Source organism: Quercus robur, chromosome 4, assembly GCF_932294415.1.
Source record: "Quercus robur chromosome 4, dhQueRobu3.1, whole genome shotgun sequence".
Classification (NCBI taxonomy): Eukaryota; Viridiplantae; Streptophyta; class Magnoliopsida; order Fagales; family Fagaceae; genus Quercus; species Quercus robur.
In genome coordinates this window covers 41,415,401-41,487,489 of record NC_065537.1, presented here as the reverse complement: position 1 = coordinate 41,487,489, position 72,089 = coordinate 41,415,401, and the positions used below count along the sequence as shown (strand labels likewise).

The 72,089-nt window shown below is 33.8% G+C and overlaps 4 protein-coding genes across 9 annotated transcripts in view; 1 reads left to right on the top strand and 3 right to left on the bottom strand.

The window, feature by feature from the left end:
- LOC126721806 (non-specific phospholipase C4-like) overlaps positions 1–4,900 on the bottom strand; it is a 7,087-nt gene extending 2,187 nt beyond the window's left edge. Inside the window, exons 1-2 of the mRNA XM_050424872.1 lie at positions 4,047–4,900; positions 1–96 (exon numbers count right to left, since the gene is read on the bottom strand). The exon at positions 1–96 is cut by the window's left edge and continues 314 nt beyond it. Of these exons, the coding sequence (XP_050280829.1) occupies positions 1–96; positions 4,047–4,687 (737 nt within the window). The 5' untranslated portion in view covers positions 4,688–4,900. The remainder of the gene's footprint in view (positions 97–4,046) is intronic.
- Positions 4,901–27,196: 22,296 nt separating this feature from the next.
- Positions 27,197–28,651, bottom strand: LOC126721804 (RING-H2 finger protein ATL52-like). The gene has a single exon (XM_050424870.1). The coding sequence runs from the start codon at positions 28,437–28,439 to the stop codon at positions 27,351–27,353; it is 1,089 nt and encodes a 362-aa protein (XP_050280827.1). The 5' UTR covers positions 28,440–28,651; the 3' UTR covers positions 27,197–27,350.
- Positions 28,652–32,496: 3,845 nt separating this feature from the next.
- Positions 32,497–55,881, bottom strand: LOC126721803 (uncharacterized). 6 transcript variants are annotated; one of them, XM_050424865.1, is made up of 20 exons: positions 55,644–55,881; positions 52,188–52,460; positions 51,098–51,149; positions 50,925–51,002; positions 50,758–50,817; positions 50,545–50,649; positions 48,927–49,037; positions 48,014–48,055; positions 44,495–44,617; positions 44,252–44,328; positions 40,657–40,766; positions 40,478–40,584; positions 40,333–40,375; positions 40,111–40,202; positions 39,549–39,597; positions 38,091–38,161; positions 36,169–36,288; positions 35,505–35,590; positions 33,275–33,320; positions 32,497–32,776 (listed from the first exon to the last, which is right to left on the bottom strand). In XM_050424865.1, the coding sequence occupies exons 2-20, from the start codon at positions 52,262–52,264 to the stop codon at positions 32,744–32,746; spliced, it is 1,482 nt and encodes a 493-aa protein (XP_050280822.1). In that variant the 5' UTR covers positions 52,265–52,460; positions 55,644–55,881; the 3' UTR covers positions 32,497–32,743. The 6 variants fall into 6 exon arrangements, with proteins under 6 accessions (XP_050280822.1, XP_050280825.1, XP_050280820.1 ...); XM_050424868.1 differs by having other exon boundaries at positions 50,925–51,005; positions 52,188–52,447; XM_050424863.1 differs by having other exon boundaries at positions 52,188–52,447.
- Positions 55,882–65,016: 9,135 nt separating this feature from the next.
- LOC126721801 (COP9 signalosome complex subunit 8-like) lies at positions 65,017–70,694 on the top strand. Its single transcript, XM_050424860.1, has 5 exons — positions 65,017–65,177; positions 65,251–65,330; positions 65,787–65,968; positions 69,419–69,526; positions 70,388–70,694. Exons 1-5 carry the CDS (start codon positions 65,094–65,096, stop codon positions 70,525–70,527), a joined length of 594 nt encoding a protein of 197 aa, XP_050280817.1. The 5' UTR covers positions 65,017–65,093; the 3' UTR covers positions 70,528–70,694.
- The last annotated feature ends 1,395 nt before the right edge of the window (positions 70,695–72,089 follow it).

The window sequence follows — 72,089 nt, the reverse complement described above, 5'->3', positions numbered from 1 at the left end:
ACAACGTAGTTTGGTAACTTCCCTTCCTCACAATGCTTCTTGAAATGTAGATCAAAGTCGTGGAAGTGTAATAAGTATTTCAATTTTCTAAGGTTCCTGTTGACAATTGAATTGACCCATCAGATCACATGAAAATAGTAAAGCGTCCTAAGTGCAAAGAAAGAAAAGAGAAAAAAGAAAGGTAATAACTGAATAAATAATTTGATTATTGAATATCTTTAAGTTTTCCTTTCTATAGTCCGAAAATTGAATTAAAAAAGAAAACCATCTAGAATTTTTATTCTATACAAGTTCTAAGCTACAACCTGAACATCATGCGCAATTTCACACTTGTATAAAAGGCTTATTGCCAAACAAAAATTGTTTTACTTGTAAATTTACAATAGAATTTAGGGAAATTGCCTCATGCATGCACATTTTTTTTTTTTTTTACTTGCTTACATCTTCTTTTTTTCTTTTTTGAGTAAAACCAGCGCATTTCATGAGCATGAAGACCTAGTACATCATTCAAGTTTATGAGTTAGTTCTACTAATATAAGGAAAGCTTATATATTCTCTTTAAAAAATAAAAGGAGATAATGTTTAATATTTCTCGTAAAAAAATTAAGTTTGTATTCCTTGTCTGCCACCAAAGAAATGCAGTGGAGCCTCACGCACATGTATGTTTTTACTTTTTGTTTTTTTCTTTTTATTTAGAGAAACAAACACACACAACACAAAAATGTTTTTATTTGGTTACTTATTTGGATTTTTCATTATAGAAAGAAAGTTTATTCTTTCCAAAATGTTATTTGATATTTTTTTTCCGTTGAAAAAGTAGTTTTGTATTCCCTGTAAGCTTAAAAAAAATAAATAAATAAAAAAAATAAATAAAAATAAAAAAAAAAGAGTGATTTTGAGCTAGATAATAGTTAGTTTGATGTATTTAGCAAGTCGTCCGAGAGAGAGAGAGAGACTCACGCTTGTGACTTAAAAATTTGCCTATATTTGAGTAGTAAAATACAATTACGTATATATGAATTAGTAGTATTAATAGTTTGTTTTAAGTTTAACGGGATTTTCTCTGAAAACAAAGTAATGGGATTAATTTGTGTTAGTAAAATTTAATTGAATATGGTTATAATTCATATACTAATTGACAGTAAATTTGGGTTAGTATCATCAACATAGATCATAGCTGTAGACATGAATTTGATAGAACTTTGCATCTTACATAGATATCATTAATTTCTTATTTGTACGAATGCAATAATTACAACAATCTAAGAGTTTTGTAATTTAAACATTTAGCCTCCGTTTGGGTATTGCGTTTTGCGTCCATGTGCAAAACGCGTTTCACCCTTTTTTTTTTTTTTTCTCTGTGCCGTGATTGTTGATTAGAAAGGTGTGAACAGTGCACACCTCAGCAACTTTTCAGTCATGAGACCCACAAACCTTATTTTTCAGCAACTTTTTTATTAAAAATAAGTTTCACGATACTATTCACATATTTAAAAATTATTTTGTTATAGTGTTTTTCAGTTTTCAATTTTCAATTATATCCAAATTGACCCTTAATGGTATTGCCTCCTTTCCTTTGAAAGAAAGAAAAATTAGAATTTAAATTCTGCCGCTCATTGTTATATGGATCGAAAAAAATTATTACAACTATAAATATAACAGATTAATTGTGATAATTGAAGTGCCAGAAAAATATTTCATGCTAGACTTTGACTAGAAAGTATAATGGGGCAGTGGAGCAGAGTAATCAATTAATTATTGTAAAAGGCATGCATATAATATGATTGGTATGTAGGTGAACATAGCAAAGTACTGTATAAAAAAACAGAAGCTCCATAATGTGCCTCTTTTTCTTTTAACTTTTTTTTTGTGGAGAATATTCTATGCCATATGCTAAATTTCTCATATGATTAGCATCGATATCGCAATCACATGGAACTGCAACGACGTATACAATATGTATATTATAAGAGTTTTTAAATGGACAAGTACCCTTATAAAATTTTGGTATTCTCAAATCTTTGATTATTTATATTATTACTCCGTAATTTGATTGACTTTGGGGAGCTCACCAACCCACCCTAGCTAATTCAACTTTGCAAAAGAACATCATCATTGTAGGCTCCAACTACTGCTTAATAAGGTTAAAACTAGTGGGGAAAGGAAAAAAGAAAGGTAGGACTTATGAGAGAAAAAAGAGAATATATTGAAATCTAGAAAGAACAATGACATGGGCACATATATAGCTGTCAAAACTATTATAATTTATAATCATCTTGGTCATGATGCCCTACCACACGACACCATGTATATATGATAATGATCATGAGTATTTACTTTGTTAGTTGGAATTTCACGTGCCATGTGCATCTTATGCAATGAATACCTGACCGTACAATTTTTTTTTTTTTTTATAAATATTAAGTATTTTAACACACACACATAAAAGGAGATGAAAGAATGTTTTAAAGAAACTAATAGTGGTATATATCCAAAAGAATTTAACTCTTAGATACACAGCACAGACTTAATTTAAACCTCTAATAACAGTATATTCGTGACCATACAACTAATAACATAACTTGAAACTTAATTTCATGTGAAACAATATATAGAATATGTGTAATATCGAGGGGAAAAAAAAAAAAGAGACAGAATATATTTTATGATTCATGCAAATGGCTTTTCTTTGTTTAGTCCAATTTTTTATTTAAAAGGAAACAATTGAATGAAAGATGAATTAGTTCTAATGCCAAAACTAGCGTCCAGCTGGGAGAATCCCGAGAATGTATTAACAGTTAACAGACATTCCTTAATCTTTTCTAATTTAATGTATTTTTATTAATTCTTTTGTTTATAGAAAACTTAAATATATACTTGATTTTGTGCATTGTAAATTATGTAAAAGTAAAACACCTTCACCAGTAGATAGAAAGCTTTGTAAATGTAGACGTTTGTTTTGGACCAAACGCGAATCCACACTTCAATTCCTAATATTTTTTTACTTCATCATCTTATATGATACTAGCCTCATTGCATGCGCTTTGCACATGTGATGAGATTTTTTTTTTTTTTTTTCTAATGTCATAATTTTTTTATATATAAAAAAATTAGATAAATTTTTTTTTTTAAGAATAAAAAAATTGGATAAATTTGTTATGAAAATATGGATGAGTAGGAGAATGTCCTATTTTATAGGTATTTTAAGTGAAATTGGAGATATATATATTTTTACCAAGTTGTCTTCAAGTTTTTTTCCTATTAAACATAAGGTTTAAGGATATTTTTAAACCACATAAAAATTTAATCCAAAGAAAAAAATCTTCTTATAAATAGTATAGATGATATACCCTAAACACCATTCCTCATCAACTTTCCGTTGATTTTAAGAAGCAAATGAAACTGACCTAAACCCCAACCAAAAAAAAAAATGACCTACCGCTCAAAAAATATCAACCTATTATAAAATACTAGCTCTTTATTAGTTCTTAGAAAAATTATTTACGACAAGAAAAACTTATTAGCTAATATGATATAATGAAGATTATGAATATTATATCAACAACATAACAAATAATTTTTTTAAATATTTTTATTTTATATTTAAAAGTTCACACATAAACTTATCCAATAAAGTTTATAATAACTTCAACGTCACTTTTGTTTACAAAAGCGAGGAGTAACCTTTAAGACATTTTGATTCTCAAAAAAAAAAAAAAAACAAAACAAAACAAAACAAAACCTTTAAGACATTTGGGTTGGAAAAAACCCCTCATGTTGTTCGGCCATAAAATCAAAAAGGAAGCTAACTATAGTTTCAACAACATCTAAGTTAATAAAACAAGGCACTAAGTAAGAGTCTTACACTTTTTTATTATTTTTAAACAAACATGTCAATATATATATATAGCTAAAAATCTTATAATTCAACCGATACTTTTTTTTTTATTTTTTAACAAAAATATCGATCTAAAAAAAAATAAAAATAAAACCATTAAACCATTCATAAGAAATAAAGAGAGGTCTTTTTTTTTTTTTTTTTTTACCTGTAGTATAAGGTGGCCGGAGGGTACTGATAGTAAATCCCAAAACTGTGACCAGCTTCATCCAAAGATTCAAATATGGTTTTCTGAGGCATCCCTTCAATAAGCAACTTAGTATCATTGCCGGAAAGCCCATGCGAAGTAGCCGAATGCACGTACTGCCGATTCGGCTGAGTAGAAGCCGGCATAGAAGCAAACCAGTTATCACACAACGCAAACTCCTGCACCAACTCCTTAAAAACAGCCACTTTATCAGGTAGAAACCCATTCATGACTGCCTCAGACATACCACTTTGATTTCTCTCTGCGTTTTGGGCAAATCCATTCATTTTCGGAGGGAGGTTTTGGGCGGCGGTTTGCTCGGTCCATGGTTCGCCGAATATTTGCTCGTAGATGTCTTGGATTGAGTGACCAGGGTCCGAGACTACGTACACAGACTTGTCACCAAAGTAGAGCTGGTTTGAGTTTGAGTCTGATGTGGAAATGGGGTTGGAGAATTGGTTTGGAGAGACTCCATTGATTTCAGGGTTTAGGGACTTCATCCAACCCATTATGTGATCGAAGGAGCGGTTTTCTTGGACCAAAACCACCACTGTTTTGATGGGGTAAGGTGTGTTGGAACTTGATGATGATTCGGAAGCCATTTTTGGGTTTAAACTTTTGATGGGTTTGATTTCAAAATTTGCGTCTATGCTTTGGTCTTATTAAGTTGTACAATTAAAGTTGGGTCTCTTACTATTTTTATAGAGAGAGAGTAAGGATGATTAGGGAGGTAATTATGAAATTTTAGATTAGAAATTATGGTAGTTTTGGTGTGGGACAAGAAAGATTGATGTTTCGTTTGGGGCATGTCTTGTGTATAAGCCATATAGGATATGTCATATGCATATGCCTATATTCCTTTTTCGAAGCGCGTGGCCTTGTGATATGTTGAACATGTACGTGGGAATCAAATTCTTCTAGGCTTCTTTCTCAAGTAATAAAAAAACTCTTCTTGGCTTATGATATTTGTCACAATCTTGATTCTAAGCGGTGGATTACCAATTTCATATGAATTTATTATATTTTTTCTATCATTGATAGTTTTTTTTTTTTTTTTTTAGAAAGTTCTATCATTGATAGTTGATCACATTAAAATTATGATAAAAATTGTCTCTATATTTTGTTTATTTTGATGGCAATATTTCACTCGTTCTATTTCATAACGTGACCATGTTTTCTATTTTTTATTTTTCTTTTTTTTTTTTTTTTTTCCTAAACTATCATCGTTCTTTTCCAAATTGTGTATGTTCAACATAAATTAATGAAATCAAATACGAGTTATAATAGATCCTACTTAAGCAATGAAAATGTCGAAAAGTAATTGATGAACTTTTTAATTAGAAGAGTTTTATGTTAAAGAAAAAATTAAACAAATCACTATAGCTAAGATGAAATTCTCCACAGTTTTTTAATTCCTCCTTAAAAAAGGAAGAAATTTTTAATAATAGCATAGAAGTTTTTTTTTTTTGGGAGAAACAAATACATGCAGGGGAGAGAAGATGGAATTCTAATACAAAGGCATATTTCAAACACCACTTAAAAATCATTGTAAATTTTAAAGGAAAGTGAGATAAGTTATACTACAAATAACATATTCTCTTACGCAATATAAGAAAAATACCCCCTTTAAAAAAAAAAAAAAAACAAATACACACCCAAGGCAAGGGAGAGGTTAATTAAAAATCATTTAATCCAATTACCAAAACTTTTATAAACTTTATATATATATATATATATATATATGTGGGGTCAGAGAATTTGTGACCCCGGCCCACTTTACATTAAAACCCAAGGCCCGAGCTAAGGAGAGACATTGCTGAGGACATACAGCGAAAGTCCAAATGGTCTAGAGATATAGCCGAGGACGATTCTGTCATCGGCATCCCAAAGCGCTCCTAGAAGAAAGGGGGAGTACGGTATAGGAGCGGTTCATAAAAAAGCTAAACCCCTCCACATTGATGGGAAAAGGACCCCTGAACAGTGTGGCGACAAAGGACAAGGGAAAGGCTACCATTGCTACAATTAAGTACTCTGCGCCTGACAGAGCAATACTTTTCAGTTTTTACAACCACTCCCAACCACTTTGGGTATGGGCTGATAGGACAAGTATCAGCCCTAGAAAGCTGATCTACACGTGGACGTTGGTGGGAGGGTAAAGGCTAGTATAAAAAGGAAAATGAAGGAATTCAGAAAAAAGGGGGGGGGGGGGGGAAGAGGGTCAAGAACTAGAGCCTCCCAGGCCGTGCCGAGGAGAAAATCTTCTTGGGCAAGCACGATTCACCCTTGTGCGATTACCATGAACATCATGACTAACCACTGTCCGGTGACTAAGGCCTAGCCTTTTAGCCCACTCTCTATAAATTTATTGTTTGGACCTTTAACGTTCGAACCCAATAAACCAATTTGGGGTCGCTACAAATTGAGTCCTTACAATTGGCGCCATCTGTGGGAAGGCTTGTGCGTTGGCACAGGCGAGGGTTAGTCATGGTAGGATTAAGCTCCTATCAAACAAGGGCCTACGGAAGCTCCTCCATCATTTCCAGCAGCACGCAGTTGTCGTCCTAACTCAGCTCCCACTCAAGGCTGCACTTCGAAGTGCCAGTGGCACGGGCAGTTCTAGGGGCTTCCAACATCAAGTTTATGCCCCACACGCCTTTGACAAGGGGCTAATCCTCGCGAGTCCAGTAGTCCAATTCACCGAATTCTTATAAGTTTTGGACAAAACCAAGGTCTTGCATGGTCCTCGGACTCAAACCTATGGGGAAACCAACTACTTTAAGAAAAAATCTAAGTTTTGGACAAAACCAAGGTCTTGCATGGTTTTCGGATTCAAACCTATGGGGAAACCAACTACTTTAAGAAAAAATCTAAGTTTTGGACAGAACTAAGGTCTTGCATGGTCCTCGAACTCAAACCTATGGGGAAATCAACTACTTTAGGAAAAAATCTAAGTTTTGGACAGAACCAAGGTCTTGCATGATCCTCGGACTCAAACCTATGGGGAAACCAACTACTTTAAGAAAAAATCTAAGTTTTGGACAGAACCAAGGTCTTGCATGGTCCTCAGATTCAAACCTATGGGGAAATTAGTCACTAGAAAATGGCTTAAGTGCTAGATAGAATGGAAATCCTGCGCTGTCCTCGGATCCCCAACTCTAAGGAAACTAGCGCAACCGAGTGTTTAGACCCGATACAGTCATATCTTAGTCCTCGAACCGGATGCCAAGAAAGGTTAGGGCTATGAATGTTGTCAGGAACATGGCAAAGCACCCTAGTGCTCGGCGACCCTCTCGGATAGTTCATTTTAGGTTACCCATTCTCGGATGATCACCCCATATGCAATACAGAGCATTCAGCTGTTATCTCGGTTAGTCTTATATGGTTAACCTACTTCAGGTCGGCATTATTGTGTCCGTTAATTTTAAAAAGTTCAAAGTGATAGCTCTTTGTTAACAAGGGTTTCGGCCCTAAGTATTGTTTAAAAGAAAATGACACCAGCACATCCACTCACAAATAATTATTGCAAAAAAGAAAGAACACATAAAATGGGATAAAGTCATCTTTTATTAGACAAAGAAATAGTACAGCGTACAATAAGAGGCTTAAACAAGCCTATACCAGAAGTTAACTACAGAAGCAAAAAGAAAAAAAATACAGGGGAATGATAAATCCTTCAAATTCTGCTCTAGCAGCGACTAAGCATGTCAAGATGGCCCCAATGATGGAAGAGAAGAAGAAGCAGAAGCACCTGGGTGGCACCAGTGATGGAAGAGAAGAAGAAGCGGAGGCACCTAGGTGGCACCAGTGATGGAAGAGAAGAAGAAGCGGGGATGCCTAATCCCCATACCAGCTCTAACTCCCATCAAGCAAGTGTCATATTAACAGTACTCAAGAGAGAGCGGATGGTACCGACGATGAGAAACCTCAGTGCTGTCACACCAAAAATCTGATGCGACCTCCACCTACTTCGGATTTTGGCTGAAGGAAGAAGAGGCTCATTTCCTACCTTATCAGGGGGAAGAAATGTCTTGAGTCTTTGTCTCCCTTATCTTGACCGAGCCATCTTGAGTCTCTGGGAAACCTAATACTTCTGGAGAGGGTGTGGTCCCTTCGTCCCCATCCTAGCCAAGACCATATCACCCCCGAAGGCTCAGTCACACTAGTAATGGGGACTATGGGCACAACTGGAGGGTTAGGGATTTGAAAGGCGTAAAGGGGCTACAGATAAAGAAAATGACCCCCCACCGTGCTTTTTATATGGGGGGCAAGCCTGGTGGCATTTAATCTGTACAAATCTCCAAGAAAAGCTACAAATGAGATAAGTCCCGCTCAACTCCCAACGACGTCTTCAACCGTTGGATTTGTGTCGCCTCGTAAAGAGAACTTATTAAAAACGCGCCTCGTGTACCGAAACGGCAGGAACGCAGCGTGAGTAAAACTAAAGGAATGTCCCATAACCAGGAGCATGTCCCAAGCAAATGAAGAAGCACCGGCATTGATGAAGGACAAGGCTTGGCAAGCCATGACATAGGCCCGATGTCACCAAAACCCTCCTCTCCGTCCGAGGGGCCAAACAGCAGGATTTTGAGGGGCTATTGTGGGGTTAGAGAATTTGTGACCCCAGCCCACTTTACATTAGGGCCCAAAACCCGAGCTGAGGAGAGACATTGCCGAGGACATACAGCAAAAGTCCAAATGGCCTAGAGATATAGCTGAGGACGATTCTGTCCTCGACATCCCAAAACGCTCCTAGAAGAAAGGGGGAGTACGGTATAGGAGCGGTTCATGAAAAAGCTAAACACCTCCGCATTGATAGGAAAAGGACCCCTGAACAGTGTGGCAACAAAGGACAAGGGAAAGGCTACCATTGCTGCAATTAAGTACTCTGCGTTTGACAAAGCAATACTTTTTAGTTTTTACAACCACTCTCAACTACTTTGGATATGGGCTGATAGGACAAGTATCAGTCCTAGAAAGCTGATCTACACGTGGACGTTGGTGGGAGGGTAAAGGCTAGTATAAAAAGGAGAAGAAAGGAATTCAGAAAAAGGGGGGGAAGAGGGTCAAGAACTAGAGCCTCCCAGGCCGTGCCGAGGAGAAAATCTTCTTGGGCAAGCACGGTTCACCCTTGTGCGATTACCATGAACATCATGACTAACCACTGTCCGGTGACCAAGGTCTAGCCTTTTAGCCCACTCTCTACAAATTTATTATTTGGGCCTTTAATGTTCAAACTCAATAAACCAATTTGTGGTCGCTACAAATTGAGTTCTTACAATATATAAGATAGAAATTCAACTCTAACATAATTTAAATGTATATGTGTGTGAAACTCCCTCTTGGAAACTTAAACCCCGGTTCTTACCTTCCACACCCTACAAACACTTATACTTGTGGAGTGACCATCGCACCAAGAATGTACAGTGGCCTTTTATAAACCTTAAAACCCATTATTATTATTATTATTATTATTATTTTATGGTTCTAATAACGTGGGCTAAGTCTAAGAGGCAAAGAAACTAGGTGCTCCTTTACTGGTGGTAAATGTAATCCAAGCATGCCACGCGCTGCTGTGCCAAAGGGATTGTGTTTTTTGTTTGCTAAAAGGGATGTCTTGGTCTACAACCTCAATAACTGGTAGTTAGATCGATCATCCGTAACTAATGTCCAATTAATAGATGTGAAACTTCGTCGAGATGACTATCTAAATCTTAGCTGCCTACTTTCTTATTTTTTTAATCTTACTTGCAAGAAACATATTTGCAATTAATCGTGGTTCACTGTCCCCCCACTACGTGTTAAGGCCTATATGTGTACACAGTACAAACTCTCCAATATTTATTATCAAAGTGATCGATCGATAATCGTAGTATTAATTTCCAAAATTCTATATAAACAAGTTACTATTATATATGCAAACGAATATATAAAGCATATGCTATGCGTGTACAGTGAGTTAATGGTTTTTGTATACGTTGCGTTGGTGTTATTTAGAGCTCAAAAGTCAAACAACAAAGACCATCCAATATAATAATTCACAATGCAAAGAGTAGTGAACAAAATAGACTTCCTTATTTTGATTCTTTGAATGACATACCGTCTGGGTGGAAAATTTATTAGTTTTTGATGAAATCAAGTTTTTATTTTTTTTTTAATAAACTTGTTACTCATTAATATTAATATTATGAGCATGTTTAACCTAAAAATAGCCAGAGTTAGTAGTCACTTGTGATGGTGGTTTAGTAGTAGGAAGTTCATGTGGCTCATCATACTTGGAAGTTCAGAAATTGTGAGTTTAAGTAATGACAAGCTCCACTATTACGTGGATGGTTCCACACCATGCATTATAGAGTTTAAGTGGATCGAAAACAATAACCACACCTACAAGTCCCTTTTTTATTCATTAAAAAATAAAAACCAAATAGTTTACTTCATTGATTAGGCATCATGACTCGGCATTATTTTTCTCATCCTGCAAATAGGATTTACAAATTATAAGTTTCTACTGCGCAGTTTGGGCTCACGGCCTATACTACTCTACCGCATTATAAGAATTGAGCTCATGGCCAATGTTCTCTCTCTTTTCACAAGTTAGGCTCCACGACCAAAATCCCTTATTTACATAAATGGCCCAACAAATGAAAAATACTCAAACCCATAGTTTTAGATGTTATGGATTGACTTGTTAAGAAAAAACCAAAGCCCATGATTCTTTCTTAGCAAACAGGCCATTGGGTCCTTAAAAATGAAATCTTTAAGTTTTAGTCATTTATGAAGCAAAAGAAGTTAAAATTTATTGAAAATAAAAAAACGTTAAAGCCCACGACGCACATAAGTGAGCTCATGGGTAAACAAGTGCACTGATGCCTAGAGCTAGATTATCAACTAACTCTCAACTAGACATGGTAAAATGGGTCAAAATTTTTTGACCCGACCTGACCTAATCCGAAAAATACACTACTCGAATCCGATTTTTTTTACCCAAAGTAAAAACAGGTTGACCCGTGACCTGACCCGTATTTTTTGCGAGTCAACCCGACCCCAACCCGAACCAAAACCCTTTTTTTAAAACATTTTTTTGGGTAAAAAAATAGAAAAATTAAAACAATATTGGTTTAATTGTTTATTGTGAGTTTTAAGAAAACAATTGATATATTTACATAACTGTATGCAAATTAATTGAAAGATAAATGGTGGATCATTCTGTAATAAGTAAATTTTTTAGATATCAAATAGCAAAGTACATGCCAAGATAATCTGGTTACAATGGAGTTAAAAATATAGATTTAAAATTGTAGACATGTGTGAGAAACATTTACAAGTGTGAAATAGTAAAGCCAAAGTATCAAATTAGCATAAATTATAAATGCTTAGACCTATTTTTTAACAATTTATGTTCAAAATAAATAATGATATTTCATAGAGTGTGTGTTGCTTAACAATGATATAATATTCATAAAAGAAACCATGTATAAATAAGTAAGCAATCAAACTTTAATGTATATCTCAAATTGAAATAGAGTGTCAACCACAATTGATAATAGATTATAAAATTAATTTTCAAAATTGTAAATTTCTTATATGTTTTTATTCTTTATCAAATGAGTTATCCAATAAGTCATTTGTAATTTTGTTTCATATTTTGGAATGTTGATATTGTGTAGAAATAAAACTTGTGTATTTGTTTTACTTATCTTTGTGTTATTTTGTTTTAGATGGCAATGCTAGGATTCGCATAATTTTAAAATTATTGAATACATATTAATAAGTTTAACTGAGTTCATTCTTGATATAAGTGGTAAATTGAAAATAATGATTTTACATTAAGTAATTTGTTGCATAACTTTCCAAATGGTAAATACATGTTGTTTTATTCATAAAATTAAAAAATTTTAAAAAAATTCATGTGAAAAATATGGATCAACCCGACCCGACCCACAATCTGATTGACCCAAACCCCTTTTTAACCCATGACCCTTTGATCCGCAACTCAATTGACCCGACCCGCCCGTTTTGCCATGTCTCCTATCAACAATCAAAAAAGTTGGCCAGTTCATCTTCTTCTCTCCTTCCTTCAACAAGAAAACACAAGACAAGAATTGAATGATCTTTCGGTCAAATCAAGGAACACCATGGCCAAGACACTTAAAGCAAGTTGACTTTTCACAAAACTCATCACCCATGACAAAAGAACATGATGCGTCTCTACAAACATGAACGAAGCTTATCTATGCATTTTCATGAAGCTAGTTGGGTTTTGTCATTTTGATGACCTAAGACCATCTCCAATAGTGTAGGTAAAAGCAAAATAATCTCTACAATTAAGAATGAGACCCAAAAAATGATCTCCAATGGATTCTCTAAATCTTTTTTTTTTTTTTTTTTTTTTTGTCTCATGAACAGTAGCTCATCAAATCTGATGGGCTACTGTACATTAGCAAAAGAATAAAACTAAATAAAAAATTAGCAAAGAAAGGAGTGGGAGTGGGGGTATGGGAATATATGTGTTAAAAAATGAATGAATAAATAATATTTAAATGAGATAGAAAAATGATAGAGAATCTGTTGGAAGATGTATTTGAAAAAGTAGGTAGGTAAAAGGTAAATGTCACTGTTCACTATCCAAATAGTAAAAAAATATAAAGAAGTTGCTGGAGATGCTCTAAGTACCTATCTACAGTACAGAAGCCTCTCAGCATTGTCAAGGGAGGAGAGGAGGGAGTAAAACATAAAATGGTTTTTTTTTTTTTTTTTTTTTTTGTTGTATGTACAACTTCCATATTATATGTAATAATCTAAAATAGTATTTTAAATATAATTTAGTATACAATACAACTATATTGTACAATAGTTTAAAAAAATTATAATATTTTAAAGATCGGTAAAACAGCAACCTTTAAATGCATAAACGAATATAACTAAATAACATCTAGGAGTAGAACAAAAAGTAAACGTGAAACTAAGAAAAAAAAATAGTAACTGATATAGGTTTTTGCTTTTGAAGTATATGGCTTTTTAACTATACATGTGGTCATTCTCTTGGAATTGGAGTAAACACTAGAAGACTTCTTAGATTTGGAAATCTGTAAAGCACTTGTCAAACTATTTGATCGGACAGGGAGAAAACTAAAAAAACATAGAAAGGAGAAAGAGAGATAGAGAGAATGAGGAAATAATCATAGACGTAGATACAAATTTGTTGATTGTACTAGTAGTGTAATTTTTATTTTGTGGATGAAGAAGAAAAGTGCAGAAAAAAATAGCTTTATTCCATTGTCAAAGCCTAAGTAAGCCAAAGTCTTGGAATTTTTTTTTTTTTTTTTTTTTTAATGAATGAGCAAAAATTTGAAACATTTTTTTCTTTCCTATAAAATTAAATATTGTAAAAGTAGGGATACTGACACAACACTTTCCCAAATTTTCACAACAAAATCTAGGTGGCAAGTTGTTAAAGGTTAGTAAAAAAGTGATGCTAGTTGTGTGTCCAAATAAAAACTAGTTACAACTTATCATTTAACTTTTATTGTGAAATTATTGTGAAAGTAACACTAAGATGATCATATTCAAGTTATTTCAAAAGGGTTTAAAAAAATAGGGTGAAAGTGTTCAAATTTTCATTTTAGAAGGTCAAAATAAAAAAGAAAATTAGTTTAGCAAAAAAAAAATTATAAATTTTATATATATATATATATATATATATTTTTGCTAGGTCTGGGAGTTCATTCAAACCCCCTAGGCTAGGTAGTATGTAACACCTCTCTCTCTCTCTCTCTCTCTCTCTCTCTCTCTCTCTCTCTCTCTCTCTCTCTCTCTCTCTCTCTCTATATATATATATATAAAATAAAAAGGGAGTTCACGCATGTAGTCACTGTCCTCGCTTATTTAAACCCTATCACGTGTGGTGTGGAACCTCTCGAGTAAGAATAAAACTTCGTCGAGATGACTATCTAAATCTTAGCTGCCTACTTTCTTATTTTTTTAATCTTACTTGCAAGAAACATATTTGCAATTAATCGTGGTTCACTGTCCCCCCACTACGTGTTAAGGCATATATGTGTACACAGTACAAACTCTCCAATATTTATTATCAAAGTGATCGATCGATAATCGTAGTATTAATTTCCAAAATTCTATATAAACAAGTTACTATTATATATGCAAACGAATATATAAAGCATATGCTATGCGTGTACAGTGAGTTAATGGTTTTTGTATACGTTGCGTTGGTGTTATTTAGAGCTCAAAAGTCAAACAACAAAGACCATCCAATATAATAATTCACAATGCAAAGAGTAGTGAACAAAATAGACTTCCTTATTTTGATTCTTTGAATGACATACCGTCTGGGTGGAAAATTTATTAGTTTTTGATGAAATCAAGTTTTTATTCTTTTTTAATAAACTTGTTACTCATTAATATTATGAGCATGTTTAACCTAAAAATAGCCAGAGTTAGTAGTCACTTGTGATGGTGGTTTAGTAGTAGGAAGTTCTTATGGCTCATCATACTTGGAAGTTCAGAAATTGTGAGTTCAAGTAATGACAAACTCCACTATTGCGTGGATGGTTCCACACCATGCATTATAGAGTTTAAGTGAATCGAAAACAATAACCACACCTACAAGTCCCTTTTTTATTCATTAAAAAATAAAAACCAAATAGTTCACTTCATTGATTAGGCATCATGACTCGGCATTATTTTTCTCATCCTGCAAATAGTTTTTTTAGATTTACAAATTATAAGTTTCTACTGCGCAGTTTGGGCTCAAGGCCTATACTACTCTACCGCATTATAAGAATTGAGCTCATGGCCAATGTTCTCTCTCTTTTCACAAGTTAGGCTCCACAACCAAAATCCCTTATTTACATAAATGGGCCAACAAATGAAAAATACTCAAACCCATATTTTTAGATGCTAAATGGATTGACTTGTTAAAAAAAACCCAAAGCCCATGATTCTTTCATAGCAAACAGACCATTGGGTCCTTAAAAACGGAATCTTTAAGTTTAAGTCATTTATGAAGCAAAACAAGTTAAAACTTATTGAAAATAAAAAAACGTCAAAGCCCACGACGCACATAAGTGAGCTCATGGGTAAACAAGTGCACTTATGCCTAGAGCTAGATTATCATCTAACCATCAACTAAACATGGTAAAACCGGGTCAAAATTTTCCGACTTGACCCGAACATGATTTTTTTGACCTGAAGCAAAACAAGTTGACCCATGACCCAACCTATGTTTTTTACGGGTCAGCCCGACCCCAACCCGAACCAAAACCATTTTTTTAAAACTTTTTTTTTTTTTAGTAAAAAAAATATTAAAATTAAGACAATATTGGTTTAATTGTTTATCGTGAGTTTTAAGAAAACAAGTGATACATTTACATAACTACATGCAAATTAATTAAAAGATAAATAGTTGAACATTCTGTAATAAGTAAAGATTTTTAGATATCAAATAACAAAATACATGCCAAGATAATCTGATTACAGTGGAGTTAAAAGCATAGATTTAAAATTATAGACATGTATGAGAAACATTCAAAAGTGTGAAATAGTGAAGTCAAAGTATCAAATTAGCATAATTTATGAATGCTTAGATCTATTTTTTAACAATTTATGTTCAAAATAAACGGCTTTCCAAAATAAATTATGATATTTCCTAGAGTGTGTGTTGCTTAAAAATGATATGATATTCATAAAAGAAATCATGTATAAATAAGTAAGCAATCAAACTTTAATGAATATCTCAAATTGAAATAGAGTGCCAAACACAATTGATAATAGATTATAAAATTAATTTTCAAGATTGTAAATTTCTTATATGTTTTTATTCTTTATCAAATGAGTTATCTAATAAGTCATTGGTAATTTTATTTTATATTTTGGAATGTTGATATCGTGTAGAAATAAAACTTGTGTATTTGTTTTACTTGTCTTTGTGTTATTTTGTTTTAGATAGCAATGCTAGGATTTGCATAATTTTAAAATTATTGAATAAGTATTAATAAGTTTAACTGAGTTCATTCTTGATATAAGTGATGAATTGAAAATAATGATTTTATATCAAGTAATTTATTACATAACTTTTCAAATGGTAAATACATGTTGTTTTCTTTATAAAAAAAAATAAAATAAAATAAAAATCATGTGAAAAATACGGATCAACCCAACCCGACCCGCAACCCGATTGATCCGAACCCCCCTTTTTAAGCCTCTTAAAATGTCCCGTTTTTAACTCGTGATCCGTTTGACCCGCAACCCGATTGACCCAACCCACCCCTTTTGCCATGTCTACTCTCAACAATCAAAAAAGTTGGCCAGTTCATCTTCTTCTCTCCTTCCTTGAACAAGAAAACACAAGACAATAATTGAATGATCTTTCGGTCAAATCAAGGAACACCATGGCCAAGTCACTTAAAGCAAGTTGACTTTTCACAGAACTCATCACCCATGACAAAAGAACATGATGCGTCTCTTCAAACATGAACGAAGCTTAATTATGCATTTTCATGAAGTTAGTTGGGTTTTTTCGTTTTGATTACCTAAGTCCCTATCTACAGTACAGAAACCTCTCAGCATTGTCAAGGGAGGAGAGGAGGGAGTAAAACATAAAATGGTTTTTTTTTTTTTTTTCCTCGTATATACAACTTCCATATTATAATCTAAAATAGTATTCTAAATATAATTTAATAAACAATACAATTATATTGTACAATAGTTTAAAAAAATTATAATATTTTAAAGATCAGTAAAACAACAACCTTTAAATGCATAAACAAATATAACTAAATAACTAATAATACATTTTTGTCAAATTAATAATAACTTATTATATTTATATATAATATCAATTGAATAAAAAAAATATGATAAAAAAGAATAGTCAAACATCTAGGAGTAGAACAAAAAGTAAAAGTGAAACTAAAAAAAAAAAAATTAGTAATTGATATAGGTTTTTGCTTTTGAAGTATATGGCTTTTTAACTATACATGTGGTCACTCTCTTGGAATTGGAGTAAACACTAGAAGACTTCTTAGATTTGAAAATCTGTAGAGCACTTATCAAACTACTTGATCGAACAGGGAGAAAACTAAAAAAACATAGAAAGGAGAAAGAGAGATAGAGAGAATGAGGAAATAATCACAAACATAGATACAAATCTGTTGGTTGTACTAGTAGTGTAGTTTTAATTTTGCAGATGAAGAAGAAAAGTGCAGAAAAAAAAAATAGATTTATTCTGTTGTCCAAGCCTAAGTAAGCCAAAGTCCCGGGAAAATTTTTTTTTTTTTTTTTTTTTAATAAATGAGAAAAAATTTGAAACATTTTTTTCTTTCCTATAAAATTAAATATTGTAAAAGTAGGGTTACTGACACAACACTTTCCCAAATTTTCACAACAAAATCTAGGTGGCAAGTTGTTAAAAGTTAGTAAAAAAGTGATGTTAGTTGTATGTCCAAATAAAAATTAGTTACAACTTACCATTTAACCTTTATTGTGAAATTATTGTGAAAAATATTGTGAAAGTGACACTAAGATGATCATATTCAAGTTATTTCAGATGGGTTAAAAAAACAGGATGAGAGTGTTCAAATTTTCATTTTAGGGGGTCAAAATAAAAAAGAAAATTATAAATTTTATATATTATTTTTTTTGGCCAGGTCAGGGAGTTCATTCGAACCTCCTGGGTAGTATGTAACACCTCTCTCTCACTCTCTCTCTCTCTCTCTCTCTCTCTCTCTCTCTCTCTCTCTCTCTCTCTCTCTCTCTCTCTCTCTCTCTCTCTCTCTCTCTCTCTCTATATATATATATATATATATATATAATAATTGTAAAAAGGGAGCTCACACATGTGATCACTATCCCCACTTACTTAAATCCTATCATGCGTGGTGTGGGACCTCTCAAGCAAGAATAGAACTTCCAACTATTTGAACCACAACTTTTGAACTTACAAGTATAATGAGTTATAAAGACTTTTCTACCGCTAAGTCATGCAACAAATTCACTAATATGTCACAAGTGAGCTTGTCACACCTCTATTGGTCGGGTGAATTTTCGAAAAAGGTAAGTGTAAGGGAGGGTTGCTCATTGGTTTGATCATTAATCACCATGTGGGTTTTTTTTAGTCAAATTGGGTTTCAATTTATTTCTGTTCAGCACCAAATTCAAGTCGGCTCTTGAATTATCTCTATCAGTGTAATCATCAATCAATTTTATCTTATCTTGTAAGTATTATTTGTTTTGATAATGTTCATGGTAAGCTCCTTTATAGACACATTAAAATCAAATCCTAGCCTCCTAGGTTCAACAATCAAACCAGCAGAAAATAATCTTATGCATTTTAACTCAATATAAAACTATAAACCCATGTTTTGACCAATTAAAATTCAACTTTTAATCATTTAGGTCAAAACTCTAATTTCCATTATATGAAACTACAATTTTGCCTCTATTCCATAAAAATAGCAAATTGAGATTAGAAATGTTTTTTTTTTTTTTTTTATAGCCAAAACACAAGTACCTCTCATACTTGAAATGAGGTGTATATAGGTTGGAAGCAATCCAAATGAATTAAAAGTATATTCAAATTGGAAGAATAGTTGGCACAAATTGTAATTGATTTAATATTTAATTTGAGATACTTAATATAAAATTAGAGCAGATTAGTTTTTTATTATTATTATTATTATTATTTTAAACAGCTTTATTACGAAGAAAATAAATTCAATACATTTTGAGCCAAAATAAACTCAGTCATACTAAGATTTTCTTCTATCCAAATTACATTACCATCAATGTTCTGGGCATATTGTGCCAAGATGTGTGCTGGGCGATTGCCCTATCTTTTGATGTGGGAAATAAGAATGTGTCTAAACTCTAATAACTTGAGCTATGTGTCCTCAATGATATTTGCAATAAACATTGGTGCTATACCATCACCTTTTAAAGCATCGATAACAATCTGCGAATCACTCTCCACCACCAAGTCTCGAATGCCAATGTCCCAGGCAAAGTTAACCCCCTCCTCTAAAGCTTTTGCTTCAATCTCCATAGGACCTAAAGGAGCATACAATTTCTTGCTCAACGCTGCCTCCACCCTCCCTGCATGATCACATATAAGAGCTCCTATTCCAGCTGACTTGTGAGTAGAGAAAGTCACCCCATCCACGTTAGGCTTGAACCAAAGCTCAGCCGAAGATGACCACTATACCACATCCTCATTCACCTGGTGGGAAATAACTAAGTTGGCTGTTTGGAATTCCTCCAACGGATTTTGAGCTTTCGGCAATATCGTTAATGTTGAAGATCTAGCTCTACCCTACCTCACCTCATTTCAACTGAACCAAAGACTCCATGCCACCGTGATAACCAATCCTAGCAATTCATCATCCATCTTCTACCCAAACTTCAAGTGCCAAACGAAGTCCCTCAAACTCCATGAAGTGAAAACCAGGGGTGTCAAAGTCAATTCCGGATAGGGTCCATACTTCACGAGCCGTAGGACATCGCTAGAAAACATGGCCACGACTCTCAGCTTCATCATCGCAAGCTTCACATCTGGGATTATCAATTACCTTCCGACAACATAAATTTTCTTTGGTTGGCAGAATATTTCAGCAAGCTCTCCAAGCAAACGATTTAATCTTGTTTGGAACGTTTAGTCTCCAAATGGTCCTCCAAAAAGTTGTGTGATTCTGACCATTGGATGATTCACTTACACTACCATTGTTACAGGAAGACAGCCACCTTATATGCACTTCAAACTGTGAATACTCCCCAAGGTGTATATGCCCAAGCCAAGTGATCCATGGGTAATCGAGAACTTAGCAGAATACATAGAATAGCTGCTGCATCATCAGGAGAGAAAAATTGGTGAACCATGTCAGTCCTCCAAGTCGCTGTATGTGGGTCAATAAGCAATGAAACCTTAGCATCAGAGGGTACAGCAATAGGTTGAGAGGTGAGTCAAAAGCTTGAAAGTTGATGTAGCCATTTGTCCCCACAGATTTCAATAGAATGGCCATTGCCAAATTGCCACCGAGTTCCTTATCAGACAATTAATTGAGCTGCCATTATGCTACGCCATGCATAGGAGGGGTTGGTCCCTATCTCCGTGAACAGAAAATCTCCAATAGGGAAATACCTCGCCTTGAGTACCCGATGAACTAAAGAATTTGTACATGTCTAAAGTCTCCATCCTTGCTTCCGCAATAGAGCTAGATTGAAAACCTTTAAGTCCTGAAAGCCAAGTCCTCCTTCCTCCTTAGGCCTACACATCTTATCCCAACTTAGCCTTGCTATCTTGCTTTTCTCACTTGTTTGACCCCACCAAAACTTTCGGACCATACTAGCTAGTCATCACTTCAGTTGGGAAGCTTAAAGACGCTCATTGTATATGTTGGGACTGCTTGTGCCACGGTCTTAATAAGGGTCTCTTTTTCCACATTTAATAATAATTTTTCCTTCCACCATGATAATTTGTTATTCAACCTTTCAATCAACTAATGAAAAGTATTGCACTTATTCTTCCCTACTAGTGATGAAAGGCCCAAATACTTTTCATGTTGCTTGATAATCTCAACTCCAAAGTGGCTTTTGATATCCTCTTGAACTTCTTGGGGTGTATTTCTACTGAAAAACAGTGACGTTTTCTCTTAGTTTAATTGTTGACCCGAGGCTTGCTCATATTTTTCCAAGATAGCTATCAAAGTGGAACATTCTTCCTTTGTTGCCCAACATAAAATTAAGCTATCATCCACAAAGAGTAGGTGGGAAATATTTGGTTCCCTCACACATGCTGCAACTCCCTTCAGTGTTCCAAGTTCTGTCAATTTTTTGAGAAGTTCTAAAAGGCCCTCTGCACATATTAAAAATAAAGAGGGGGACAAAGGGTCTCCTTGGCATAAACCCCTAGTGAGGGTAATATTGCCTCGGGGTTTCCCATTAATTTTTACAGAATATGTAACAGTTTGAACATATCTCATCATGATATCTGCCCACTTTGTATGAAAACTCATCTTGACCATAATACTCTCTAGGCAACCTCATTCAACTCTATCATAAGTTTTACTTATATCCAATTTAAGGTTCATCTCTCCCACTTTCCCACTCTTCTTTTGACTTATCTAATGCATAGTCTCAAACACAACCAAGACATTATTAGGGATAAGATGATTTGACATGAAAGCACTCTGATTTTCACTAATAATGTGGGGAAATAACTGTTTCAATCTATTGGCTAGGACTTTTAAGGCCAACATAGAAATCACATTGCTAAAGCTAATAGGTTGATATTGGGTAAATTTCGAAGGATTCTTAACTTTAGGAATGAGAACAATATGAGTTTCCTTGAACTTAGGGGGAACAATACCATGGTTTAGAAAATCAATTACAATATGTATAACACAATTTCCTACTAAAGACCAATAATGTTGGTAAAAAAGATGGGGCATACCATCAGGTCCTGGTGCTTTCTTAGGATGCATTTATTTGAGGGCTCAGGCTACTTCTTCAGCTTTAAATTCGGTTGTCAAGGATGTGTTTATAGTCTGAGATACAATTGGTTCATTAGCCTCCACTACTTCAGTAACATCCGTAGGACCACTTGAGCTAAAAATGGCCTTAAAATAGTCCAGCACAATACACTTTTTTTTTTTTACTGATGAAGGTAGAGCACAATACACTTCATAACCCTATCTTCTGTTTGCCACAAGTCTACCTCATCACACAGCCCAACTATTGTTTTTCATTGAAAATGTTGGGATGCCTTCGTGTGAAAGAAACTGGTATTTCGGTCCTCACTCACCAGCCACATATTCCTCGATCTCTACTTCCACATTGTGCTTTCAGCATCCAACCACACATTTAAACTTTGTCTGACCTCACTTATTTCCTCCTCAAGTTTTTTTTATAATAATTTGTTGAGCTTCCAGTTATTAATATGATACAAATTGATCTCTAAATTTTATGTGACATTGACAAGGAATCTCAAACCTACGTAATATTCATTCCTTTCCTTTGCAATTTAGATTGTGACCTCCATGTTCTTCTCCAAAAAAAAGAAAAAAAGAAAGAAAGATTGTGACCTCCACATCAAAAGGGTTAAGGCCGAGAGAAATCATAAGCAACCCAATCAAATTTAAAAGGTGGGAGGAAAACCCATCGAGCCACTAATTTCATCGTCTATTTTCAAAGAAAATCAAGTAGAAAATAAGAGCTTGTTTGGTTTGAGAGTGAGCCATATTCCATCACTCATCATCCAAAACTCAACATCTTATAATTCATTAAACTCCCAAGACCCATCTTAGCTTTGTTTGGCTCATAAATCCGATAGAATTTTCTTTCTAAAAACTCAATTTTTTAACTTTATGTGGGACCCACGGATTGACTGGGTTCAGAAACACCAGAACGGCTCCCGCGTGTATACCTCTCTGTTCAAGACCCACTGCCGAAGTTCAGTTGACAACCTCGGAGAGAAGTCGTTCCTCTATTCAATTGGATTCGCAAACCGGGATGAGAGATAGCTATTACCAGTGGGTATAGAGAGAGGAAGGGGACGACTTAGGAAGAGGGTTGGGAAGAGAAGAGGAAGAAAATAAAGGGAGGGGTCTTCAATGAAGGAAAGGTCTGGTATGGATTGAGAAAGATCCATTTGGGGGGGGGGGGGGGAGTAAAGTGGCTGGCAATGATGTGACAAAACACTGACCGTGGGTCCCAATTATTGAGTGGAATTACAAAAATGCCACCATCACTTTATTTCCATAACTCAGAAACACCATTTTTTTTGTTTTCATTCTCACTCACCCATCACACATTTTGGTGAGTTTTGGGTGATGAGAACTGAAAATGAGAACAAATCCAGGCAACCATCCTAGACATGGGACCCATCAATTTTGAATAATGGGTGATGGAAATTGAGTTATGGGTAAGTGAAAACACTAAATCCAAACAGACTCTAAAATTCTGGAAACCAAATTCTCATACCTGTAGCTTAAAGGTATTGGGAGAAATTATTCGATACATGCAAAATCCAATTTTATGTGAGAGGAAGATGTTGTATTGCAATAATAGTATATACTATGTGCATCAAATAATTTCACAAATAGTGGAAAGTGAATTGAATTAACATTAATAATAGACACGCATTGCACTAAAATTTTGAAATAGTTACTAATGGTTTATTATTTGTATAACTTATTTAAAATGTCATTTCATATAAATTTTTTGGATTCATTCAATATAAGATGTAAAAATTCAAAATCCACTTAATCCATTTTGTGTTAATCAATTTTAACTATGATTTTATCAATTTAATTTTGAATAACTTATTTTTGTTAAAGCAATGCAATTATAACAAGTATTATTAGTAAACATTAGTGAGTGATGCTAATATTTAGAAAAGAATCAAATCATTTATATGATTTACAAGCATCCCAGGTAATTCAATATTATGGTTCCTCATTATTTTCTATGGTATTTTTTTCCTACATTCTCATTTTGTATAGGTTTGGAAAGGCTTGTGTCCAGTGACCAGTTCCACTGGACACGTTAGGATACGGACATATGTCCACATCTCAACGTGTCTGGTGAAACTTGGATCACCCAAATGACCTCAACCTTCTCAAGTAAAGATAATTCATTTAAATGTAAAATAATATTAGAATTTTTCATGTCAATTGTATATAAAATATTATACGTATAAAAAATTTAGACCACCTTATTTACTTTCCTCCTTTAAAAAATAAAAATAAAAATAAGTTTAGGGATACGAAAGTGAAAAAATTGTGGGTCTAATGATAATTAGCTGTCAAGAGATGCTAAATTATGGGCATTTAGGTTGATGGGTATGAAATGTATTTACTTTAGATCCCTATAAAATATGTAATTATACCGATTATACTATATAAGACCAAAATTATATATGAGGTTATTTTTTCAATTGAAGCCATAGAGAATCGCCTGAATAACCTTGTGTTAGCGCCGGCCCAACATTAAAAACAATACCATATATAATGCATATGAAATGTTGGCATGAAATGTTTGCGTGTGAGTCTCATGCAGTCGTCAATCGTTTATATTTGATGGTTAGTACTTTCATAATCAAATTGCTAGTGGTGGGTGATTATCACCGAGGAAGAAAATTATGATTATTCTCATTTTTCTACTATCCCATCATCATTATTATTGTTAGAGAGTGACTTTTGTGACATTGTTGCTGGTGAGTTGGCAATATTATCTCGATTTCAGAAAATCCAAATCAGAAAACGACTTTGAAAATTATTTTTTTGAGAATTGAAAAAATAATAACAACTTTTTTAATTCTCAAAAAAATGTTTCCAAAAATAAAAAACTTAATGTGTGTCGGACTTTCTTTTCTTTTTCTTTTTCTTTTTCTTTTTTTTGACGGCAATCAGAAAAGCAACTTAATTATGGATAAAAAGGAATGGATTTTAAATGCGATAAAAAAGGAAACAGGCATTGTACTTTAATATGGGGCCTAAACAAAATTGATATTGTTAAGAAAAGCATTGGATCCTTGATAAGTAGCAACCATTACTTTCGTAAGTAAGTTGAAATAGAAAGCAACCATTATTAGCCCCACGACTTAATCATGCCAACCATGTTCGAACCATATGCAATATTAAAAGCACATGCTAGCATCCAGAACCCGGACCTGCGTTTGTGGGAGAAAAGAAACAAAATATGGATTTATTTATGGGTGGTTGGATCAATCCCCAATATTATTCATTGTTTCCTCTTAGGTTTCTATTAATAAGTGTCGAGAGTCTTGTAATTTAACTGATTGACAGCTTTTGGTGTTTTCAATATATAGAGATATCTAAGTCAGCAAGTAACACGGATTTTTAAAAAGAGTGCAACAAATAAGCTAGCTTACTCGGGTGCACACTTAGAATCCGTTTGAATACAACTTATTTTTGTTGAAAACTGAAAACTGAAAATACTGTAGCAAAATAATTTTTAAATGTGTGAATAGTGCTGTAAAACCCATTTTTAATGAAAAATGACTAAAAAGTGAAGTTTGGGGCCCGAGAACAATGCACGAATACACTATTCACGGGAGAATAGTCAAAAGTTGCCGCTTGAAAAAAAAAAAAAAAAAAAAAAAAACCAAAACAAAACAAAAACGTGATGTAAAACACAAACGCGCAAATAAGTCAAATCCAAACACCTACTCAATCAACTTTATGTCAATAAGCGTAAAAAACACACCCAAAAAAAAAAAAAAAAAAAAAGTAAAAGTTAAAATAAAAGAACAAGTGACACGTTAGATGTTTATAAATTTTAGTACCATCTTACAAACTTTTAATTAATTAATTGTCATGTCCCCAACTGGGCCTTATTTTTCAAATATATATTATTATATCAATTATATGTTGTGTCCTGTACGTGCCTTTTAGTGAACACATTTTTCTTGCTGGAGTGTCGTACTTCAAATTATAAAGTTCTGAGCATCACTGAAAGCTTTGTGAGATTGTAGTTTGTGGGATCACATGGAGCGTGCCTCAGTTGATATTGTGTGGCACAGATCTCCCAGGCCATAATTGCTCTCAACTGCTTGAGTTGATAAGAGGCCAAAAAAGAGAGTCTCTACGCAAATTGTCACGCATGCTTCAGAGCTAAGGCAGCATATTACTCTTTAGAATGTGACATAGACATTAGATTAGAATAGTTGGTGGAATGGTTGAACACATGAGCTCGTTAAAGAAAGTAACAGGGACCACTAGTAGTTCACCACACAACCAAATCAGTAATAGTGTGAATTTGAACCGTGGAGCTTGTAATGGACTAACCAAAAGCTTGTAGTTTTTCATACTTTGATAATGTGATTATTTGTATGGACTCATTTTTTGTGGGTGCTCTAAGCACAAAAATCCTTATGAATTTGATGTTTTTCCTAATGATTGTAGACTTCTTTAATAAATAAATAAAAAAGTAATGTTACATCAACAATATTTTTGCAACAACTCTTAGGTAGCAGACTGCTATTAGTAGGTAAAAAAAATAATGTAAATGGTGAACTCAGATTAGAATCAATCATAACCGATAACCTAAGACTTGTTGTGAAAATATTGTAGATATAAAATTACTCTTAAAAATTAACCTTAATTCAAGTTCAGATTAAATATCTCTATCACATAATTAAAGAGTGGGGCTATTATTAAGGGCAACCTGGAATGGGAATCTTCTATGAGCATGCCCGTTTGGCAGAATATCAATATCAACCCACTTGTGCATGCATTTAGGTTAGTTGGCCGCTAGTTATATAGTATATAAATTAGTAATATGTCATTTCAATATATGGGGTTAATTAATAAAAATGAATGTATAAATTTAAAAACAATGGACAAGACATAAATTATCTTTCTATTATTATTTTTTTTAATATGAACCTATTGTGGTTTATCTAACTATTTTGACAAAAAAGAAATTAATATGAAACTATAGTGGTTTAACTAACTCTTTTGACAAAAAACAGAAAGAAAGAAAGATAGCTATGTTTCATTAATTTGAAATATTTGTTACATAAAAAATGACTGGACAAGAGGAAAGGAAAAATATCAATTTATATTAGTTACAGCTTTTGATAGCAGAAATCTTAAATATAATAAAGTAAACAATGTTTCAAGTTCTATACTACAACTTTTGGGGAAGTAGTTCCTAGTTAGAGTTAATTATTTATAAATTTTTCATTTAAAAATTATAAAAAAGTTTTAATTAATTACATCTTGAAAAAAAAAAAAAAATAAAACCCACAATGATTTGCCTCGAGCCATGTGTGTAATACAACATGTGAGATCCAACTCTTAAAATAAAATGAGACAGATCAGTCCTGCAATGTCCAAACCCAGTAACTTATGCCAATTATGCATAAAGAACAAATAAAACACATTAGTATAGTACTAATATCTTTGACAGATTCCAAATCAATGGGTATTTACTGACTTTGGCTAATTATGTAAAAACAAAACTCAGATACAATACTTTTAAATTTAGAATTTTAAATTCTACAATTGAATTCAATCACATGATTAAATAATCTAGATCTTCAAAGCAAGCATTTCCAAAAAAAAAAAAACATTTCAGTCTAAAGCAGGAAAAGGTTTACCGATTCACAAGTGCAAGTTTATGCTTTCTATCAAATTATATCCAGGATCTCTCTTCTTTTGGGTATCTCTAATATGTTACAGAACCAAAGATATTGTGGGTATTATACATCTAGAAGAAAAAAAAAAAAAAAAATCAATTTGGAATGTCAGAAATACTTCCTTTCCCATACCTTGTGAACATAAATCTTCCTGTGGAAATCGACCTCTTCATTCCTTTTCTATTATCTGCCTTGCAATGACTTTCTTCAAGTCCCTTTGACGATCCAATGTCCAAAATCTCGATTGCACATTCCTCACCATTGTCGCCTTCGCGTAATATGTCAGCAATTGAAACATGGCCTTGACACACAGAATAATTCATTGAAAAAGACCTCCTCAATGGCTGAAGTCCATCTTGTCTAATTTCAATCATGTTATCTCTTGTTTGAGAAATGTCTCCATGTCCAAGACCTGGAATTGAAGTTTTAGGCATAACATCACCACTAAGTACAAGGCTAACAACAGCCTCTTCATGAGCACCACCTTCTAAATCTTGTACCACGAGAATAGTATCATTGGCATGTTGGTATTGGAGAGCAGAAACATTAGTTGCTGGTGGAGTTTCTTGGCTTGGATGCGCTGGTACTTGAGGTGGCAGAGAATTGGTAGAAGCAATAATATTAATATTGGAGCGGCAAAGAGGACAACTTGAGTGAGATTTCAACCAAGTATCAATGCATGGGAGATGAAAAGCATGGTTGCACTTTGGTAACAGCCTTAGACTCTCATTTTCTTTGAACTCACTTAGACAAACAGGGCAATCGGTGCCTTCAACTGACCCGTCACCTTTCTTGTACTTGCAAACTTTGATTGACTTGATAAGGGTCTCATCCAATCCTGAAGAAGCAGCTTGCAATGATTCATGATTGATGAAATCACGATCATGGTTAAGTTCCATGGTTGTGTTACTGTTTCTACCCCTTCTCCTACAGTATTTTGAGATGATTGTGTAGTAACATACCAAGATAAAAGCACTTGCTAAGATGCCAATGACTGCTACTATGAGAGGAGAGAATTGAAAGCCTGAAGGATCATTATCATCTCCAAGACCAAAACGAAAAGAAGGGGGAGGAGGCATAATGATGGAGCACCATTGTGGGCAATATATGCTACAAATTCCTTGGTTACAATCCCTATATGTCGCATAGGGTGACCAAGGATTTGGGTTGTTCATAGAACCCATCAACCCCCGGATTAGAACTCAATGACTAGTAGATCTTGCAACAGTGTGTGTTTACTTTCTTTCTATGTGTCTTCACTTTGCCACAAAAGAAAGAGAGAGTGTGCAAAGTTAGGAAGGTAGGCTAGTTGTTATAGAAAAAAAAAAAAAAAAAAAAAGCAAAAAAAGGGGCTTACATGTGAAGGGAAGCAAAGTAGAGGAAGTGGGAAATTGATGTATCTTCTTATCCTCTAGTATTTCTTTCATTCCTCACTCTCTCTCTCTCTCTCTCTCTGCCCCCACAACCTTTTTTTTTTCTTTGTTTTATTAGTGGTCTTTGCTTTTTAGCTTTCTTTGTGGGAGATGATTGTTTGTTGATAAAGTAGATGATTTGTAGCTTTCTTTTTATTTAAATCAAAGTGACCATGGAAAATTGCACAAGTATGGTCCAAGTTAAATGGCTATTGGTTGGTCAAGTGTTGGTAAGAATAGACTCTTTGTATTCCCCCGTGAAAGCTACAAGCTACCACGCGTCAAAACAGCCCTACCAATGAAAATTTGACAAGACCGAGGACGTCTTACCTTCAAATCTTGTAATAAAAAATCATATTATACACAAGTTATTCACGTTTTCTCCTCACTCTCTTTTGAAATCATGTTTTAGAAGCACGTTTTTTCAGTCTATATAACAGTATATGTACGGTGAATATACATAACAAGGAATGTGTGGCCATCGAATATTAATTACTTATCTTTATAAAAAGTTTGAGGGAGTAGTCATGTACAACCACGTGAGTTCTTTGACACGGAAAATATTTATAGGTTAGTTAAGTATAGGGTAAGAAAGCTTAGCAAAGATTAAAGGCTCGAAATGAATGTCAATGGTTGCACATGGCATAAAAGCAATTTCCATTTTCCAATCAAAGCATGACACTCTATCCTACATGTTACTCCGTCCTAATTTCAAGATTCTTTATGTTTACCTTTTAATTTCGAGTGCTATGAGGAGGTCAGATGTCTATACAATGGGATAGCCTTCTTTTTCGGTTTGAAATTCCCATATCTCATCCACTATGTGTGATTCAATGCTATATAATGCAGACACCTTTTAAAAAGAAGAAGAGAGAAGAAACCAAAAAAAAAAAAAAACTGAAATAGAAAACAACTGAATAAAGAAATTGTACTTTATGAGGTGGAATTCACTATTTATGCTACTATATCCTCGTTTGAACTACAAATATAAGATCGTTTCAAAAAAAAAAAAAAAAAAAAAAAAAAAAAAAAAAAAACTAAACTAAACTAAAACTATAAGATCCTTTAATTTGGTTTAGATTTTTACCCTATCTCATTAACTTGCATGACAATTGAACATGGGAGATCTCAAGGAAAAAAAAATTTGACTATTCCTATTTTTGTATTTATAATTAAATTATAATGATATGGTAAAATTTAATCAACTCATTTCAAAATGAATAGATAAAATTTTAAGAATTTTGCAATGGTTACTGTGGGTGCCCAAGGACTGAGGATGAAGTTGAAGAGTTGCAACATTGGTGTGGGAATGCCACAGGCCACGGGCCCGCGGAGGAAAGCCACCCGAGGAAAGGTAAAAGTGAGTTAAGGAACTCTAAGGCATTCCGAGTGGGAGCTAGAATATGAAGAGAGAGAATTTATAGACATCAGGGAAGCTTCTGGTCTGGTATAGCTTGTTGCATCTGCATTAAATGGTGGACAACAGCTTTATCAGCCGCATTAATGAGAAAATGACCTGAACAGTGTAAATCACAGTTAAGCAAATTCCTTCCACCATCTTCTTCAGGTTTTATAAGAGACAAGTGTCATAAGAGTAGAGAGATTAGGTGAGAATCCAGTTGAGATATGATAGAGGTAGAGGTATATAAGGAAAAGAAAGTGCTCTGAGAAAAAAAAAAAGAAAAAAAAAAAAAAAAAAAAAAGAGAGACACAAGTATCAAAAAGACATAAGCACAAAACAGAAGAAGAGAGAGAAAGGAGAGTGAACAGTGTAACTATTTGTACAAACTTAGCCTCCTCGGGCAAGCTTGTGGAGGGATATATGCCCCTTTTATTCAATAAAATTAACATTTTCTTCTCTATCTTAATCCTCGGGTAGAATTCCCTCTTGTTGTTCGTTTTCTTCTCTTATAAATTTTATTGATTTGAGCTAAGGTTTAATTGTGCAACTCACTGTTCTAAGTGGGTTTGGTCCGGAAGATTTTTTAGTCCTTACCGTTACCTTAAGAGTTTTAGAGAATCTTAATCCAAAATATTAACAGTTGACACACCCTTATTTTTATGAGCCATTACAAAGTTCCAAGAAGAGGTTGACCAATATTTAAAACTTTTATAACTAGTTATTAATTTTTTTTTTATTTAAAAATAATTAATATTAAATTTTCTTTGAGGAAAATTTTCAAAAATAAGAAAGTTTTTTTCTTTTTCCAGCATTTGACTGTTAGCCAATTCATGAAGGTTTGAAACTGACTTCCTGCGAGAAACAATTTTCTTCATGCCTCAGACCCATGTTTCAACTTTCAACCAGAAAGACTAGATAAGGAATTCGTGTTGGAAAAGGTTAGGCGTGGACTACTTCAAGATACATTTGGAAAAGTTTCTCCGAGTCTCCAACCTATTATGCAATTGAAATAAATTACTTATGGACATGCTTTAGAATCTCACGCACACAAACATAAACACAAACACAAAAGCCCAAACAAGGAAACTTTTCAGATTTTTTAGTTACGTCCATGTGCAAGACTAACCAGCAATAGGCTCTAGAATCATCCCCTAATTTCCCCGTAAACCCTCGTAGTAGTTTGAGGATTGGAATGAATTGTAAACCCAGACATCATAGGTTTAATCCTAAGTAGGAGTTTTCCTAGATTACCCAATACATGGTTCTAGCGGGTGTTTTCTCAAGTTTTAAAAAAATTAGTAATAAAAAATCTCCTAATTAAGAAAATCCAATATCATGCCCACAATTATGATGACTTTATGAACAAATACATTGGTTAGAGCATTCACATTAAGAAAGCTAAAAAATATAATTTTTAACAACTCAAAACACTACTTTATCTATTTTAACACCTCACTTTATAATGCACTCAACATCAAAAGTTTTATTTTAACATTCAACACATTAAAATAATATAAACAACATAATAAAATAATATATCCAACACAATAAACAACAACCACAACCATCAACACATTAAAATACTATTTTTTTAACACCCCACATTAACTTTGCCTTCTTTGCCTAAGTTGTTTTTAGGGTATTGGTTGCTAAATTGACTTTTTCGTCAATTTAACAACCTTATTAGGATGCTAATGCCATTTGATTAGCCAAGATTGAGTGTTGTATAAAAATTCACATCCACTCAAAATATTTCGGGTGGGCAGCTTGCGAAACAGCATCCACATGATCAAAAGAACTATCCTTAAAAGTGAAAAATATTGGGAGATTTCAGCCAAAATCAATTGCAAAGATATCTCTTAATTGCTTGGGAAACATAGAGTCATAAAGTCTAGGGGTGTTTGAATTTTACACTTTGAAGTTTAAGAATTAGAATTTTACCTCCTAAAGTTTGGGAATGTTTGAATTTTATACCTGAAATTTAAGAATTTGAATTTTTTACCCCCTGAAGTTTGAAGGTGTTTGAATTTTACCCCTTGGCGTTTTAAAATTTAAATTTTACCTCATAAATTTTAAGGGTGTTTGGATTTTACTCCCTAAGAAAGGGGTGTAAAATCCAAACACCCCCAAACTTTAAGATGTAAAATTCAAATTCTAAAGCGTTAAGGTGTAAAATCCAAACACTCCCAAACTTCATGGGGTAAAATCCAAATTCTAAAATTTCAAAGTGTAAAATTCAAACACCCCTAAACTTAAGAGGTGTAACTTGCAATTTATCCTTTTCTATTTCTTTCTCTCTTTTAAACTTTACCATAGTTTCAAGTTGAATAAGTGATTGATAGTCTCATAGTCAAGAGGAAAGAAATCTGCCATTCAAACAATCAATCAAGTAATGAAAGAAGAATCCAGTCCTAGGGGCGCAAAAAATAGAAGGCATATCAATCACATACAAGTTTGTTATACATGCTGCTATGAGCTAAAATGTGATACAATTGTTATGCTTTTAGCTATGAGTTTCAATGATAATTTAAAATACAATGAAAATAAAAAATAAAAAAATTTGAGCGCATTCTTCTGTCAATCTAAATGAAGATACAGAGTGTGATTCAGATTTATTCTCTTTTACTATCACCAATAAATAATGCCTATGAACATTATTTGGACGGAGAGGAGTCTAGGCTCTTCCTTTCCTCTTTTCGTCTAGTGCCTGCTCAAAATGTAAAAGTTCCAAGAATGAAAGTCAGATAATCTAATTCTTAGCCATATCAAAGTATTTTGAGTCAAAGCACATAACTATGCAACCAGTACTAGTTTCTAATCAATATAAGATAAACAAAATTGCATCTATAGTTTTAATAATATTCAGCTTCAGCCAGAAGGCTATAAAACCAAAGGTATTCAAAACAACAGCCGTTCTCGTTGAATAACTAGGCATCATAGATAAAATTATGAAAATTGCACTCTCAGTAGCGTATCTTCATGTCCTCTTAACAACTATTCTTTTTCTATAACCATTATAGTCAACAGCACTGAACTAAGAGTTTAGTATTTGCCAGTGAAAATTTGGTAAGTGATAACAGTTTACAAGTATATACGACGGTTCTCTCTAACAAGGATAAAAAAAGTAGTCAACAATCAGGAATACCACCCACACAAATGTATGGAAAACTTCAATATTTTAATATTTTTTAGCAAGAAACAATACCTTGCTTTGAAACATTCTCGTAGTCAACACAAGAGTGTCGCGCAATCTACAATAGAAATAAAACGGCATCACAATAGGCATCATTACAGTTAAGGCAAAACAAATAGATTTTAGTGCATTGAAGAGCATTTTTCTTTCTTCTTTTTATTTTCAAACTAAACTTGGCAGTACAATATTAAAGGCATAAGGACCTTTACCATGTGGCTGATGAGGGGCATTAATATGGCAAGCAGTCAATGGCAGAGGGAAGGACATTGTTTTATGGAGGGGTGGGAGGGGGGAACTTGATGTGCAAGCAATGAAATCCTAATTCTACCAATATTACAAGTCTTGTAACTCTAGTTAGTCTAGGATTTGACCAACTATAAATACTCATCAACTAGTTCATTGTAACACATAGTGCTTAATATTAAAGATGTAGCCATTAAGGGCTTTTCTCTATGGACATTGGCTGTCAAGCCAAACCACATAAATTCTCTCTTTTCATTTCTTTCTCTTTCTTCTGCTTAGTCTCTCAACATTATTTTATTTTCTTCTTTATAATTTCACACGGTATCACCATTCAATTTATTTCTCACAGAATCATCATAGCCAAATTCAGTCTTGCCTAAAAAAATTCCAAGTTTTCTCTTCATGGGCCAAGACTCTTTCACCTCAAGGACTGCCATGTTCCTGCACTCTCATTCTGATGATGATGGTTTTGATTCTGGAGTCAATGTAGACATTTTATTTTTTACAAAGAGCATGAACAAGCATATTCCACTCAACATATGTGCTTGCATCAATTGGCCTGGCTGCTGATTTTGTTTTCTGTCATATGGAACCTGGCAATCAAAGAATATAGGATCGTTCCCCCACCTCTTAGTTTTACAGAATATTTACGGTTCTTTTACAAAGTAGGCATGGAGATACCAAAAGAGTCATAAACATCGTAGTGCGCAATCACCCAAGTCGAGGAGCTGAAATCTATAAATGGTGGCTTCCTATATGGGCCACAGGTGTGGGGGCCAAGTTGTGCCATTGCTATGCATAGTGAGATTCTTTCTATGATCCAGGCTTTTACATGTTCCGTGTTAAGCTTACGTGGCCTCTATTAAGTGCTAGATCAAGGCCCTCTCTTTCACCATCGTTGTCAACCACTCTATAGGATCATCATAATTTATTCCCTGTCATGGATAGCATATGGACATATTCATAAGCATCTTTCTCATGTCAACCTCATACATGTCAACTACATTTAATGGGCACACGCATCTTTCTTTTGCGCTTGGTTTTTTGACTTTGCTTATGATCAAATGTCTTCAATATCTTGGCTCAGTATCATGGACCAAACTGATTGGTGGCCCAATCACATTGATCGGTTGCCCCCTCCTCTATCAGTGTTCTTTTTACTCATGCATCTTCATCATCCTCAGGCTGCCCTACTCAGACCACACCTCTAATCAGTATCCTTTTTTTGGCTTTCTTTCTGATCAAACGTCTTTATCATCTTCAAGCAAAGTACCACACCTCTGATCAATAGCCTCCACAAGTATAATATGCATTGTGCTCATCATTCAAGCCTTAATCATCGCACGCATCTGACCTTCATTCTAGCCTGTCATCTGCACTTCATTTGGTCCGCATCCAACTTATCTGATCCAATTTGGTCAGGATTTCCTTCAAGGTCTTACTTTTTCTCCAACTCAAGTTGTCTTCAAATTTCCAACTTGAGTTTGTAAGGAAATGTTATAGATATCAAGGCCCAATCATTATCAAGCCCAAGTCCAATCCTACTTGGTGTGCAAGCAAAAAAATCCTAATCCTACTTTTATGGCTGGCAAGTCTTGTAACTCTAGTTAGTCTAGGATTTAGCCTACCATAAAACTTCATCAACGGGTCATTGTAACACCTAATGCTTAATAGTAAAGACGTAGCCATCAAGGGCTTTCCTCCATAGATATATGTCATCAGGCCAAACCATATAAATTGTCTCTTTCTCTTGCTTCCGCTTTGACTCTCTACATCATTTTATTTTCTTCTTTCTATTTTCACATGTTATCAAAGCTATATCTAATCTTTTTTAACAATTTGATCTTTGGTTGCATTGGAACTAATAACATGAATATAGACATAAGAATTGTAAGCCTCAAGAATACACTATAATAAGTATAATTCACTCCAAGATAAAAAGGATATAGACATTAATATGAATTCAACAAAAATTTCATGCTTAAAATTAACAAATTACCGAACACTGTATGTGTTTAAGGGATGAGAAGCTCCATCAGAAGATGTCAAAACAAATTGAGTTGAAAGCCCACTGGGAATTTTTATCTGCAACAACAATGACAAAGGAAATAATTACAATATCTTCTAATCAATAAAGAAAAACCTTCTCAAACAATTTCAGAACATTTTGAAATAATAGATGCAAGTTCATTAAAGCATACCATTCAAAAATGCCATGCATAGGCCAAGTCACTTAAGAATTTACATAGCCTCATCACATTTTTTAGTAATTGAAAAACAAAGAGCAAATTCTTGAAGATTTTATGAGAAACTAGATTACAATACTATTATTTTAAGGATCTTGCAAGTGAAAACAAAGGAATTTTGATAAGGCAGTTATCTACTATATGAAATTTTGAACTTTCAAGACACTCTAAACAAGATTTATCAAAATAGACCCTATAATAATCGTTGACTTTAAAACTCTTCTATTAGAATCATACGATACAATTGAATATAAAATGAATTCAAAAAGATATACTACCACACTCAGTGTATGCTCAAACAATTTCTTTGCTACCATGAAATAAAATTGTGTTGATGAAAATTACAAATGAACATTACCAAACAAGAAATAGAATTAAGATAAAATACAGGCATGCTTCTCAAAGTAAAGAACATACTGATAGATCCTTCGAAAATTTCTCTTGAATTCCCACAGCTTCTGAGCTATTGATCTTAATTTGGTAGCTTGACCGTTTCAAAAACAAAGTAGCTGGCTCCCAATTCTCAGAAGAATCCATCTGTAAAATATGATTTGGAAAGTGTCACATTATATTTAAAGCTATAAGGAGGTCGCAAAATAATTTTAAGACTTTAATAACATTGCACCAAAGTTAGCGACCGACATTCAGAAAGTTAGAGGTTCATATCACTTCTATTCTGTTTGCATTCTCTTCCCTGGCAGGGGCTGGAACCTCATGCCTTCTTCCTCTTTTTCTTTTTTCCTTTTTTATTTTGGATAAGTAGGGACCTCATGCCTAGTGAAAAGAAAGGCATTAAAACTTGCTAGAAAGAATGTAAGAGGTGTTTGGCACCAAAATCTATTGGAAACTCTCTCTTCGGCCATTCTTTGTTCATTGGAAAATAATTCATTAGAAAAAATTATTGTTCCCTCAATATATATGCTAGTAGGATATCTGCGCCCCCCCCCCCCCCCCAAAAAAATAAATAAATAAATAAATAAAATAGGTTGGATGGAAATCATGATTTTTCCTCGAACAATCTGTGTGTGGGTGCACGCATACATGAGAGAGAGAGAGAAGATTTTTTACCCGACTAAATATGAAAATTTAGGAAAATAACCACTTTTAACCAAGCCTTGTTGGTTAAGTGGTTATGGATGTTTAAAGAGGAGTGTGATCACATTTGAGAATGTGTTATTGCTGCTGAATATGGGGAAGCAGAGGGTGGCTGGACTACTTCGGTTGTTCATAGCCCACATGGATGTAACCGGTGGAAAGAAATAAGAGGGGTACAAAGTAATCTACTTTTTTCCTACAAAGTAGGGGATGGTGAGAGGATTAGATTTTCCTTAAAGAAGATGTGCTTAGACTAGTTTTCAATTGCTGAAAGCAAGATATTTCTGTGCTGTCCTAGCTATGCACCAGAAGTGAGAATGGGCTCCATTATTGAAATTTAAGAAATACTTGCAATTTTCATGATTGGGAGTTGAGTTGGATGAATTCCCTCTTGGATTCATTATATTCTTATCTGCCTTTTTCTAAAGGAGCTGATTGTATGAAGTGGAGCCTCAATAGCAATGGCCAAGTTCAGTGTTCGTGAGTATTATGCATTTTGAGAGATGCTAATAGAAGTAATTTCACTTGGAAGTGTGTTCAGAACAGCAGAGTGCCCAAGATAGTAGCTTTCTTTGTGAAGACAGCTACGTTGAATAAGATTTTTGACAATCAATAATCTTATCAAGAACAATCTTATCGAGAGATACATGGCTCTGGTAAACTGCAGATGTATGTGTAAGGACAATGAAGAATCTATGGATCATCTTTTGCTTCATCAATTGCTCATGATTTGTGGTCCTTTGAGTTTTCTGCTTTTGGGTGCTACATGTGATGCCAAATAGGGTGATACGTGTCTTATCTTGCTGGAAAAGGATGTATTGACTTCCTGTCAGCCCATTGTATTACTTGGGTAATTTGGAAGGAGCAGAACTGTCATACTTTTGAAGACATGGAGAAATCCATAATTCAACTTATGGATGCTTTTTTGTGTTTTTTACTTAAATGCTGTATGATGATTGAGGGGTTTCTTGTAATTCTTTAGTTGAGTTTAGTTTATGGATTATTTAGATATTCGGCTGTACTCTTTTGGAAGCAATTTATTTAGAGCTTATCTTTATTAATAACTTTTTATTATTACAAAAAAAAAAAAAAAAAAAAAAAAAAAAAAAAAAAAAAGGCCATTAAGCTAAATTTATTTCCCTTTTTTCAAACTTCACAATGCTAACTCATACATCCTCTAAAGGTATCATAACTAAAAGGAAAACTTCAATGACACAGAACTATTAAATCAGAAGCAGACCTACCAGAAATAGAACAGTAAACATGGCTTGTCCTCGAGCAATATTGTCATCAATCTCCTTTTGCATTTCAGGGTCTAAAAAGTAGCTCATCAGAGAAATGCAAATAATATAACACTGGGGGAAGGGGGTGGGGGTAATGCATATAAAGAAGAAATATGAACATCTAAAAATCATTCATGCACACTGCTATATAGCTGAGAATTAATATGGAATAACTTTTATAAAACTGTACCCTATAACACCTCCTATATATCATATCCTTCTTCATTAATTCTAACCCAATTAGCTGGATCTATATTGACTTGAGTTGAGTTTCAGTGACTAGCACCCTTTTTGTCCAACAAAGGCTAGAAAAACTTAAGCCTTCCAGTTACTTGATGCAACTTTCTCAGCTTCTCTCTGTATTAAATGCATTAAAACATTGGTAATAAACCACAGTTATCACAATCATTGTTTTTAAGTACAAAACAACAGTCATTAAATCAAATTATAAGAAGCTTTGATACTGAGTGGAAAAAATTATAGGCCTTTCCAAAATGTAAGGATATACAAAACACAATTGCCATTTCAAACACTACTGCAGTCTGTCTCCATCATGGAAGGTCAAGGAACATGTTTGATGCACAACCATGACATTTTGACCATTAAAATGACCTCTAACCTAGGAAGCACAGGTGCGGATTCAGGTTCGGGTGCAGTGCGGTGACATGGCAATTTTTGAAAACATAGCACACGGGTGCGGCAGGATACATTTATTAATTAATTACTAAATATATTTTTATTTATATTTTCTACATATTGCTAAGCATTTTTTTTTCATATAATGGTAAACATATACCAATTTAAGAGTAATAATAGATAATAAAGAGAATTGAGATGATTTTAGGGTTTTTCCTTTAAAGTCTGCCGACAAAACGGTGTGTTTTGATCTAATTTTTAAGTTTTTTTTTTTAACAAGAATTTCGGCCCATATCGGACAGATTTGGGTCCTGTTTTGGACCGAATCAGACTGAATTGGACTGTATCGGACAAAATAGGGAAAAAAAAATTTTCCCTCCACAGACGCACATGCAGCCGCATCCACGGCCGCACGGCGTGTCCATGCGAATCCAACTCAGGTGTGCTGGCCAAATCGGCGCACCCGTGCTTCCCAGCCTCTTAACACTACAAAAAGGATTAAGTAAAACTAGAAGAATATTTTTATTCTCGGTCAAACTCATCACAGAAAGAGATTTCTAAATTTAAATCATGTCAATAACATAACAAGAAAAGAATAAACTTCAATTTCCAAACTTTCAGTATGTGGTAACAACACTATAATCTCATTCCTAATTAGAAACTTGCCCAATGCTTGAGAAATATTGTGAAGAGATCTATTACACATGAATATGCGAAAATTGGTGAGTCACATTAATTATCAAAAACTCTTAGTTAAAGGACAATTCGGTACAGGACACTTACCACATTTTATTTTGTTCTGATCATTAGCAAAACGCTTCACGAGTTCCCCCTAGTGACAGTAAATAATTTAGCAAAAATAATCAGGAAGACACAATTGTTGCACACAACTTATATAAAAGCTCTCATTAGTAATGACAGATGCTTTTAGCCACAGCAAGTTATAAGAAAGACATTAACTTCGCGAATTTTAAATATATAATTTCATTTGATACAAACCAGAACATAACTTACAAGGGATCTAATGACACTGCCAAAAATAAAGAAATACACGCTAGTTTTTCTCTCCCAGGGAGCATCATGCAAATGTGCAATCAAAGAAGGCAGCACTATAAGAATGACTACTTTCGGCAAATCTTTGGATCCTCAAAATTTTGCAAATTTTATGAGTTAAAACTAGCTACATTATATAGCACTCACAGGGAAGTGGAGAATCCTATTACTTATGAGAGAGAGAGATAGCGATTAGGTCTTAACACCATGCAAGGATTTTCAGCAGGACATAAACCATTCAACACATAAAACGTACATACAATCTATGAATGTATAAATTACATAGAAAAACCTGATGGCCTATGTCATCCATTGGTATGCACTCAACAGCAATCAGTTTATCAACATCATCAGCTGTAACAATATATTCTGGATTTGTGGCTCCTGAATCAGAAAACACTAAATAAATCAATAAAATATATGATAAGCTTCTAAAAAATAACTATGCCACACAAAAAGGCATCTAATTTACAAAAACACTACTGCAAAACTCAAGGTTCGTATACATGCTTACCTTCGATGTACTGCCTGGTGCCATCCTGAAGATGACGAACCCACTGATTGCAAACAAATATTGTGGACATAAATAAACCATAGAACATTAATGCTGAAAAAATAGTAGAAATTGTGACCGAAAAGGATTTTTTGAGGAATTTTACCTGAAACATACACAGAGAAGTCCCACGTACAGGATATCCGCATCCAAGAAGCCTGCATCCTGGTATTGCATCACCAATAATCTGAAAGTTCTCTATGCCAGGGCCCTCTAGATTGAAAAATTCAAATTAGATTCTAATAACAGTTATCTCATTCTTTCTTGGATAAAAACACCAATTACCTTCAGAAACAGAGCCATTGTCTGCAGGATCAAGCACTGGTTCTGTTTCTGCTTTGCCCCTCACATTGCCATTATAAATTGAGCCACGGTTTAGAGGGTCAGCCATCTTCCTACAAGAATATGATTTATAGTAAGAAGAAACATGTCAGAGAGTCTAAATGAGTAACTATTTACTATGTCAAAAAGAAGTAATTTCTTAGTTACAATAATTGTTATTATTAGTATAACTTATTTCATAATACGTCCATTCCTTCAGAATTCAAAATGGATTTAGAAACAAATTCTTCAGTTAAGGTAACTCTGACTCAGATAACAATTCATATTAAGGGTACAATTTTGCAGGTAGTCTACTGAATTTCAGGGAATCAATCAAGAAACATATAGAGGAAAAGAGGTAACCATTGGCATTTGAAATGGTCCTGCAACTCCACATTTTATGGGTTTGGCAATATTTGTGATGTTAGTCATGTTATGCAATGACAAATGGACCAAGGTGATACATAATAACATAAACACTAAAAAACATTCAGTTGTACCTTTTACAAAGATGGTAGTCAATAAAAGTCTAGAGCAAACCAGCACTGAAAATTCCACTTACTAAGGATTTATTCTCATAGACAGAACGAGTTGATAATGTTCAGAAACAATCTTTTCTAATTACAAGACATATAGCAAAGAAATAACACAGTATAACTATTCAGAAGGAGACTATAAATCATTTTCATAATGTTCAAAAACAATCTTTTCTAATTACAAGACATAAAGGAGGGAGATAATAATACTAAGTTTTTTCATAAGATGGCTAATTCTCATAGAAGGTCTAACCACCTAAGTTTCTTAGAAGTGGATGGGGTGATCTATGAGGATGGAGCAGAAGTTGCTGCTCAGGTAGTTCAATTCTATAAAACCCTTTATCAAGAGTCTGAGGAATGGAGACCTTTTGTGGAAGGTCTGGAGTTTGACCAAATAGGGGAGTCGGAGAGAGTTTGGTTGGAGAGGAGGTTTGAGAAAGATGAGATTCTTTCAGTGATTAGAGATATGGAAGGGGATAAAGCCCCAGGTCCAGATGGTTTTTCTTTGGCTTTTTTCCATCATTGCTGGAGGGTAGTAGAAAGAGATGTTTTGGCAGTCTTTGAAGAGTTCTATCAGCATTGTAAGTTCGAGAAATCTCTTAATGCTACTTTTATAGCTTTGATTCCTAAGAAAAATGGTGCCTCCAACATTCGTGATTTTAGACCTATTAGTTTGGTGGGGAGTTTATATAAAATTTTGGCCAAGGTCTTGGCTAATAGATTGAAAATGGTGTTAGATCAATTGATATCTGAATCTCAAAATAGTTTTGTGGGAGGTAGGCAAATCCTCGATTCAGTTCTTATTGCCAATGAGTGTGTTGATAGCAGATTGAAGAGTAAGATTCCGGGGGTGATTTGTAAGTTAGATATTGAGAAAGCTTATGATAATGTGAATTGGGAGGCGCTTCTGAAGTTGTTGAAGAAAATGGGCTTTGGGGAGAAATGGTGTAGCTGGATTCGTACTTGTATCTCGACAGTGCAGTTCTCTGTTTTGGTTAATGGGTCTCCAGCTGATTTCTTTGGCAGTTCTAGAGGATTGAGACAAGGTGATCCACTGTCTCCCTTGTTATTTTTAGTTGTGATGGAGGTGTTTAGTAGGATGGTGAAGAGAATGGAGGGGGCAGGTTTACTTAGTGGTTTTAAGGCAGATGGTAGGAGGGGTAGAGGGGAATGCGTTTCCCACTTGCTGTTTGCGGATGATACTATTTTGTTTTGCGATGCAGAGGTGGAGCAAATCCTTCATGTTCGGCTGCTGCTTCTTGGTTTTCAGGCTGTGACTGGTTTGAAGGTTAACGTAGCTAAAAGTGAGATTGTTCCTATAGGGGAGGTAAATAATATGCAGGCTTTGGCAGAGTTTTTGGGTTGCAGGATTGGGGCCTTGCCAATGACGTATCTTGGTATGCCATTGGGAGCGTCCCATAAATCCCCTTCTATTTGGAACCCTATTTTGGAGAAAATTAAACGGAAGCTGGCAGGGTGGAAGAAGTTGTATTTATCTAAAGGTGGTAGGTTGACACTGCTTAAAAGTACGCTTTCTAGTCTTCCCACCTATTTCTTATCTTTGTTCACCATTCCTACACATGTGGCCAACAAAATTGAGAAGCTTCAAAGGGACTTCCTGTGGGGTGATTCTAAGATTCATTTATTGAGTTGGGATAAGGTTTGTTTGCCTATTGCTAATGGTGGTTTGGGTATTAGGAAACTGACCACTTTCAATAAAGCCTTACTAGGAAAGTGGCTTTGGCGTTTTGGGATTGAGGAGAATAGGCTTTGGAGGAGGGTGGTAGCTTTGAAATTTGGGGAAGAATGGGCGGGGTGGACCTCTAAGTTGGGAAGGGGTGTTCATGGGTGTGGTTTGTGGAGAAGTATCCGGATGGGTTGGGAAGTTTTTAACAAATATGTCCAGTATAAGGTGGGGGTGGGGGATAGAGTGAAATTTTGGTCAGATAGGTGGTGCGGAGATCTCCCTCTCCTTTCGGCTTTTCCAACCTTGTACAATTTTGCTGCAAACAAAGAGGCTTCCGTAGAATCATCTCTGATATGTCAAGGAGCAGGGGATAGGAGAACTTGGGATGTTCGTTTCATTCGGGATCCTAATGATTGGGAGGTAGATGTGGTGGATGATTTCTTTCGATTCTTGGCTTCCTATGTTCCTTCCGTGACTGATGGTGATCGTTTGAGATGGATCTTGACAAAAAATGGAGATTTCACTATCCGCTCATATTATCATAAGTTACATGGCTCTTCTTCCATTGCTTTTCCTTGGAAAGGTATTTGGAAGGTAAAGGCTCCTCGGCGTGTCTCTTTCTTTGTTTGGACAGCCGCTTGGAATAGGATCCTCATAGGAGATATCTTAAGTCTCAGGGGCTTTGATTTTGTTGACTGGTGCATTATGTGTCGTTGTTGCGGTGAGACAGTGGATCATTTGTTGTTACATTGTGGAAAGGCTTATCGGCTATGGTGTTTTGTCTTTAGGACTTTTGGGATTTCTTGGGTTCCCTCGCGTACGGTGCAAGATTGTCTTTTTAGTTGGTGGAATTGGTTGGGAAAGCATTCATCTAACATTTGGAATCTAGTTCCGCTTTGTTTGATGTGGTGCATTTGGAGGGAACGCAATCGGCGGACATTTGAGGATCTGGATAGATCTGAAGACCAGCTGCTTGCTCTCTTCGCTGGTTCCCTTTTTGATTGGGCTAGGGCTTGGGGACTCACTTCTAGTGACTCTATTCCTTTTTTCCTTAGCTCTCTTTTTCTCTGTAATTAATGTTTTTTGTTTTTCTTTTTGTTTCTTTTCATTTTTGTACTTTGTTTTGCTGGTGTTTTTTTGGCATCTAGCAGTTTTTTGAATATATTTTTCTTACCTATCAAAAAAAAAATAAAGGAAAGAAATAATGCAGCATAACTATTCAGAAGGAGACTACAAATAAATTTCCAAACAGAACTGCATAGAAGTCATGGGAAAAGAGGTTCAAGACATTTTTTACAACTAGAACCAAACAGATTAAATCATGCCAACAGCCAACCTATCAATATTGGATGATATATTTGCAAGATCATTATGCTGCATATATCTCAGCATATCCCCAGTTGGTTGTGGACCCTGCATTGGGAGCCCCAAAAATTAAAGGAAGAATATTAACAAAAAAGACACCGATGATAACATGATAAGCACGAGTTTTTTTTTTTTTTTTGGATAGGTATCATAAGCACAAGTTAATAAAATGAATAATAAAATATAATGAGAGGTACACAAGTAGATTACATGCCCATAGTACCATGGGTGTATGATGAAGTTGATCTCTCAAATTGTCAAAATCTGGGCTGTCATTATCATGAGAGCTATTTCCACCAAGATTGTCCACTACAGATATTAATTCTCTCATTCTATCCTGTGATGAGAGTACGCACATGCTTTAATTACATCTCAAGTACAACCAATGAGAAAAAAGTTATATTATAATCCAGTTAAAGTACGAACTCATGAACAAGAAGAAAGCATCTCCATGTTAAAAATTTAGGGGTAAAGAAAACTCAAAAAGCAGAAGGCAGAAATAGTCTTGACATACTAATTCAGAAGGCATGCAATGAAATTATGAAAATGCACATATATTTGCGTAACCCTTTTTTTTTTTTTTTTGACGAGCAACAAAAAAATTTATTTAAAAAAAAAAAACTAAATCCACCGGGGTGAACTCAGGGTAAAGTACAATCAAACTTTCAAACTACAATGCTTGATCATATCTAAAAGAGAAAAACAAGGAGAAGGGTGAAAAGCAACACTCCAGTCTAACAAGGTACAAAAGAAGAAGGCTTTAAAATCTAGGATAGACCGTTCACATCCCTCAAAACTTCTATCATTCCGTCACACCATAGACACACCCCACAATACAATGTGGCACAACCTTCCAAAAGGCTATATTTCTATGCCTTCCAAAGGGTCCTTGCCAAGCTGCGAATAAACCCTCTTTGGCATAACCCATTGGAGCCCAAATAGACAAAACACCATTGTCCACAACTCTTAAGCTAATGGGCAATGAGGAAGAAGGTGGTCCACAGACTCTCACACCTTTTACACATGCAGCACCAATCCAATATAATAATACCTCTCTTCTGGAGATTTTCAGTGGATAAAATCTTCCCTAGAGAAGCAGCCCAAGAAAAGAAGGCCACCCAAGGCGGGACCTTTGATCATCAAACCAAGTTCCAAGGGAACGACGTGCTATACAGAGAACATATCGCTGCATGCCAATGTATACATATATATGTATGTCGTTTGTGTCTATCTATCAATATACATACATATACACATATGCCTCTGTGCAGAAACATATATAAATAGATAAGACACATCATAGCTTCATTTTAGTCGGACTCTGAATTTCATCATTTATATCAAGTTTCTTCCATCACGGATTGAGTAGATAATTCTTTTTGTATGGAGTAAAATTAATTTAAAAGCACCAAAGAGGCAGAACCCATGTACATAGGAACTATACAAAAGACACATTTTCTTTAAGATATTGTTGTAGGTAAGAAGCAAAGTAATTGGAGTTATAACATTAAACAGTGTCACACAAGTCATCCAAGAAAAGTGCTAATCACATCTAGGTTATACCCCAAAAAGAGAAGTCAAGTTACAATTAGGAATCCTCGTAATCACTTACATAGCCAGATCAACCTTGTATAAACTCCATGTGAGACTGAGCACATGCTAGCACAGCACCTTCAGAATCCAAATCCAAAAAATTCAGGGTATTACAATTTTGTAACGGCCCAAGAAAAAGTGCTAATCACACTTGCACTACACTTCTAAAGGACTAGTCAAGTTTCAATTGGATAATCGCTAATATAACCTAGATTGACCTAATACATATCCAATAGACCTAGCTTTGGGTCAAAATTACCCATATGTTAATGGGTAATTATTTTTAGACCTTTGACTGGTTGGCAAGAGTTTGACTTGACCCAGAGGTCCTCTCTTGTTTTGCTCTCCAAAACATTTAATCAATTAATTAGTAACATAAAAAAAATAATAAAATATGATATATCCCAATCACTAGGTGGTATATCATTCGATTATTATAATAGATGTGTGCTGAGTTTCATACTGAGCATGTAATAGGTAGATTTTGGCTATATAAACAATTGCAAGGAGCCCTACTTGTAACTTGACTAGTCCTTTTCGAGTATAGCGTAGATGTGACTAGTGTTTTCCTCACATTATGACATATAAGTCTTACAAGATCTAGTTTTATGACTTACAACCAGGTATTTTATGAGCAAGGCATACCTTTGAGAGGAAGGTAACTAAAGAGATGATAATATATGCCATATATAAAGGATTCCCAGAAGAAATATAAACATAACTGCTATGCATTGTCAACTATAATCCACATCCTATGCACCACCAAAGTACTCATGCGAAACAAAAGTTGAGTGACTATTAAAGATGAGTTCATCTCAGATATAAGTACATGGAAGCAGTTTTCTGTATATTATACTAGGGGAAAAAAGACAAAGGCTGCTACAAAAAAATACATGGGATAAATTATAATTTAAACATCATAATAGGGTTCATTTCAAATTAAACCTTACACTTTGAGAAGTTTAGAATTAGACCCTACACTTTCAAAGACGTTTCAATTCAAACCATAAACCCATTACATGCGATGCGGTTAATGGAAAATGCTTAAAGTTTAAACAGAACAACACCATGTGGCCTAGAGTGAATTAGAGACCATATATAATATACACATGTACATGAAATGTAGGTTTAGTAAAAGTAGAAACAAAGATGGAGGGGATTAAGACTTGATGATCAAGAGATACTAAAGAACGAGAGCTTTCGATATCTTGGATCAATAATCCATAAAGCTAGAGAGATTGAAGACGATGTAAATCATAGGATAAGAGCAAGGTCAATGAAGCAGAGATAAGCATCATGGGTACTGTGTGATCGTAGAACACCTATTAAGTTAAAGGGAAAATTTTATAAGACTACTATAAGACAAACTACACTCTATGGATGGTAATAAATTTTGGGCTATTAAAAAGCAACATATTCATATATCTGAAATGAGAATGTTATAATGGATAAGGAGAAATACACGGAAAGATAGGATTCAAAATAAGGAAACCCACTTAAAAATAGGGGTGACCCCTATTGATGAAAAGACGAGGGAGAATCGCTTAAAACAATTTGCTTATGTTCAGGTGAGAGCAATCAACACACCGGTAAGAAAGAATGAGTTGATTCAAGTTAAGGGGAAGGAAAAAAGGAAAAGTAAAACCAAAAATAACATTAGTAAAAGTAGTAAAAAATGTCATCAATTAAGAAAGTAACAAAGAGTATGACTTAAGGTAAAATAAAAATGAAGGAAAAGAATACATGTTGTCGAACCTAACTAATTTGTTAAAGATCCATAACCAACCCCAAAAATTTGGAACTAAGATATACATATTGAAGAAATAACCACACAGCATCGTTTTGTTTACATATTTTCTATTAACAACGTCATTGTAAATGGTTATATGGTTTTAATTGAAATCTTTAAGATTATAGGCTTTAATTTGAAACTTCTGAAAGTGTGGGTACTTCTAAACTATGGGGTTTAAAAAAAAAATTGCCCAAAACTTAAATATTAAAAAGAAAAAGAACTGCAAAGTGATGGAATGAGAATGACAATTATATATAAAGGGAAAAAACAGGTCACTGCATAATTACTACATCAAGAGCTACAACTTACTAAAAAAAAAAAACATGAAACCATAAGTGGCAGGCTTACATGTGAAGTTCTGATCTTCCATTGCAGTTGATCATGTAACCGCTACAGAGATTCAAGAAACTTGGTTAATTGACTGATATTTAGCAACATATAGCAGAGTCTCCAACTGCTCCTATAGGCCTAAAAGCAGAGGCCTAAATAGAGCAAAAAGAAAAATATAAAGAGAAAATACCTTTCAAGCTAGGGACCAGGGAAAGAAAAACGAAAGAAAAAATACCAGTAAGTGGAACAGATAATAACTGAGATTTAAATATTGCATCCTTAAATATACTGCCCCTTTAGTACATTTCCTATGTACTGGGCTGTGTTATTTTTTTAATAAAATCTTTATGTTACTTATCAAAAAAAAAAAAAAATATATATATATATATATATACTAGAATCATATCTACACTTTTAGCTCAAGAATTTGCAATACTAAGGTTGTTGCATTTGTCCGACAAAAATGTTCAACTCTAACACCACTCAAAAATCAACGAAGTGGATTTCAATCTGTTTTCAACCATATATCGACTTTGAGAACATTTAAAATAAATAAAAAATAAAAATTGTTCATCGCTATAAAGCTTAACTAAATTCCATCTACAATATGATTCTAAGTAACTTATCATCCAACTCTCAAAATCCACCACCTGTAGGGCCAAGATTCTTGTTTTATTTGTCCCAATAATACCATAAAGTCTCTTATCAGAATGACTAAAGTGGTTAATGTAGTGCATAGAAGCACTGCATGGGACCTTTGGATGGTTTTTGGCAAAGCATGTTAAGGTTTGGGACCACCAGATCTGCTTCCTTGATGAACCATAGCATAGGGTTTGTGCTCAGTGAAAAGGATAAGTAGCACTTAAATGATATGCAAGACAATTCCATACAGTTTATCATTACATATACTTGTGTTCCATACTATTGATACCTTTAAATTATCGGATATAACAGAGGCATTTAGAACACGCGGCCAAATACCATATTCAGCCAATAACCCAAGCATGGAAGACATGAAGACATATCTCTCATCCTCTGCAGCCTAAAGAATAAGTATACCATTAAAAAACAGCTAACCAAAAAAAATTATAAACAAGATGTGAATAGAAGACAGGGAAAGAAAAAGGAAAAAAAAAAAAGACAACAGATAAGGAGCATTGCAAGAAAATATAAAATGATTTGATTCATCCAAAGCATTCAAGGCATCACCCATTAAGCACTTAAATTCATATATCACTATCAGAGCAATCAACCATGTTTTCTAGATTGTCTTCTAAATATTCGGGCACTGACCTCAAGTAACTTTATTAATGAAAGATAATCTCTGACATCATAATCTTGAGTACATTAATATATACAATGACATGTGACAGAAAATACATGTTTTCCAAATATTCCCATTTTCTGTTTGACTATATCATGTAGCTAGCGAGGGCTCAACTTTACACGTTATACAAAGATTAACATATTAACTTTTACTTGAAGGACAAATTGCAAAACCTTTCAAAAAAGGTGGCCTCACTGGACAAAAAAAAATGTCTATTCTGATCAGGATAATAATAGCTCACACAGTTCTTCAGATTTTGAAGTTTCCAAAAGCACATCCAGACATCCTGGTCTTGGAGTGAGGAATAGCCCGAGTCTCATCTAAGACAACTAAATGCACCTTGAAGAGCTGCTGAGGAAGTGGGGGACCTTTTTGAGCACAGGATAGGCAATTGAGAGATAGAGCTAGCCTATTTGTTATGGGTAATCAATGCTCCAAGCTGAATAGAGCTTATCTCCGGCAACTTTGTGGTCTTTTGATCTGTCGGCAACTTTTGTAAAAGGCTAATGAGCATTTACAGGTAAAAGTGTTTACAAACTCAGATTGTACAGAATCACCCTTAGATAGAAGATCAACTACTGGAGATTGCACCTTTCTATGAGGGAATTTGATTACTGGAAGAGTAAGAAGCAAAGTGAAAGTGATATGTCCCGGTCTAGTGTAGAAGCTGAGTATAGCCATAGCTCATACCTCATACGCCATATGAGCTTATGTGGATTAAGCACCTACTTTGAGGAGTTAAATCTTAACGCTAAGTTACCTTTGACCATGTAACGTGGCAACCAGAAAGCAATCCATATTGTTTCAAATCCTATCTTTCATGAGCAGACTAAGCATATAGAAGTGGATTGCCATCTTGTTCGAGAAAAGATAGAAAGTAAAGTTATTGGTACCCCAAATGCATTTACAAGAACTCTAATTGCAAATATGTTTACTAAACCCTTATGAAGACTAGATTAGATTTACTATGTAACAATCTGGGATTATATGATATACCATTTATTCCCAGCTTCAGGTGGAGTTTTTATGAGCAATGTTTACATAATAAGAAGTAAATGTGTAATAATGTACAAATGTTATTAGTATAAATACTAAGAATATGTGTTAGGTAAATTAACATACCCTAAAAGGACTTTTCCTATATGCAACAGATATAACAAACTATCAACATTATTGCAAGGGTACAGAGAGGCATGAGTTGACTGAGAATATATAAATTTACCTTCAAATCATGAGCCAATTTCAAATTTTCTTCAAGGTCACTTTTTCTCCTAACCAACTCGTTTAAGGCAGAGGTAATGGCTTCATTTTGCTTCTCATCAATAGCCTAAAAAATAAGATTAAATTCATCAATCCAATTTCCAACACCACCAAGTACAACCAAAGGAGAGAGAGAGAGAGAGAATATATAGATACTCTCAAAAAAATAAACAACCATTCGCAAGTCAGAGAATTTCATCTCTAATGCATACTTCTCATTCAACAGCCGCATTTCCTGATCCAAAAGACATGTTATTTCCTCTCATGTCAAAAATGTAGAATTACAGTGACTAACAAATTAACATAAGCATGTAACTAAAAGCCTTTGAGGAAATGCTATACCTTCAAACACGCAAGAGCAATTTGTTCACGAAGAAATTGGATCTCCTCTTCCTGCGCTCTGGCTCGTGAATAAAGTTCCTACTTGTGAACTTAGTTAGTGTAAAGGAAGCATATCAAGCATTATTGTAAGTTCAAATTCAAATATTCTGCATGGCAATGTTAGTTAACAATACCATAGCCTCTCGGTCTTGAAGATGACTAAAATTGACATCTCCTTTCAAATTCCTGGAATCAAGTTGTTTCTCAATATTAGTCCTACAGAATACGAGAAAAAAGATACACAAACGCAAACTTTTCAATATTGACTTGCTTCCTACCTAAAGTGGTAAAGATAGAAAGCTCTATAATGCAGACTACAAGAAGCTCAAGGAAGAGTGAGCTTAGAGACTACAAAAATAAATAAAAAATATACACGCTAAATTTTCCATGCATCCCAGTTAGGATTCTTCACAAACTTGTTTATATTACTAAGTCTATGATTCTAATTCCCTTTGCAAAAGTATGCAACAAGCTTATCATTGGCTTTATTCAAATATCAACGTCAATAGTAATTTGGTAATCTTACAGATTTGGTTGTCTAGTTTCATAGTTAGTAGCTAATAATGGACTTCTGTAAAGTCCTGCCAAGAGCCTTGTAGCTCAACTGGCACCCCCTTGTGTTCTCTTTAGTGGAGACATCCAAGATTCAATTCCCCTCTCTCCCATTGAATCTATTGAATTATAAATTTTAAAAAAATAAAAATAATAATAATAATGATATTTTAAAAATAAAAAGGCTTTCTGTAAAGTCCCATTTCAGATGAGTTTGGTTAGAGTTTTATTTATTATCACAGTCATTTATTTGTTAGAGTAGAAGCTTTTGCAAGAAACTTCCAATCTTTTGATATTTTCTGTGGCGGCATTTCTAAATTCTGCCAATCAAAAGAGAAAGAAAAGGAGCAATTAGCACCTTTAATCAAAGCATATTGACCATACATACAGTTCAGAGAAGGCACACCCCAACACCCCCCCCCCCCCCCACAAAGAAAAAAAAAAAACCTCCCATAAATAAAAGTTGTATCTAGCATGCTGAGTCCCAACCAACCCAATCAAATCAATAAGGTTGAATTCAGAATCATTGAATCAAACCAGAGACCTACCCCAACCTCATCCCACTCCATTGTCACCAAGACTTTGCACAATTGATAGGTAAAATTGTCTCCACACATGTATAAATACTTGCACGACACATTTCTTCTTTAACAAACTTAATTTAAGCAGTACCTGTCTACAAAATCAGTGCTTTGTTTCTGAACCCCATTATCATCAAGCCCATGCGAAGCACTCTTACTTGAAGACATTGGATTGTATAAGATCCTCTTCCAGACAACCTCTCATTGCATCATAGCTGGAATTTTCCATCATCACCAACAGAATCCTGCATTTTACCTTACTTTATCTCCCTTCCACATTTCTTCATCCAAGCAAAATTAAATTTTCTGTACTATCCGATCCCCACTCCCAGATGTTGCAAGAATCTATAACTAACAATGACAACTACATTATCAGATATGAAGAAAGAACAAAATAATCAAACTTCTGTTTTCATTAGGAAAAACACAATTACAAAATATATAACATAAAACCAAATATTGCTAGAAAAAAGAAGAAAAAAATCAACAAATATTAGTGTTAACAGTCCATATCAATAAATAAGACAACCTATCACAATTGCTTTTTCATTAGCTGAACAAGATTTGCACCTAATAGTAAGAGCACTTCATATTGATGATACTGCAGGTGCATGATGATTGCTAAACTATCAGACAACCAACATCCACATGGTTCGTAACGAATATTAACTTGGTATCAGTAAATCCCACAATCTAATAGGAAACAACCATCAAATGGTTAAGAGCTAATTTATGGCCACCTAATGAAAATAGTGTACCACAATGAGACAATATTCTCAATTAAAACACATCAAAAGAACATGCCCATAGCAATAAACCAATTATAAAGGGAATATTGTATACACCTCATCTCAATATCAACAGCTAATGCAAATTTGAGGCTTCTTATTTTTTTTGGGTAAGTTTACACACACACAAAATGGGTTTTGAACCCAAAAATTTACCCTTAACCCTTTCTTATGGGGAAAGGAGGAATAGTTTGAGCTAGAGCTCATTGGCTTCTTCCCTTCCCCCCCCCCCCCCCCCCCAAGAGTTAGATAGAACAGAAAATTGCACAGACAAAGCTGACAGAAAAGCTTTTTCTGTGCACAAAACTTTCGTATTTTCCAGCAAATGTTAAACAATCTGACAGCCAACAGAAACAGAAAATTCAAACCAAATAAATATAGCGTAGTAAAGTGAATTCAGGAGTAGTCTATGTTGAAGGGAAACTTCGAAGAGTACAACAACAGATGGATACAAGCACAATTAAGCATGGCATATTAGACTATCCCAATAAGCCAATTAGGGCTGTGGGTAAAATGTGTCACACAGAGCAGATTTTTTTTTCTTTTTTTCTTTTTTCTTTTTCAGAAATAAATATTAATAAAAAGACAAAAAGGTCAAGTAATATATGGAGAGTAAATAAAAGTACAACACAAATCTACTTGCTGGTAGAATGGGTATGGTGAAAGGTGGAAGCATTGGATTCATTCCTGTATAACTACAGTGCATGGGTAGAATGGGTTTGATTTGGCTAATGAAAACTATGGAAGAGGGTTTCATATTAGGCTTTCAGATTGAGGATGGATCTCATGATAGCTTGATGATTTTTCACCTACTTTTTCTGATAATACCATACTTTTTTTCTGTTGCAAATGTTGAACGTCTCCTTTATATTAGATATGTTTTGCTATACTTTGAAAAGGTATCAAGCCTGACAAAGAGACAAGAGTGAGATTGTTCCTGTTGAGAAGATGATACAGATGACTTGGCAGATATCTTGCATTGTAAGGTTGGATGTTTGCCAATGAATTATCTTGCATGCCATTGGGATCATCATTCAAAGTGAGAAGAATTTGGAATCTTACCCTAAAGAAAATATGCAAAGTTATCAGGATGGTAGAAGTTTAAAATATCCAAGAGCGGAAGGTTGACTCTTATAAAGAGTCCGTTATCCAATTTTAGCAGCTTACTGTCTATTATTATTTACCATTCCAACATGTGTGGATAATCAATTGAAGAGATTGCTGCAGAATTTTGTGTGGGTGGACCTGGGATGAGTTTTATTTCCATCTTGAGGAATGGAATGGAATACATCGTGTTCTCCAGTTAAGAATGGGGAGTTGGAGTAGAGAAAAATGGGTACCTTCAACCAAGCTCAATTTTTTAAATGGCTATGGTGCTATGGGAGATAGGAAACTACTTTTGAGAGGGGATGTTGGCACTAAGTATGAGGAAGCTTGGGAACAATGGACAACGAGGGTATTTAAAAGTACTCAGGGTTAAGAGAGAATTTGAACAGATAACAATCTTGTTAAGAGAGGTATAACATTGGTAGAATGGTGAAATATGTTCAAATGTAATGGGAAACTATACATCACTTGTTAATGCATTGCGCAGTTGTCCGTGAACTCTAGTCTTTTGTACTTTTTGTGATTAGGATTCATCGAGCGATGCCTAAGAGAGTTGAGGATATAATTTTTGATGGGGATATTGCTTTGATAAACACAAAAACTCCTGTTTGTGGAGTGCAGTCCCCCTTGTTAACGTGGGAAGGAAAAAGTTCGGCTCCAAACTGATTTGGAGCTATCTTGCTCCAACCCATGATGTGGTAATTGAACAAACTATCCATATGTAGTTTTAGTCACATGACCCTTTTAAAGAATGTGTAACTTGTTTAAATAATACGCATGGATAATCTTATAAATCACCATGTAATGAGTTGGAAAAGATAGCTCCAAACTAGCTTGGAACCAAACTTTGTCCATGTGAAAAATTTGGAGAAATAGGTACAAGATGAAGAAAAAACGGTGGGTTATTACCATTTTCCTTTGTTTGGTAGAGAACAAAACGCGTTGAAAGGAAGAAAGGTGGGGAAGTATTTTTCTCCCAAAGCCCACAAAATATTTTCTCTCCAAATCAGAGAGAAAACTTACAGGAATGACTAGCACCAAGTGACTAGCCCATTTGGTACAGCTTATTTTTCAGATTATTGAAAATGGGATTGTTTGAAAAGGTTGTACCTAAAAAGAGTGAAGTTGTAAGTTGAAAAGGTGCAGTTTGAAACCGTTTTACAAAGGGTTATTGACAAGAATTTCATTTCACAGCACCACCAAAAAAAATTGAAAGGATTTGGAGCACACACCATGACAGTACACCATTTCAGAGAAACAGAGAACCCATTTGCTTAAAATCGGTATTTGACAGACTTGCATCTGTTAATAAGAGAAACCGACTGACAAAAATCTATCCTTAATATCAAAACCCACTTAATCATTTCATCAACTACACCAAACTTCATAAATACAACATAGAATAGATCAGTCCAAATCTCACACACTATAAAAAAATTAATTAATTAATTAATTAATGTAGCCACAAGCATTAATTATGGACAATAAAGCCATGTGTGAATACCCAGAAAAAAATAATAATAATAATAATAATAATAAAAACTAAAAAAATAAAAAAACATAGATTCTAGGACTAACATTAAAATTTCAGAAAAGTAGGGAACAGATACATAGAAAGCAGTTATAACTGAAATACACAAATGGGTATGTACCTGTGGTTTGTTGAATTAACAGGTGAAAGATCTCAAGGCTCTATTCTATATATATAAGGCAAAAGTTTAGAGTGTACCCAAAATTGAAATGGGTTTATTAATATGTATTCCAGGGAAAGAGAGAGAGAGAGACCAGATAGATAGGAGAAGAAAATGATGATGGTGGTGAAGAGAAATAAAGGTATGGGCTTTTTTTGGTGTTTAAAAGTCAATGCGGCAAGGTCGTTATGTTTTGTTCCTTCCACGTATTTCCTGCTATTCTTGGTGTAATGAGGACAAAGTAGTGCCTTGTGTGTGTGTGTGTGTGAATATGGGACTTGTTGAAGAGAATTGTGAAAATGACACATTGAACGAATCAGGGGGCAAGATTTTGAGGTTATTGGATTATTAATTGACTTGTTAGGTCTCTAGATAGATCTGGAGTGATTAAGGGTTTATACGATGATTATCTCTTCGATTTAAATCCTCCAATTAATATTCTCCTATTTTTAGTCGAATGAATAAGTGAGTGATATTTATTTTAAATGCTACATATTTTGCGTCTAAATAAAAATAAGGGGGAATTGAAGAATTCAATAGGAATGAATGTTATCCAATTATCTGATATCTTGTTTGTGATTCAAATGCCGTTTCACCTTCCCCCACTATTTATTTATAAAAATTAAAAAAAAAAATAGATTGAAGTTGTTTTCATTTCTTATCCTTTCATATTTTAAAATTTTCATTTTCACTATTTATGTTAGGGTAAGTTACGTATTTGGTCTCAATACTTTATACCATAGTTTAATTTGGTTCCCAACTTTTCAATTGTGTCAATTTGGTCCTTAACTTTTTAATATCATGTCAATTTAATCTCTGTCATTATCTCTTGAATGAAAATTGATAATATGGAAAACGGCCAAAATAAAAAATTAGTTTTCGCAATTAAAAGGTTATGGACCAAATTGAAACATGGTGTAACAAATAAAGACCAAATTGAAATATAGCAAAAATGTGACAAACCATAATGGAAGGGATGTTAAGTTGTGAATTTCCACAATTGTTTTGTTGGCTTTATTTAATGTCAAATTTGTTGTAATTTCTTGCATTTTTTTTCCTTTTATTTTGTGGGATTTTAATGTAATTAGGTTGGGTTTAAAATTGATAAAGAATTGCAAAATTTGTGGAACACAGGACTGATTCATGAGTGGTTCGTGACAAGCAACACCCACGAGTTTTCATGTGAGAAGCACGTAAGGAATTTTGAAAGTCAGTAAGAGTTGGATAAGCCATGAGTGACTCACTAGTGTGCCCACTCGCGAGTACTCCTAGACAGCTCACGTTTAAAACTTTCAACTGTGCCTTTTTTTTCTCCTCTATATATGCATCTCTTTCCCACAAGTTTTAACCTTAAAAGATAAATAGTTTTATAGATTAGAAACACTCACCTTGAGAGTTGTGTCTTTCATTGTGAAAGCCAAACACCTTTGTTTCTCTACACATCTTCCTTCTCTCAATTTCCATATCCATGAGAGGAAATTCTATCATTCACCTTCTTCACCATATTGAGCATTGATTGTTGTTTGGACATTTAGGAAGTATTGGAGCTTGATCGCTTTTTCTAACATGGAGGATCAATGGTGCAACTGAGAGGTGTTGCGAGATCTGGAAAGCTAGTGAAGTCTATTAAAAGCTCAAACTTGTTTATTTAATTTTATTTTGCACATGAGCCGAGTTCAAGCTCATCACTTAATTAATTAGCTAATTATGTAAATTCCTCTTTTAATTGTGTTTATCCTAAAATTAATTAAGTTTTAACTAATAGATACCCTACCCAATTACTATGTGTATTACTGTTGCTTTTAATAATATTTTTATTAGTAATTACCAGGGATTATGTTTTTTGTTTATCTCTTTTTTTTTTTTTTTTTTATATCTCCATATAGAGAGAAATTAATACAATTTCTTTTGTTCTTATCAACTTTTTTTAATACACGGTTATGCATAATTTCTTTTGTTTTTACACAGAAAACTTTGATTAGGAACCGCTTTTTAATATCTTTTATATATATTATTTCTTTTGGTCTGATCCCCTTTTTTTCCATCCGGAATTCCTTTTACTATCAGCTTATTAACACACATATAATTTATAATCCAAACTCACAATAAGAATATAACTGTATGAATTTGTGAATTATACTGTACATGTTTAGTTGTTGTTCAATAAGATTTGAAAAAGAATTCACAAAAACAAAACACACAAAACAAAAAAAAACAAAAAAAACAAAAGTTTATTTAAAAACTAAAATTTCATATGATAATCACTTAGAATAATTAAATGATAAGAGAGATAGCCATGGATCACATGCTAATTCATTGCAATATTCGCTAGCGAGCCTAGCGTTTATAATAGAATAACATTTTTGTATTTTTGTGAAAGTCAGTTGCAATGTTAACCATTAGATCCATTGTTTAATATAATGCGATTTTTCCAATCAAAAAATATATATATATAATGCGATTTTTATTTGAATTAATTTTATTTTAGCATCAACTTTTATGGTTTAATTTGCCTGTAACAAAGCAAAAATCAAGGTAAAAATTAGTTATCAACAAAGTTTGGTTCTAAACTAGTTCAAACTAGCTATCTCCTCTAACTTACTACATGATGATTTATAAGACTATTCGTATGAATTATTTAAACAAGTTACACACGTCATAAAAAAAATTATGTGACTAAAATTTTGCATAATTTGTCTTTTCAATCGTCACATAATTAATCAGAAGAAGATAGTTTTAAACTGGATTAACAATAGACTTTTTCCAATAAAATAAAAAGACAATGGGAACAGCCTTTGCTTAGTCTGAAAAAAAAGTAGGAATTTTTGTATTGAGATATTTCTTTATTTGATTAAGACATCATGCCTTCCACATTGTGAATTCATACAGCTAGCTATATAGTTTAAAGTAACCAGTTAAGTCATGTACTTGACTTTTCATGTCTTATACTATTACACTTGTGGAAAATCATATCTCAATTCAATTATCGTCCATTTTTTTAGCTAAGCAGTGTGAATGATCCTAACACCGGAGAGATAATCCTTACTTCAAAAGGTAGAGACAATATCACTTGTTGCATCAAATTAACACTCCATTTTCTTTGTTTATTTGGCAAACATAATACACGTATAATTTCTTTAGTTCTTATCTAACTTTTTATTTATTTTTAAATGTTTTTAAACAATTTTTATTTATTTATTTGTGTAGTGAAACACATTGGAGTGTCTCCCTCTTCCTCGGCTTCAATTCCAGTTTTAACCTTGCTTCCAATGTTTTTTCTTTTTTTTGTTCAATAGTTATAATGACTATAAGAGATTCAAACCGTGATTCCATGAATGTCTCGTTAAAAACACTAAAATGTGTTAAATAAGTTACAAGGCTATGAGCATTTCCAATGTTTTAAATCTTTAGAAACTTGGATTGTTTTTAATTATTGCTTTGAAATGACTTTCATTTATTAACTTTGCCTTCAATTATTCAATTATTTAAATTATTTAATAATCATTCATTTAATTACTACTCCCTCCGTCCCACTTTGTTTGTCCTCTATTCTATTATGGGATGTCCCAAAATATTGTCCTGTTTCTAAAAATAAAAATCATTAATTTACTAATGTTCCTATTATACCCCTATTTTATTAATAATTCAATTTTTTGATAAATTTATTTAAGGGTAGTTTTGGAAACTTATACATTTTTAAAAGGTAGACAAGACAATAAATGATGTCCCCTTAAAAAGTTTGACTTTTCAAACAGGACAAACAAAATGGGACGGAGGGAGTACTTCTCAAATCAACCGTATCTTTTATAAGTTTACCAAAACCATGCAACACATAGGCTTTAATTAATAGTATATTAATCACCATACACTCTTAGTTCAATGGTCACTTTACAGGTGTAAATGCTTGTGGGGTGTGGGGGCAAGAGTTAGGGTTCAAATTTTCAGGAATGAACTTTACATATATATATATATATATATATATACTTAGATTAGGATAGAGTAAAATTTATATATTGTATAAAAAAAATTAATAGTATATTATAAAAGTTAGATTTCAACAATAAGATGATGTAGGCAATGATGACACATGTCATTATGTTAAAGCATAAGACAATAACATAAGTCAAAACTCCTATATCATTTCAACAATAGTGATGTTGAGGTGATCTTATTTAGGTGAGTGAGGTAATTATCTCAACTTTCATTAAGAAAATTAAAACTGGATACATAACGCAAAAGACAGATTATAAAATAATTTGGATTTCATTTGAATTCTAGTTGTGCTTCAACTTTTATATAATATATATGATAAGATACCACGATGAAACAAATTAATTTCTTCTCATAAACGTTTTTGGTAAGTCAAGTAAAAAAAAACTGACAATTGAAGTTTTTTTTTAAATGACAGAAACTATTGTCTCGAGTTAAATTTTTCCTACATGTTTTTGATAGTCCAAGCAAGGCAAATAAGTAAGAAGGCTGACCACATATGGAGCAAAGCAAACTGAAAAGCCCAGCTTTGCGGGGTGGACAAGTCTTCCGTATTGCCCCTTTTACTCGCTCTGTATTAAAAAAGTTCACAAGAAGTGTGAAGAGCCAAACAATTGTTTGGAAATTTGGATTTTGGTGTATAATGACGAAATTTGGTGGTTAGGTGAAAATTCAAACATTGTTTGACCTTCTGTGAACTATTGCCAAAGTTCAATTGTTAAAGGACATTTTCGTCGTTTTAAACTTTAAACTATTAAATTCAATATCCAATTGGGACAAATTATGTTTTTTTTTTTTTTTTTTTTTTTTTTTTTTTTTTTTTTTTAAATATCTCCAAGACCTCGTTGTGTAAGATACAATTTTCGGCATTGTTAAAGTCAAAATTGAGATTTTTGCATGTAAAAACAAAATATAGTATCAACAAATTTGTGAAAGACAAGCAATATAAACCTGTAGAAAGATAATTTCTTAAGTTCAACGTTTTTGTTGAGTTTGAGAGCTTCTAGCACTAGGAAAGGCAAGGTTTTAGAGTGTGTTGGAAATTCAAACATTGTTTGACCTTCTGTGAACTTAGCCAAAGTTCAATTGTCAAAGGGCATTTTGGTCATTTTAATTTTAAACCGTTAAATTCAACATCCAATTGGGACAAATTATGTTTTGTTTGATATCACCAAGACCTCATTGTGTAAGATACAATTTTCAGCATTGTTAAAGTCAAAATTGAGATTTTTGCCTGTAAAACTAAGGTGAACAAAATATAGTATCGACAAATATATGAAAGACAAGCAATCTAAACTTGTAGAAAGATAATTTCTAAAATTTAACGTTTTTGTTGAGTTTGAGAGCTTCTTGTTCTGGGAAAGGCAAGGTTTTAGAATGTGTTAAGAGAATAAGGAACCCCAATATGTGTGTTGAATCTATTTTCTAGACTATCTAAATTTGTGAGAGGTTTTTTTCCTAATACCTTCTGGATGCAGGGCCAGCCCTTCCACTAGGCCAATTAGGCAATTACCTAAGGCCCCCAAGTGGAAGGGGGGCCCTAAAAATTTTAGAAAAGAAGGGGTAGTAGAGGCAAAAAAAAAAAAAAAAAAAAGGGTTTCAAATGAATTAAAAATATCCAGCACATCCTTTTAACCAAAAAAAAAAATTTGGTAGATTCAGTTAAACATTGGTTCTAAACAAAATCATTGCCCAAAAATAACATTATTATCCTTTAGACAAACCAAAAATCAACAAGATAAACTACAAATCTAGTCTAAGAGATTAACCACAAAACAATCACACATCAAAACAAATAAAATAACTCAAATCCCTAAAATTTTTACCATTCCCTGTACTTCTTCCTCTCTACTCTCCGCCTCTCTCATTCTTTCTCTAATTCTCTCCACTGTTGCTGGCTACTTGCCTGGCTCAACTGCTGAAGCAAGCTTCCTCCGCCTCTCTCATTCTTTCTCTAATTCTCTACTCTCCACCTCTCTCAACTGCTCAAGGTTTTGAGTTTTGAGGTATCACCGTATCAAATATAATTTATTTGGGCACTTCGCTTTCTATTGGGCTTGTTTTTTTTTATATTGAGTTGAGTTATGTGGCTGCCTGGACATTTCACGTTTGTTTGGGCCTTCAAGTTTTTTTTATTTTTTATTTTTATTTATAAAGTCTGCGCTTTTTTTTTTTTTGGGTTATAGTGGTAATATATTGAATAAGTCTTTATTTATACAGGTTGAAATTGTTAAAAACTTGTTATCGTTCGGTGAAACTACAACAATATTTTTTATATAAATCAGGTTTTATTTCTCATTTGCTCTACACTTGAAAGGTATTTTTTATTTTAGTCTTTATAAATATATTGTTTGATTAGAAATGTTTACTAGAAAATATGTATCTGGATATGAAAAACTTAAAAAAAGAAAAAAAGAAGAAAAATTAATTGAGTCTAAAAAAGGGTCAGTGGATAAATGTGTTATCAATTGTAATGACACAATTTGGCTCCCAAGCCCAAATGATTGATAAACTTAGGCCCAAATAGCCCAATACAATAAATTTGTAGAGAGTGGGTTATAAAACTGGGCTTTAATGAGTCAATCAACAATTAAAGTAGATCCAAATGACAAGAAAATGAAGATAGTCTGGTTTAAACTAAAGAAAATCGTCCTCGACACAATTTGAGGAAATCAGATCTTATATATTTCTTCTCAAGTTTGATTACAAGTTCAATTCTTGATTGCTATAGTGTTTTTCTCTCAATTTCTCGATCTCCCACTCTCATTGTCTTCTTCCTATTTTATACTATTCCTTTGCCTTCATCCCTGCCTTCCACGTGTAGATTAGATTGTTGGTGTCGATCCCTGTCACATCAGCACCTTCCTGAAGTCTCTGGAGAGTAGCTATAAAGTTGAAAACTATTGTTCATGTATCACTTCCTCATTAATGTGATAAGAGAGTTAGCTATAGAACATTCAATGTGGGGGTAATAGCTTTCCCTTAGATATTTCCCACCTCCTAGTTGTCTTGTACATTCACAACGTATATCATTATCACTAGAATTTCCCGGAAGATCACCTTGGGTGACAAGACACTCTTTTTGACCTCTATTTCACTTAGCCAAAGAGATACACTCCTCCTCGGCTTACCTTCCCCAACATTCTCACCTGTAACTCTCATGGGATCCTAAGTCTTACATATTCATTACTGTTTATCTGTCCTCATACCACAAAGTGTCCTCGGACAAAGCCCAAGGCCTAGCATATGTTCTTGGATCCCTTATCCCTACATTAGTAATAAACAAAATATAATACAAAATTTAGATGAAAATATCACAAATGTGCAAGAAATTCACCAAAAAGAGTTAAAAGATAACGGAATGATACAATTGCAAGATAACATCGATTGAAAATGAGATGTTAGATGAACTTGAATACAAAAATTTAATTAGTCAATTTGCATCTTAAAAGGCAAGAAAAATAGATTTTAAATGAAATATATTATAATATAAAAATGTTAAATAAACATTAATTTAATTATATAAGTATAAAAAATGCCTCATTTTTAGTTCTTACCTTAGGTTCTAAAATGTCTAGGGCTAGCTCTGTTTAGATGTGATAGTCACATTTCAAGTAGGTGCTTTCAAATTGTGAAAGCTGGGTATCATGAGTATTAAGAACCCCCAATGTGTGTTTTGAGTCTTATTCTATATCTTGGATTTTTTTTTTTTTTTTGGGAATAAAATATACTTATTTATCTAGAAAAAAGTGCCATCCAAGCAATTTGACTTTAGGGGGCAAATTTTTGAAAACAAATTAGGAGTAATTACACTCCTCTTCCTTGAGATTTGGACAAATGACACTTTGCCCCAAACTTGAAAAGGGAAAAACAATCCTTCCCTCCCCCTCCCTTGACATCTGTTTGATCAGCCTTTATTAAATTGATGTTAAAAATGTTGCGTACTAAGAGCATTCATATTAACTCGTGCAAAAATCCATGTTTATTTTAGTATAAAAATCTAATTTTTTTATTTTATATAACAACATTTCAAAAACGCACATCAAATTATTTATTCTAAACACTATTTCACGAACATGTCAATTATTTATTTATTTTTAAAAATGTTTCTTTTTCTACATACACAACAACCATTATTTACTCTCTTCCTCCATCATCAGGATGCGTAAAGCAATAATAAAAAACGAAATGCAAAATGAATAGTTCTAGTGTAAATTTACATGTTTATTGTAGTTGTGGATGGGTTTTACACAATTATACATAAATTGACATGGGAGGTTTTGGTGGCTTGTTGGGAAAATTGTGGAGCTTTTCTATTTTACAAAGACTAATGTGAATGCTCTAATTGTCTAACATGCCCTTTGCTCAAAGGTAGGTATCCAAAATTAACCTCCAACCTCCCCTTCAGAATTAAAATTCCATTGTTTAACTTTTTAATTAAAGAGTATTTTAAAATATTCAGACTTTTGTTTTGTTTTGCTTTGTTTTTTTGTTTTTTAATAAAATTTTTAATTTTTTTTCCCAATTGGTTGTGGAGAAATTTACAATTGGAAGTCTTTTGATGTTTGATAAACTTTGCATTTATATTGTAAATTTATTAGTTTTGTTTTTACTGAACATGGTTAAATTTTGGTAATGAGAATATTATGTTAGTAATATAAACATAAAGAGGAGCGTTATTTTCTTAAAGTCTTAAGGGAGATGAGTGTTTTTCATGGTATTAAAATTTGGAACGGTTAAAGAACCAAAATTGGGCCTGATTCTAGTTTTTATTGATTTTTGACTAGTTTATCAGTTTTTACTATACTGGTTTGGGTCTGATTCCCAATTCCTTTTGAAGTTTGAGATGGAGTGTTATTCTTGCAAATTTGAAGAGAGGAATGTGCAATTAGTCTAAAAATTATATGTAAATTGATTTAGAGGACAAGTTGGGCTTGTCTGGTACTGTTATTTAAACAATAGTTTTCGTTGTTTAAATATTATAATATGTATTTTTACAACATTTTTTCGCCATACATATTTCCACAATACTTAGTGTACGTTTAGATTGGGATGGAAAATTTAAATTATTTTACTATTTAACTTATTTTTGCTATTATTCATAGGCTTCACTGCATTTTTTTGTACTATTTATAGGTTCATTATATTATTTCAACTAATTTTTACTTTTATCTATTTTATTTTAGCAATAATTTTTTGATTCAGCCAATGAAACTGTATCCAAACACACTCTCCAACAACGTTCCTAAAAAAATCCAATCACTTACCCAGCCCTTGGAAGCAAAGCCCAACAAAAGCCCAGGTCAGTGGGCTTTAAAATACTCATACTAATCATGTAGTATTGTATTATATATACCTGCCGAGTTGGGAACAAAAATAGGTTGATGAAGTTTTTATAAAACAAAACAGTGAATTTCAGGCATGGATTTTAGTCCCCTCACAAAGGCTTTGGCTTCCAAATCGTATCAAAACATCGCTGATATCTGTGACAACCTCTTGCTTCAGGCAATTTCTTCTTCTAATTTTTGGTTAATATAATAGTAATTTTGTAATTGAGTTAATAGCGTTGTTTGAACAGGCTGCTGCTGAGGGCGTTGCTTATGAGGACGATTGGCCCTACTCTATTCATCTTCTTGCCCACATTTACGTTGATGATATGTATGATTCTTTTTTTTTGGTTGAAACCCAAAATACTTTGTTTCATGATGCACCCACTGGTTGATGTTTTTCGTGTTTTTTTTTGTTTTTGCTTTTGTTGTTTTAATATTGTGTAAAACTTAGATACAGTTACTTAGGTGTAGTACATTTAGTTCCCCAATTAAATTCAAACACATAGTTGGATTGGATTTAGAAAAAAATAGCACTGTTTATACTTTGTTGGTCAATGCAACCATGTTTTTCGATTTAATTGGAGAACCTAAGTTACTGCATTTAAGAACTGTATTATTAAGTTTTGTTTTTTCATATCAGACTTTTGTTGTTTTCCCAATTGGGGTTTCATGTAAACCCTTTTTTGCAACAATGGGTTTCGGTGTTTGTGTTGTTGTTGTTGTTGTTCTGTGACCTGGATTTTAGTGGGATTTAGAGTTTTATATGTGGATTGGTATATTTCAGTAACAGTGCTCGGTTTCTGTGGAAATCGATACCTTCTGCAATTAAGGAGAGTCAGCTAGAAGTGGTTGCAGTTTGGAAAATCGGTCAGAAGCTATGGATGAGAGATTATGGTGGTGTGCATGAGGCTATTCGTGGGTTTGATTGGAGTCAGGAAGTTCAGTGTCTTGTTGCTGCATTCTCAGGCAAGTTTCAAAACTACATCTTACACAATACCACATTACCACTATTTAGCATATACATACCTGTTTGTTTTGGGCGCGTGTAACTTACCAATAAAAATATGTATCAGTCTTAAAGAGTTAAGAATAGGGTTAAGAATAGGGATGGGGAGTCTGTGGACTACCTTATTCTTCATTGTCCAATAGCTCATGAGCTGTGGACAATGGTGTTTTGTCTATTTGGACTCCAATAGGTTATGCCAAAGAGGGTTATCGATATGTTCGCAGCTTGACAGGGTTCTTTTGGAAGGCTGTGCTACATTGCATTTTGTGGTATCTTTGGCATGAATAGAATGCTAGAAGTTTTGAGGGATGTGAACGGTCTATTCATCCTTGACAATAAAGCCTTCTTCTTTCGTACATTATTAGATTGGAGTGTCGCCTTTCATTCTTCTCCTTATTTCTCTTTTAGATTCGTTCAAATATTGTAATTTGAGAGTTTGATTGTTCCTCACCCTCTGCACACCCCCAGTGTACTTGGTTTCTGTTTTCTAATAATTTTTTTTGTTACTTAAAAAAAAAAAGGTTAGGTGCTAGAATCTCAACTAACACTTTGCTAGGTGTTCTTGCTGAATTTAATTTGAAAAGCACCTCAAGGCACCATGTCTTCTATCTATATTATTCTTCGATGGAAGTTGCAACTTGCAAGCTTATAGCCTCACTAACAGGGTGAAGAATAACCTATTTTCAACTATCAGTTTAGATTAACCTTCAAAGTCATGGTATCCATGCTCACGGCCTTCTTCTTTTTTCATATATTTATATTTTTAAAAATAAAATTTTAGTAACATTATTGGCTACTCAATCTACTTAAATATGTATCTCACCAGCTCCATAATACTCAACTTCTTAGTAAACTCCATGGTTGTTTCTACAGTACTGAAACTTGCTCTTCCAATTTCAAAGAAGGAAATTGTATGATCTTTTGACCATGTCTGTAATGGTGATCGATTATTTTTGGCTTTCTGGATGAGATGGTTACCTTAATGGCAGAATCTGGAAAGCTGTTCCTTTATTTGTTATTGTATTTAGAGAGAACAAAATGCTCAGATTTTTTAGGGCTGTGAAACATCAGTGGTGAAGCTCAAATTTCAGTTTGCTTAGAGCATTTTATCATTGATTGGAAAATTCTCTCTTTTTGAGTTTTTTGTTGTGTGCTTTTGGCTCCAAATTAAAAGGCTAGCTTATTTTACTATTCATCTTATTTTTGCTACTATTTATGGACCCCATTGCACTTTTTGGTATTATTCATGGGTCCCACTATACTATTTCAGCTAACTTTTACCTTTATTTATAGTATTTTCAGCAAAAAGTTTTCAGTTTTAGCAAAATAAGTGGATCTCAAACAAAGATGTTGTATTTCACTAAACTCCTATATTTTAGGAACTAGTCTGTGTTTTTCTTCTTGTCTATTTCATATATGCTGTTGTGTTCCAATAAAATTATTTATTTATAAAAGAAAATTGTAGGATGGTTTCCCCTTTTTGATGGTGGGAGCAAAACAACCCTTGTGGCAAGATTCCATTAGGCTTAAATGAAGTTAGTAAGGCTGCTCTTGTTTTGTGAGGCAAATTGTCTCAACTTAGATCTATTTGTTTGTTCCTTCTCTTTCATTGTAATCTTTTGGGGCCTTTTCAATAGCAATTTGGCAATTATTAATTGAATAAAGAATGGGGTTTGGAGGATGGTGATTTGGCTCATATTGGAGTATCCAAAAGTAACCAAAGCTAATTCATGGATCCATAAATTTGGGGCAGGTATATGGTTGGGGGGCTAATGTTGTGTTTGAGAAGAGATGAAAGATGGAGAGGGTGGCTTAAATTGACATATTGTGAAAAGGGGGCCTCATTGGCTATGATCCAGGGTCCTTCAGAAAGATCTGGAAAGTTGAAGTTTTCAAATTGATACAATTTGGTAAATTGGCCATGCAGTGCGGGAGAGAGGACTTTTGCTTCTAAAGTCCATATTCTGTGATTCACAGCAAACTTTGAGAGATAAAAAGGGGGGGGGGGTGGTTAATGATGGGTATTGAGAGAGATAAGGAGTAAAATAGTAATCATATTTTATCTATCAAAAAAAAAGAAAAATAGTAATCATATTTAATCTCCCCAATCCCCACCTAGTTTTCATCCCAAGGTTGGGTGAATAAAACATTGGGGCTTGGCTTCTCCCTTCCCCTTCTCCTTTATACCAAATGAGAGAATTCTCCATCCAAATGGAACTTTCTCCTCTCACAAGTGTGGGTGGAAGGTGATGTTGTGGGTTTAAAACACACTGGACACTTGTGTTACTTACCAATAAAAAAAGCATGGTTGGATTGGATAAAAATTATAAGATATCAGAGCTCTCAGGACTCTTCAACATTATAAAAACTTTTAGCAAATTAAATATAATCACCATTTTTATTTATAATACACCAAGCAATTCTTGTCCTCATAATTAATCATTTTTATTTGTTTTAAAATTGTGAATTTATTGTAGAAATGAGATCTAAAGCCTTAAAAAGATTGGTGTAGGATAAATTAAAAGGAACTACTACATGTTACATCCCTGAAACTCAGCTCGAGTTTGGTTTTTTACCTATAAAAAGTTGTAATTTTGTCCTTCCTTACATATGTTGTTAATTGTATGCCTGACCTTGTAGTTTTGTGGTTAAGTGGGTAAATGCTTTTTTTTTTTTGATAACTTGTTAAGTGGGTAAATGATACGATCTTTTGGTCTTGGGTTTGAGGTTTGGCATAAATATAATCGGCTAAGCCCTATAATGGATTCTGTCATTGTGGAATTCTATTGAATTCTGTAAATATGTTTTCATTTTCAAAGCACTATCTAATGTATATAGAATTATAAATCTATCTTCTTCGGTAAACCTGAAACATTGAGATTCATACTTGAATGATGATTGTTTATTGCAATAAGGAAGTTTCTAATTTTCAAATATTAAGGCAATTCTTTGAAATAGAATTAGAATGAGGATAGTATATTATACTTTTTCAAATTTTATTTACCTTGTAGTTTGAAATTGATTTATTGCAAAGGTTTTGGGATTAGAGTTTTTTGTTATTATTGCTGTTATTTTGAAATTGATTTATTTGAAGATTTATTGGATATTTTTTTCACAATTTTTTTCATCTTTTGGTACAAAAAACGTGGTGGGTCTTAAACCCATGCCCTCACCCCCACTCGACTCTTACAAGGGTAGATGCCATTTGAGCTACAACTCATTGGCTTGTACAATTATTTCTACAGTTGAAAAACCAATAGGCAAAAAGATGGGCACGTTATATGTATTAAATTTTCTTGAGTGTACTATAGTTATATTCCATGTTTTTTGATCATGACCTTTGAGTTGATTGGCACCATGACACATGAGATCTCCTACCTATTAATAACAGTCTTCTGAACCTTTTACAGAGCTTTACACAAAGAGGATGTTTCACCTGATGCTTTCTGCTTATTCTACAATAAGCATCCAAGACACTGCTCTCTTTCTAGGAATGAGTGAGGATGATGCCACTAATTGTAAGTATTGTATATTCCATGCTTGACTTAAACAGATATTGCTGCCTTCTTAATTCAATGTGTGAATGTCTTTCCTTTACTGTTTTCCTTTCTGATTTAAGCATGTCTATCTTCCAGATTGTGATCTTATTGTTGTCAGCTGTACAATTAGAAATTACAAAAATAAATAACCATCCAAAGGGGACTTGTACTACCAGAACCTCAAATATATCGATGACTTCATTCACTTGTGATGGTGGTCCCCCTCTATTTAAAATTTTGTTAGGTTCCTGTGTTGCTTAATTCCATACTAAAGATTTATAAGGCCTTTTCTAAAGGTCTTGCATTGTCTTGCTGGACCTCATAGCATGTTGGCTGATAATGCGTATCTTGTTGGTTGTAGTTTAGGTCCTATCTTTGCTGCTACTCAGCAGAAAAAACTGTCAGCACTGCCTAATTAGCCAATCCTAATTCCTGAGAACTTATGCTGGACCATTCAGTTGAAGGCAGCCCTTAGAAAAGATGAGGTTCCATGATTGTTCAAAGATAGTGACAGTTGATATATAAATCCAAATGTGGCCTGCAAAATTATGTTGTTTCTGATACTATTTGTTATGATCTGTGAACATTCATTATGGTTCTGCAGAAGAAAAATTTTAAGTTAAAATCTGATAGTAGAAAAATAGTTAAGTCACCTAGATGTAATGCCATTGGTTGTGCAATGCTTAATTTTTCAGTAGTTCCCTTGCAACTATTATTAAATTGTTGTTGGCTAGGATTTGCTAATGCAGGCACATTGCTCGCAGTTCCATAGGCTTGTTGACAAGTAGAATTGGCTTGATTTTCATTGCTAATGGACTTTTGGTTGGCTGGCATATGCAGATGTCCTGCAGCAAGGTTGGGTTGTGGACCCTGCTTCTAGAATGCTTACTGTGAAGAAGCAGACTATTGTGACAGAGCAAAAACTAGATGCAACTAAATTGCAGCGGTTGACAGAATATGTCTTCCACCTTGAGCATTAATCGAGTTTTGGAGAATGTATGAGCTATGAATGTCTTTTGCTTAGGAGACTGCCTTTCGGTTCAGCATTGTCGTATATACTATATTCCATCCCATACTTGAAACTACTCTAGTAATATTTATCTCAGTGAAATTATTGGAAGTGAAAAGCATGTTTCATTGGATTTAATGTCGTTACTTGAGTATGACCTATACAATTTGCTTTTCCAATTTTGTTGCCAAACAAATGCAAAAATTGTTCAAATTTCATAATAAAAGATTGTCAAACCATTTAATGTTAGCTAGAATGTGGAGAAAACTGTTCTAGAATATAATTTGTAAATATCTCTCCCTTTTTTCCCCCCTTGTGCAGAATTGAAAAAAAATCTTTACCAAATGCGATGAACAGCTTGTTCATGTTTGATGAGTGAAAATAAAATAGGAAAGTGGAATAATTTTTATGTTTAACTTTCATTTTTGAGTCAGATGACTCAGATGATACAAACATGAACACCACGGATGGAGACAAAACAAGAAAAACTCAATTAAATAAATAAAGCTAACCTATTTATCACCACCTATCATTACAGGCAACATTTCGAGTTCCTGATGATGAGTTGAAACCTAACTAATTGGAAGTAAACTTTGCCTAGTCTTTGTGCCAATTGAGCGATGAGTAGATTTATAAATAAGCCAAGAACTAGAATTTTCAAGTTTGATTCATTTATTTTGTTATAGAACTTGAGCTAAAAGTTTAGAATTGGGCTCAATTTTTTTTTTTTTTTTTTCCTTTTTGTTGTTGTTGTTGTTGTTCAAGTGGGTTTGTTAATTTCTGTTAATTAAACTAACTTAATGAAGATTTATGTATTTATCTTTAAAAGTAACTAACTTAACACCAGTTTTACATAATAAATCAATATTTTTCCTTTCTGAGTGAATATTAGGGTTCGTTTGGATACAGCTTATTTTGCTGAAAACCGAAAAAACTGTAGTAAAATAATTTTTAAATGTGTGAAAAATTACTGTTCACTTATTTATTTATTTATTTATTGTTCATATGCCTTGGTGCACTGTTCATGTCCCATGAACAATGCACCAGGCGCTTATCTTAAAAAAGAAAAAAAGAAAAAAAAAGGAGAAAAAACACAAACGTGGATCCAAACAGTCACTTAATGGTCAGATTCTACACTAAGAATTTACTAATTCATTCATTAAAACTTGAATGTTATTTTTTTAAAACAAGAAATATTAATGCATTTTTTATTTTTTATTTTTAAGTTACTCATATTAATCACATTTAGAGTTCATGCACATAGAGTTTAACTTGACTTTGTTGAGGGACAAAATTGACTTCTGCCCTTTTCGGGCAAAATAAATAGCATTCTACCCCCTTTCCCAAAATAATTAGGAAAATATCCCTCTTTTAAAAATCGATTTTTTCAAAATCGAGTTAAGTTCTATAGTGACGCTTTTAAGGACCTATAGTGATGTTTTTAAGGACCTATAGTGGCTTTTTTTTAACTAAAGCCCCATGAAATCGAGTTATAGGTAAAAAAATTGCATGTAACTCGACTTCATGGAAATC

Coding starts and splice junctions, on each gene's coding strand:
- LOC126721801 (XM_050424860.1), top strand. CDS start 65,094: ATGGATTTTAGTCCCCTCACAAAGGCTTTGGCTTCCAAATCGTATCAA. Junction 65,178..65,250: donor GTGACAACCTCTTGCTTCAG/GCAATTTCTTCT, acceptor TTGTTTGAACAG/GCTGCTGCTGAGGGCGTTGC. Junction 65,331..65,786: donor CACATTTACGTTGATGATAT/GTATGATTCTTT, acceptor GGTATATTTCAG/TAACAGTGCTCGGTTTCTGT.
- LOC126721804 (XM_050424870.1), bottom strand. CDS start 28,439: ATGGGTTCTATGAACAACCCAAATCCTTGGTCACCCTATGCGACATAT.
- LOC126721803 (XM_050424865.1), bottom strand. CDS start 52,264: ATGTCTTCAAGTAAGAGTGCTTCGCATGGGCTTGATGATAATGGGGTT. Junction 44,618..48,013: donor GGAAGATCAGAACTTCACAT/GTAAGCCTGCCA, acceptor CTCTCATCACAG/GATAGAATGAGAGAATTAAT. Junction 39,598..40,110: donor TGGATGACATAGGCCATCAG/GTTTTTCTATGT, acceptor TACTGTCACTAG/GGGGAACTCGTGAAGCGTTT.